Source organism: Pristiophorus japonicus, chromosome 2 (assembly GCF_044704955.1).
Source record: "Pristiophorus japonicus isolate sPriJap1 chromosome 2, sPriJap1.hap1, whole genome shotgun sequence".
NCBI lineage: Eukaryota > Metazoa > Chordata > Chondrichthyes > Pristiophoridae > Pristiophorus > Pristiophorus japonicus.
In genome coordinates, this window is record NC_091978.1 from 48,149,320 (window position 1) to 48,221,408 (window position 72,089).

At 45.0% G+C, this 72,089-nt stretch overlaps 1 protein-coding gene across 1 annotated transcript; it reads right to left on the reverse strand.

Annotated features, from left to right (window-relative positions):
• Positions 1–5,215: 5,215 nt before the first annotated feature.
• On the reverse strand, positions 5,216–52,742 carry skor2 (SKI family transcriptional corepressor 2). Its single transcript, XM_070859765.1, has 7 exons — positions 50,973–52,742; positions 50,505–50,568; positions 50,008–50,082; positions 48,784–48,849; positions 47,254–47,352; positions 46,669–46,736; positions 5,216–5,329 (listed from the first exon to the last, which is right to left on the reverse strand). Exons 1-7 carry the CDS (start codon positions 52,740–52,742, stop codon positions 5,216–5,218), a joined length of 2,256 nt encoding a protein of 751 aa, XP_070715866.1.
• Between the last annotated feature and the right edge of the window lie 19,347 nt (positions 52,743–72,089).

The window sequence follows — 72,089 nt, forward strand, 5'->3', positions numbered from 1 at the left end:
TATGGCCTTGTTGTCGGCCAAAAGGGACATTAGGGGTTTGTGATCTGTCTCCAGCTCAAATTTCCTGCCAAACAGGTACTGGTGCATTTTCTTTACCGCATATACACATGCGAGCGCCTCCTTTTCTACCATCCCGTAGACCCTTTCTGCCTGGGACAGACTCCTGGAGGAATAAGCTACCGGCTGTAACTGACCCTTCAACCAGCATTGTAACCCATGTATAAACTGACATTGACATGCTGCAAAACACACCCGACACCATAGGACGACGCATCGCAAGTTTCTTACATGGATCATATAGCGTTAACAGATTGTTAGAACATAACAAATTGTGTGCTCTATTAAAAGCCCTTTCCTGGCTGTCCCCCCAGACCCATTCGCGACCTTTGCGTAGGAGCACGTGTAGCGGCTCTAGCAGCGTGCTCAATTTGGGAAGAAAGTTACCAAAATAGTTCAGGAGCCACAGGAACGAACGCAGCTCCATCGTGTTACGGGGTCTGGGTGCTCTCTGGATCGCTTCCGTCTTGGATGCAGTAGGGCAGATCCCGTCTGCTGCTACCCTCATCCCCAGGAATTCTACCTCTGGAGCTAGGAAGACGCACTTCGCCTTTTTCAGTCGCAGACCTACCCGGTCCAGTCTGCGTAGCACCTCCTCCAGGTTGTGGAGGTGTTCTTCAGTATCGTAACCTGTAATGAGGATGTCGTCCTGAAAAACCACCGTCCCTGGAATCGACTTGAGGCGGCTTTCCATATTTCGTTGGAAGATCGCGGCGGCCGAGCGAATCCCGAACGGACATCTGTTGTACTCAAACAACCCCTTGTGTGTCGTGATGGTGGTCAGCTTCTTCGACTCACTCGCCAGCTCCTGGGTCATGTAAGCTGAGGTCAGGTCCAATTTTGAAAAATGTTTGCCACCGGATAGCATCGCAAAGAGGTCCTCCGCTCTCGGTAGCGGGTACTGGTCTTGGAGTGACACCCGATTGATGTGGCCTTGTAATCGACACATATCCTGACCGACCCATCCGCCTTGAGCACCGGCACAATTGGGCTCGCCCAGTCACTGAATTCGACTGGCGAGATGATGCCTTCCCTCAACAGGCGGTCCAATTCGCCTTCTATCTTTTCCCGCATCACGTACGGCACCGCTCTGGCCTTGTGGTGTACTGGTCTGGCATCTGGGTTTATGTGAATCACTACCTTGGCCCCCATGAAAGTGCCAATGCCGGGTTGAAATAATGAGTCAAATTTGTCCAGGACCTGTGAGCATGATACTCGCTCCACAGAGGAAATTGCATTGACATCGCCCCATTTCCAGTTCATGACAGCAAGCCAACTCCTCCCCAGTAGTGCGGGACCGTCCCCTGGGACAATCCAGAGTGGCAACCTGTTCTCCGAATCTTTGTGGGTCACGACTACCATGGCGCTGCCTAGCACCGGAATGATCTGCTTTGTGTAAGTCCGTAGCTGTGCGTCAATTGGCGATAATTTTGGCCTCCTGGCCTTGGATGCCCACAACTTTTTGAACTGTTTGATACCCATCAGGGACTGGCTGGCACCCGTGTCTAACTCCATTGATACTGGGATGCCATTGAGAAACACTTTCATCATTATCGGTGGCGTCCTGGTGTATGAACTGTATACGTGCTCCACATGAACTCGCTGAACTTCAGCTTCCAGCGATTTCCCCCAGTGTCCATTTCTGCAATTTCTGCAGGTATTTTGCTCATCTCTGCAAACTCCGGCTGAATGTATGCCTCCACGCCTCCAGCATGAGTTGCGGTTTGAAACAAAAGGTCCCTTGCCAGTCGATCGTCCCTGACTGCCCCTGTTATTGTCCTTGAGTGCACCATTAACAGGTGTTGATGGCCCCATTACTGGCCGCATTGTCCCTTGCAATGGCGTGAATCGCTGTTCAGCTTGCCATTGTCTCTGTCGGACTCCCCCTCTGGGTTCGACTACATGTTGGGGCATGCCTGACTGCCCTTGTCTGCCTGGAGAACTGTGTGCTGCTTTAACAATGTTGAATCTCTGTCCCAACCATTCCTTAACACAGTACCTCTCGTCTGTTCTGCTAGTGGCCATGCTCGCGTGGTTTAAATCCCAGTTTCTTGTCGCCATTGATACGTCCTTACTACACAGTCTAAATGCACACAAGGCCCATGCTTGAGAGGTCAGTCTGTGACCTGTCCTTTATTCCTTAGCACTCAAGTGATGAAGGTGGGTGAAGCTTCCCCTTTTATACCTGAAGGTCCAGGTTAGGAGTGTCTCCCACCTAGTGGTCAGTGTTCTCACGGTGTACAACTTAGGTCAGTTTATACATGGGTTACAATGCTGGTTGAATACATGACAGTAGGTTTTGTAACATACTGTTCTAAGAAACAATCCCGTATGCATTCTATGAATTCCTCCTCCAGGCTACCCCATGCGATTTGATTTGACCAATCGATATGTAGGTTAAAATCCCCCATGATTACTGCCATTCCTTTTTCACATGCCTCTATTATTCCCTTGATTATTGTCTGCCCCACATAGTGAGATAGGAGGTATTAAGGGATTTAGCAGCTTTGAAAGTGGATAAGTCCCTAGGCCTGGATGAAATGCATTCCAGGCTGTTGAGTGAAGCAAGAGAGGAAATAGCAGAGGCCTTGACCATCATTTTCCAGTCGTCTTTGGATTCAGGCATGATGCCGGAGGACTGCTAATGTGGTACCCTTGTTTAAGAAGGGAGAAAGGGATAGGTCGAGTAATTACAGGCCTGTCAGCCTAACCTCAGTGGTAGGAAAATTATTGGAAAAAATCCTGAAGGACAGGAGAAAACTACATTTAGAAAGGCAAGGATTAATCAGGGACAGTTAGCACGGATTTGTTAAAGGAAAATAATGTTTGACTAACCTGATTGAATTTTTCGAGGACGTAACCAGGAGAGTCGATGAGGGTAGAGCATAAAATGTAGTGTATATGGACTTTAGCAAAGCTTTTAATAAGGTCCCACATGGCAGACTGGTCACGAAGGTAAAAGCCCATGGGATCCAGGGCAAAATGCCAAGTTAGATCCAAAATTGGTTTAGAGGTAGGAAGCAAAGGGTAATGGTTGATGGATGTTTTTGTGACTGGAAGGATGTTTCCAGTGGGGTTCCGCAGGGCTCAGTACTAGGTCCCTTGCTTTTTGTGGTATACATTAATGATCTAGATTTGAATATAGGGGGTATGATTAAGATGTTTGCAGATGATACTAAAATTGGCTGTGTGGTTGATAATGAAGAGGAAAGTCATGGGCTGCAGGAGGATATCAATCTACTGGTCAGGTGGACAGAGCAGTGGCAAATAGAATTTATTTCAGAGAAGTGTGAGGGCTAATAAGGAAAGAGTATACACATTAAACCGTAGGCCACTTAGAAGTGCAGATGAACAAAGGGACCTTGGAGTGTTTGTCCACAGATTTCTGAAAGTAGCAGGCCAGGTGGATAAAGTGGTTAAGAAGGCATACAGAATGCTTGCCTTCATTGGCCGAGTCATAGAATACAAGAGCAGGGAGGTTATGCTTAAAATGTATAATACACTGGTTAGGCCACAGTTGAAATACTGCGTGCAGTTCTGGTCACCGTATTATAGGAAGAACGTGACTGCACTAGCGAGGGTGCAGAGGAGATTTACGAGGACGCTGCCTCGAATGAGGACAGTTTTGATTGTTCTCCTTGGAACAGAGGAGGCTAAGGGGAGATTTCATTGAGGTGTATAAAATTTTGAGGGACCTGGATATAGTGGATAGCAAGGGCCTATTTCCCTTGGTGAAGGGGTCAAATACGAGGGACATAGGTTTAAGGTGGTTGGTGGAAGGCTTAGAGGGGATTTGAGGGGAATCTTCTTCACGCAGAGGGTTGTGGGGGTCTGGAACTCACTGCCTGGAAAGGTGGTAGAGGCAGAAACCCTCACCACATTTAAAAGGTGCTTGGATGGGCACTTGAAGTGCAGTGACCTGCAGGGTTATGGACCTAGAGCTGGTAAGTGGGATTAAACTGGATAACCTCTTGTTGGATGGCGCAGATACGATGGTAAGTACTTTAGCGAATCTAATAGGCTAGAGTGATCTCCTGGACTAGTTTTGATCACCTGGATGGGTCGGAGAGGAATTTTCCCAGATTGTTTTCCTCTATTGGCTTGGGTTTTTATCTGTTTTTTTTGCCTGTCCCAGGAGTTTGCATAGTTCTGGGTGGGGTGGAGTGTCAAGTGTTGCGATACATGGGGTATCACAGTTGTGTGGGGCGGAGTGATTGGACCGGATGCTCTTTATCTTTCACCATTGTTCATAGGCTTATATGTAACCTTCAGGGCTGCTGACCGAGGGCCGTGCGGCTCTTTGTCAGCCGGCGCAGATACGATGGCCTCATTCTGCGCTGTAAATTTCTATATTTCTATCCCAAGACAATCCACTTGCCTTCATTGCAGTAATTGGTATATGACAGGCTTTATTTACACTCCTAATTAATTAGGGAGTTGCACAAAGAGGATTTAAATACATTTTAATAACAGTAATATTAAATACACCCAATATTTAAAGCCAAAATATTTCAAGTGATAGAGGATACTCTTATTTAACCATTAATAAATTAAGCAGGCAAAAGCAAGAGAAGGATTGGATTAGAGATGTTGTTTCCTATCCAACTGTTGGAATCTCGGTGTTGAAATTGCTGCCTTCCTTCTTGAGCCTAATGCAATTCAAGTCCATAAAACAAGAGTTGAGTTTGCAGTATTTCTTCCAGTGGATCATTCAATGAGTCAACTGATGGTCTTCCTGTAGTCCACACACACAGGTGCATGCGCACACACACATACACGTACATTGTTCTTCATTAATCCGATGGGTTCTTTACATAGGCTTACCAACCTCTTTAAAGTGGGTACACTAATCCCCTCAAAGTGGGCTCACCAATCTTCTTAAGAGTGGTTTTAGCCACCTTCCATAAAATGTTCTCGGCAATCTTCTTAAGGTGAGATAACTAATAACCTTAAAATGGACTCACCAACCTTCTTAAAGTGGGATCGCCAACCTTCTTTATATGGCAAAAATATGTAAATGTAAGCACCACCAATTTGTGAAGCCAGTTAATAGTGGTTCTTTGTGCTACTAATAAAGTTTGAACTACTTTTTATGTCTCTTAGGGAATCATTGGTTTGCGTATTTTCTTTTGTTGAGTTTGAATATCCAGAGTTCAGATTATGCCTCGTCTTCAGTCCTTTGTCTGATCTTTCTTCTGATGCTCAAGGTTTGCACGTGGAACTTTACTCTGTGGTTATATCTTACAAATGACGTGCATTTTGCCATATGCTTCTATGTAATGGGAAAAAAAACACAGTAAATGTAGAGTACAATAAAACTACTTTATAACATAAGAAAGAATGGAACACGATGAGCCCATTGAAGTGAATGAAGGAGCTGCTTCCAACAGACAATATTCAGTTTACTCTGACATGGAGTTTTCCCAAATGTATTAATCTCATTGCTGTTTGTAGAACATTGCTGGTGCAGATTGACTGACGCATTTGCCTACACAACAGCCGTCACTGAATTTCAAAAAGCTATTCATTGTGTCAAATGCTTGGAGTTGCTTCGAGAATGAGAGAAGGCATTACGTATTGAATGTTCCTAAAACAATTCTGCAATGTGTGAAGGACTGCTGATGCTCTAAATTCACCCTGTTTATTGTGTGGCAACATGGAAGAAACTGAGTATACGCAAGGTTGTGCACACACCATGGTTCAAACGAGGCATTCAAAACTCCACGCGTGTGTGTGCATGAATGTTTCCCAGTGTCCACAGGGGCAAGATAGGTTCAAACCAGCAAAATAAACACAACATTACTCCAGAGGGAGGGATTGAAGCCAATTTGTGAGGTGAGGGCCTCCAGAGAATTGCATACTCTGAAAATCAACAAGCTTCCAAGACAGAGTTGTAATATAAACTGGGTATTAATCCTTACAGTTAAACCTTCCAAGATAAAAACAATCACAAAATGCTCAGTGAATTCATGGATATTACATTAACATTACTCAACTCTGACCCAGTTTACATAGCAAGTTTATGACAAAGAGAGGCTGGAGAGATAGAGAGGTAGTAATTGGTCCTCATTGCACCCATTTTTCGGGTGGCGAACGGGGGGTAAAATGATCAATTTTGCAGGGCGCCTGAAATAAATCTGACACAATCTTGACTGTGGACGATTTTCAAGTGTCCCTTCTTGCCTCCTTTACAACAATAACTTGCATTTATATAGCGCCTTTAAAGTAGTAAAAGGAGCCAAGGTGCTTCACAGGAATCGGACAAAAATTTATACTGAGCCAAAGAAGGAGACTGTAGGACAGGTGACCAAAGTATTAGTTAAATGCGTAAATTTTAAGGAGCATTTTAAAAGAGAGAGGTGGCGAAGGGTAGAAATTTTGGGGAGGGTATTCCAGGGCTTAAGGCATAGATGACTGAAGGTACGGCCACTAATAGTGAGGCAAAGGAAGAAGGGAGTAGACACGAGAGCAGAATTGGAGGAACGCAGCATTTTCAGAGGATTGTAGGGCTGGAGGAGGTACAGAGATAAGGTGGGGCGAGTGCCATGGAGACATTTGCACATAAGAATATAAGAAATAGGACTGTTCCCAATGTTGGGGAAGTCCAGAACCAGGGGTCACAGTCTAAGGATAAGGGGTAAGCCATTTAGGACCGAGATGCGGAGGAACTTCTTCACCCAGAGAGTGGTGAACCTGTGGAATTCTCTACCACAGAAAGTTGTTGAGGCCAATTCACTAAATATATTCAAAAAGGAGTTAGATGAGGTCCTTACTGCTAGGGGGATCAAGGGGTATGGCGAGAAAGCAGGAATGGGGTACTGAAGTGAATGTTCAGCCATGAACTCATTGAATGGCGGTGCAGGCTAGAAGGGCCGAATGGCCTACTCCTGCACCTATTTTCTATGTTTCTATGTTTCTATGTTTCTATGTTTCTATGGGCCATTTGGCCCCTGGAGCCTGCTCCGCCATTCAATAAGATCATGGCTGATCTTGAGGATGAGAATGTTAAAATCGATGCGTTGGTGGGCCAAGGAGCCAAAGTAGGTCAGTAAGCAGGCGGCGATGGGTAACGGAACTGAGTACAATTCAGGGCACCAGAGATTTGGATGAGCTTAAGTTTATTGAGGGGCAGATGTTAATAAGGGGCCTCCTTAAGAGCCCTTCAGCAGAATTCGTCAATGCCACGACTGCTCCACTCAGATTTTGGTGGGATTACAGCAGCCCAAGCGACCGCTACCATAAAGTAAATTTTTTTTTACTCCCGCCCAAGGGCCACTGCTGGCCCATGATCACCGCCGACCTCCCGCCCCACTCCACCTCCTCCTGTTCTCTGCCCCCCCCGCCCCACTCCACCCCCTCCTGTTCTCCGCCCCCCCCGCCCCACTCCACCCCTTCCTGTTCTCTGCCCCCCCCCCCCCGCCCTGCCCCACTCCACCCCCTCCTGTTCTCCGGCCCCCCCCCGCCCCGCCCCACTCCACCCCCTCCTGTTCTCCGCCCGCCCCCCCCCCCCCCCCGCTCCTTTCCAGGAACCATGTTATGACCGCTGTTGGCAAGGCAAGTGACCCAAATTGGATTGTGCCACACGTGCGAGTTGCTTCTGGTGCCATGACAGGTGCCGGCTGCTTGCCGCAATTATTAAAATGAGGCGCAAGGCCCATTTCGGGCCCAACTTTGGCCCTCCAGGTTCAGGCATGCTCTGGTAGCACTCCATCAATTATGCACCCAAAAACAGGCCATAACACATTTCTATTCCCAAGGACAGGGTGGTGCAGTGGCTAGAGACACCTTTGACATTGGGAGTTGGGTTGATGGGATGAAAGTCTTCTCTCTCTATCCCCTCTCTCTCTCTCTCTCTGTTGGCTGTAAGTGCTACCGTGAAATGATTCTTAGGAAACCTAATTTGGTTCCCTATTGTAATGTTTCACAACATGAAATTAGCCACTTGTACTGACCTGAAACTTCAGCCCCAGTTCATTAACCGTTTAACTTTTATTCAGCTGTGTGCTGAGCCTTTCTTTCCTCATCAAGCTTGCTGCATATGGAATCTGGAAGAATGAGAGAGAGAGAGAATGGATTAGGTACAGTATAATGAGGAGGTCACCAACAAAGTGGATAGGGGCTTGTTTATGGATGTTGTCTCTGTGAACTTCCAAAAGGCATTTGATAAGACTGCACACAAGAGATAGCATGAAATTGGAGGGAAACTTGTGGCATTAGTTGCTAATTAGTTGGGAGGTAGGAGACAGAGAGTAGGGAAAAAGGGAATGTACTCTGACGGAGTGATTAGTGGTGTTCCCCAGGAATCTGTACTCCAGATTTTCACCATGTACACACATATATTATATATATATATAGATAGATTGTGGATGATACTAAATTAGGATGCAGAATAAATTGTGCAGATGGGAGCAGGAAGTTACAAAGGCACATAGAGATTAAATGAGTGGACAAAACTGTAGCAAATGGAGTTAATGTGGGTAAGTGTGAGGTCATCCACTTTGGATCCAAGAAAGACAAACTGAAATATTTTCTTAAAGGTGAGAGACCAGGTGCAGAGGAGCAAAAGAAGTTAGGTGTCCATAAATCTAAAAGCTAGTGCACAGGTACAAAGAGTAATCAAAAAGGTGAATGGAATAGAAACATAGAAAATAGGTGCAGGAGTAGGCCATTCGGCCCTTCGAGCCTGCACCACCATTCAATGAGTTCATGGCTGAACATGCAACTTCAGTACCCCATTCCTGCTTTCTCGCCATACCCCTTGATCCCCCTAGTAGCAAGGACTACATCTAACTCCTTTTTCAATATATTTAGTGAATTGGCCTCAACAACTTTCTGTGGTAGAGAATTCCACAGGTTCACCACTCTCTGGGTGAAGAAGTTTCTCCTCATCTCGGTCCTAAATGGCTTTCCCCTTATCCTTAGACCGTGACCCCTGGTTCTGGACTTCCCCAACATTGGGAACATTCTTCCTGCATCTAACCTGTCTAAACCCCTCAGAATTTTAAACGTTTCTATGAGATCCCCTCTCATTCTTCTAAACTCCAGTGAATACAAGCCCAGTTGATCCAGTCTTTCTTGATATGTCAGTCCCGCCATCCCGGGAATCAGTCCTTATCAGTTAGCCGTTATCCCAAGGGGGCTGGAATACAAAGGGGAGGAAGTTATGCTTCAGTTGGTCATGAGGCTTTCTGGAGTACCGCGTTCAGTTATGGACACTGCACCTCAGGAAGAATATATTGGCCTTGGATATAGCACAGATTCACCAGAATGATACCAGGACTGAAAGGCTTAAATTATAAGGGCAGCTTGCCTAAACCTGGGTTGTATTCCCTTGAGTTTAGAAGGTTGAGAGGTAATCTAATTGAGGTTTTTAAAATATTAAAAGGACTCATTAGGGTAGATACAGAAAAACTATTTCCTCTGGTGGGAGAATCCAGTACAAGGGGCACAATCTTAAAATTAGAGCTCGGCCCTTCAGGAGTGAAATCACAAAGCACTTTTTCACACAAAAGGTACAGAAATGTGGAATTTTCTTCCCCAAAAGGCTGTGGATGCTGGGTCAAGTAAAATTTTCAAGACTGCCAGCAACAGAATGTTATTAGGTAAGGGATATCGATCAAAGGCAGGTAAATAGACCTGAGCTACTAACCAGCCATGATCTAATTGAACAGGCGGAACAGGCTGGAGAGACTGAATAGCCTACTCCTGTTTCTAGATATATCCCCGCTTCAAATGGGCAATGTGCTGTTTCATTGCCTGAGAGAATGCAAGATATTTAGGGTTCTATCAAAACTACAATTATAGGCCACATTTTGTAAAGCAGACCTCCAGGGTATCTAATGGTGCTTTTTACATTTAGCACTTCGAATTGCATTCTGCTGCCAGTAAAGGGAGACAGTTTTAGCAACCTTAACACAGAGCTGGTCACAGATGCCACTCATTTACAACCTGACATACCAAAGCTGTAAATGTAAAACACTTTAAGGATGGCATGTAGCATGCAAAGGGGAATAAGAAGTGTTATGTTCAGAATAAATTCACAGGATTGTATCGCAAGCTCAATACGGTTGTGACCTTAGTCTCTTTATTCAGATTCCAGAGTGGAGAAGCAGTTTGGTGAATCACCTTTTATACCTGCTTGCCTCAGGGTGCACAGGTGACCCTTAGGTCTCCCATAGGTGTGCCCCCTAGTGGCAAGTCATACATATTGGTGAGGTTTACATACATACATAACATCACTGCCTCCAAAGTCTTATGTACAAGTTATTTGCACGTTGAGGCGATCTGCGTCCCCGGGTCAATCGCTTGGGTTGAAGTCCTGATGTGGTGGGTTCATCCTCGTGATTGACAGTGAGGTCGATTGTGTTAGTGGGTCGCTGGGGCCCAGGTCCTTTCACCGTGATTCCTGGTTATCTGTAGTTCGCAGTTTGGTCTGGTCCAAATGCTTTCTGCGTTTGCCCAGTACATGGTTTCACAATCAAACACTTTGTTTTCATCATACACACTCCATTCCCCCCCCTTTGGCTAATACAGTGCTAACGGCCCATCTGGGACCCTGAACATGGTCTACATCATTCATTCTGATGTCGTGTGGGTAAGCCGTGCAATCATGGTACATTCTCTGCTGATAGCATATGGACGACTCGGTTCTGAGTGATTCTGTCTGGTGACTGCGGACCGTGACATGTGTGGTGCTTGGCTTTGTGATTTGGGATGCCTGCTCTGGACTATTGTCGCTGACCCTAAGGTCTTGCAAGCCCAGGATGGCCGATATGGCCTTGAGACTTTCAGTAGTGGCGAGAGGCCTCGTGGTCCCCGTGGATCCTGGGCCATGGTATGTGGGCCCTGGACCACCGACTGTGTGTAGCCGCCCTGCCTTACTTTGTAACATTGGGATGGGCCTTTCGTCTTTGTGACGAATAGGCTGCAACATCCTGTCTAGCGGTTCGCCGTTGGCAGGCGGTAACGTGGGATCCTGACTGGTCCAGGTCCTAAACTGGGGGGCTGTTATGGTTGACCCCTCGCTTTCTAGCACTTCCACGACCACGAGTGAGTCTGCAGGCTGCGCCGTTTCCACCCCAGTGGTGGACAACGGTAGCCAACTGAGGGCATTAGCGCCGTTCTCAGTGCCTGGCCTGTGGCGGATCATGTTACAGTGTACAGACGGTGTTAGACATTCTCGAAACAACGCATCGATAATGGTGCCTCTGCTCTCCCAAAACTGTGAGATGGGTAGCTTGTCTGACTTGAGCAAATATTGGGACACTTTTTGGTACATCTCTTTTGTCCCTTGAACCAAAGCTGCTGCCTTGGTTAACTTATTGGACTGTTGGGGCTCGCCCGCTACTTTGGCTTGCTGCACAACACGCCCGACCTTGTGCGGTAACACATCACTTGTTACAAGTACTTTGTCAGATGCATATACGACCGGTTGCTGCTCGCCCGCTACTTTGGCTTGTTGTAAGGTGCCCCCGACCCCATATGATAATACATCATTTGCTGCGAAAGAACGCTCACTTGGATTACACAGTGCAAACAACTTATTGGAACATAGTGGGTTCCTGGCCTTCTCAGTGACCGCCCCTTTACCTTTGCCCCAAACCCAGTTATCTTCCTTGCTAGGCAACACATTCCTCTGTTCCGTTGCGGTGACATCCCGTGGTCTGGACGCACCTTCGTCTTGTGGTCAGGACGCACTTTCGTCCCGTGGTCTGGACACACTCTCGTCCTGTGGTCTGGACGCATTCTCGTCTGTGTCCGTGATGACGACTGCCGCGATCTTCCTCCCCAGGGATTTGGCCTCTGGCATCGGAAAGACGCATCCAGATCATTTCAGCCGGAGTCCCACTCTGCATGGTTGACCTGGAGCCTCTTCCATCATTGCGAAGAGGTCGTCGGCTTTGGGTGGTGGGTACCGCGCCTGTACCGCTGCTCGGTTAATCTTCACCTCCTCGTGGTCGTGATGAGTGGCCTGTGCCTCGTGGATCTGCAAATGGATCTGCACTTCGATGCCTGGTTCAGCTGAAGGTGGGGGTTTGCTCGGCCTTTGAGCAGGGGAGACATCGTTCGCCGGAGAAGGTACGCAGAGGTCTTCCCAGTTCCATCAAATCTTCCCCATCCACTTTCTACCAAGCAGCATTGGCCCATCACCTGAAACAATCCACAGTGGTAAATCGTGCACCGCTCCCTCATGGGATACTCTTATGTCCACACTACCAATAACTGCTATCAGTTCCTTGGTGTAGGTGCACAGCTTTGCCTGAATCATGACCAGCTTGGGTCGCTGGGCTCTGTCGCCCCACAGCCTCTCAAATGCCTCTGGCTCATAACTGATTGACTCGCCCCAGTGTCTAGTTCCATGGGGACTGGAGTGCCGTTGAGTTCAACTTTTAACATTATCGGAGGGCTTTTGGTGGTGAAGGTGTGTATCCCATATACTTCCTCTTCGTCCTCAGGTTGAGTTGCCGCTCTTGCTCGTTCAGCGTGATCCTCGCTGGATCGGTCATCCTCTCCTGACTCTGCCATGTGGTGAGTCAGAGGTCATTTGCACATTCGCTGGAGGTGCCCCATTGTTCCACAGCCTTTGCACACATAGGGCTTGAATCGACATTGATGAGCTCTATGACTGCCCCCCGCAGCGCCAACCTGGTGCTAATGGATACGCATTCATGCCCCACGGCGGACTCTGAGTCACTCTAGGCCTAGGTCTGGCCTCTGCAGTTGTGTGGGCCCTGCCCTGTACAGGTCTGCCTGCTGAAAACATTATTTTGTGCACAGTACTTGCCGATGAGTTTCGTGTTATTGCTCGTGGATATGAAGGCTTGGGCGATCGTGATGGTCTTGCTCAGATCGAGGGATTTGGCAGACAGCAGTTTGCGAAGAATGATCTCGTGGCCGATTCCAAGCACGAGAAAGTCCCGCAACATTTCCCGCAAGGATCCTGCAAATTTGCATTGACCCACAAGGTGTCTTAGGTCTGCAACAAAACTCGCCACGTTCTGTCCCGTGGAGCGATGGTGCATGTAAAAGCGATATCTGGCCATCAAGATACTCTCCTTCGGCTTGAGGTGTTCCCTAACCAGCGTACACAGCTCTGTGTAAGACTTGTCCGTTGGCTTGACCGGTGCCAGCAGATTTTTGAGGAGGCCATATATCGAAGACCCACATACGGTGAGGAGAATCGCCCTGCGCTTGATTGTCGTCACAGCCTTGTCCAGTTCGTTGGCCATGAAGTACTGGTCGAGATACTCAACGAAGGCTTCCCAATCATCACCCTCAAAAAAATCTCTCAAGAATACCAACGGCAGCCATTACCGTGTGAAAGTTCGTAATCCATTACTCGTTGCCAATTTGTTATGTTCCAAATAAATCCACAGGACTGTATCGCAAGCTCAAACTGTTATGACCTTGGTCTCTTTTTTCAGACACCAGAGTGGAGAAGCAGCATGGTGAATCACCTTTTATACCTACTTGCCTCAGGGTGCACAGGTGACCCTTAGGTCTCCCACAGGTGTGCCCCCTAGTGGCAAGTCTTACATATTGGTGAGGTTTACATACATACATAACAAGAGAAAATAGAGAAAACCTATAAGAGCTCAATCTTTCCCAGTGGAAACTCTTACTTCCCCCAGCTCTCCCTTCCTCTTGCTCATTTTTAAATCTCAAGCATGATGTCACTTAATCACTCATTCCTGAGTTACCTCATGTGGCCTTTTAGTATTTCCAACCTTGGTTGTGAGCTCACTGTGGGCCTTGGCATTTCACCTTGCTTTCTCATTAAAAGAATCACATGCAAAGGCACATTTTCAGATATCACCTATTTTATTAGCTCCTAACTGAATGACAGTCCTTTGTTGCACTCTGCAAAGTAGTTGGAGACTGTACCAAAACTAGCTTCACTTTAGGGGGGGTAGAAACTGGTTTGCATTGCGTCCATTTTTTGAGCATAAAATGTACACAAAGCAGTGGGACGGCCTGTGACCAATCTGTGTAGGCATTGGTCCCATTGTTAAATTCGCGGGGCCTATTTTTTTAGGCAACCCGGGCGTACATCTACAACAGGCATTAGACCTCTCATTTACATAATCAAGAGGATAATGCCCACTGAATGACCCCCTTTTCAAGATGGGCTCAGGATTCCTCAGTGAATCCGTTAGCAACAAAAGATAAGTTGTAAAAAATAAATTCAAATAAACCCTTCCTGGGGGAGCCAGGAGGATCAGGAGAACTTCCAAAACTCCACAGACATCGCAATTGCCACTAGACACCTGACCCCCACCAATACACTCCAATCCCCTTCCTAGAGCTTCCCTGAGGGCCGCTGGCTGCGTTGCAGCTCATACCACTGATATCCGCTTCGCTGGCGAGCTGCCTGGGGATGCGCAGTAGACGTCCACAGCTCGCCGGCCTAATTTAGGTAAGACTGGAGGCTGAATTTCCATCAGGCCATGGGCCTACCTGTTCGGTGCAGGGATCGTTCCTTGCGCCCAGTTTGTGTCCACAGGGTGGCGCTATACAATCTCTACCCCGAAGTCTTTTACACAACATTTTCCAAACCCCTCTGGCGACAGGTGTGGAGCCCGAGGACTGGAGGACTGCTAACGTGGCACCTTTGTTTAAAAAGGGAGAAAGGGATAGACCGAGTAATTACAGGCCAGTCAGCCTAACCTCTGTGGTGGGAAAATTGTTGGAGAAAATTCTGAGGGACAGGATAAATCTTCATTTAGAAAGACATGAATTAATCAAACACAGTCAGCACAGATTTGTTAAGGGAAGGTCGTGTCTGACTAATTTGATTGAATCTTTTGAGGCGGTAACAAGGAGGGTCAATGAGGGTAGTTCATTTAATGCAGTGTATATGGATTTTAACAAGGCTTTTGATAAGGTCCCACATGGTAGACTGGTCGCGAATATAAAAGCCCATGGGATCCAGGGCAAAGTGGCAAGTTGGATCCAAAATTGGCTCAGACGCAGGAAGCAAAGGGTAATAGTTGATGGGTGTGTTTGTGACTGGAAGGCTATTTCCAGTGGGGTTCCGCAGGGCTGAGTACTATGTCCCTGGCTTTTTGTGGTATATATCAATGATTTAGACTTGAATGTAGAGGTTATGATTAAGAAGTTTGCAGATGATACTAAAATTGGCCATGTGGTTGATAATGAAGAAGACAGCTGTAGACTGCAGGAAGATATCAATGGACTGGTCAGGTGGGCAGAACAGCGGCAAATGGAATTCAATCTGGAGAAGTGTGAGGTAATGTATTTGGGAGGGCTAACCAGGCAAGGAAATACACATTAAATGATAGGACAGAAGTGTAGAGGAACAAATGGACCTTGGAGTGCATGTCCACAGATCCCTGAAAGTAGCAGGCCAGGTGGTTAAGGTGGTTTAGAAGGCAAATGGAATGCTTGTCTTTATTAACCAAGGCATAGAATACAAGAGCAGGGAGGTTATGCTTGAACTGTACAATACACTAGTTAGGCCACAGCTAGAGTACTGCGTGCAGTTCTGGTCACCACATTACAAGAAAGATGTGATTGCACGAGAGAGTGCCTGGACTGGAGCATTTTAGCTATGAGGAAAGATTGGATAGGCTGGGGTTGTTTTCCTTGGAACAGAGGAGGCTGAGAGAAGACCTGATTGAGGTGTATAAAATTACAGTGTAACTATTTGTACTGCACTTTTTTTGACAGACATGCGTCTGTCAAGCTCCATCCCCACTCCCGGCTCCAAATCATTCCCTCCACGTGGTGCTGAGACGCAGAACCTGAGGCCCGAGATTCCGCTCAGGTCCCGACTCTCTTCCCCTCCCCCCCACTCTCTCTCCATCCCCACTCTCATCCCCCCTCCCCAGATTCTCTACCTCCACTCTCTCTCTCCGCCACTCTCTCCCCCCTCCACTCTCTCTCCCCCCCACTCTCTTCTCCCCCGACTCTCTTCCCCCACTCTCTACCCCCCCCACTCTCTTCCCCCCTCCACTCTCTTTCCCCCCTCCACTCTCTTTCCCCCCTTCACTCTCTTCTCCCCCCCACTCTCTTCCCCCACTCTCTACCCCCACTCTCTCTCTCCACCACTCTCTCCCCCCCTCCACTCTCTCCCCCCCTCCACTCTCTCTCCCCTCCACTCTCTCTCCCCCCCACTCTCTCTCCATCCCCACTCTCGTCCCCCCTCCCCAGACTCTCTACCTCCACTCTCTCTCTCCGCCACTCTCTCCCCCCTCCACTCTCTCTCCCCCCCACTCTCTTCTCCCCCCCACTCTCTTCTCCCCCCCACTCTCTTCCCCCCCAACTCTCTACCTCCACTCTCTCACCCCCCCACTCTCTTCCCCCCCACTCTCTTCCCCCCCACTCTCTTCTCCCCCCGACTCTCTTCCCCCACTCTCTACCCCCCCCACTCTCTTCCCCCCTGCACTCTCTTTCCCCCCTACACTCTCTTTCCCCCCTCCACTCTCTTCTCCCCCCGACTCTCTTCCCCCACTCTCTACCCCCACTCTCTCTCTCCGCCACTCTCTCCCCCCCTCCACTCTCTCTCCCCCCCACTCTCTCTTCTCCCCCTGACTCTCTATCCCCCACTCTCTACCTCCCACTCTCTACCCCCCAAATCTCTACCCCCACTCTCTCTCCCCCCCACTCTCTCTCCCCCCCTCCACTCTCTCTCCCCCCCACTCTCTCTCCCCACCACTCTCTCTTCCCCCCCCACTCTCTTCTACCCCCACTCTCTCTCCCCCCCACTCTCTCTCCCCCCCACTCTCTCTTCCCCCCCCCCACTCTCTTCTACCCCCACTCTCTCTCCCCCACTCTCTCTCCCCCCCCACTCTCTCTCCCCCCCCCGACTCTCTCTCCCCCCCGACTCTCTCTCCCCCCACTCTCTCTCCTCCCCCCAACTCTCTCCCCCTGACTCTCTTCACCCCCCCACCTGACTCTCTTCTCCCCCCTGACTCTCTCCCCCCGCTTAGGCCCCGACTTTCTCCCCCATTCCAACCCCGACCCCTCTTGGGGGGGCCGAGAGGGCCTGTGGGCAGCCGAGAGCGGCGGCGGCGGGCAAAGAAGCAACGGCGAAGGGGAGGGAGATGGTAGAGTAAGAGAGAGACTGGGGGAGGGAGAGGGAGAGAGAGAGAGACTGGGGGGAGAGAGATCCTGGGGGAGAAAGAGAGACTGGGGGAGAGGGAAATTGGGAGAGAGAGAGAGGCTAGGGGAGAGAAAGAGAGTGGGGGGGGATAGATTGAGAGGGGCTGGGGGGAGAGTGAGAGAGATTAGGGGAGAGAGAGAGACGATGGGGGGAGAGAGAGAGAGAGAGAGACTGGGGGCAGGGAGAAGGACACAGGTGGGGTTGGGGGGGACTGGACGGGAGAGAGGGAACTCAGGGAAGACGGATCATGTTCTTCCAACCCTCCACAAGGGACATCGATGGATTGGATGATATCCAGAAGTCCCGATACTGTCACTATTCACTTCATACTCAATTAACCTGTTAATAATCCACACACTAAACCTGCCCCATCTATGGTGTGGATGGAAGGATGCATTTGCGCTGGGATAAGGCACTTTGGCTGGGGGAGGGAAGTACTTAGACTGGGATAAGGCACTTTGGCTGGGGGAGGAATGTACTTAGACTGGGGTAAGGCACTTTGCCTGGCCCTTGCTGTCTTCTGGAGAGCTCTGTCCTCTGTCGCTTCAGGAAGTCAAGTTGGATCAAGTTACAATTTGCAAAGTCAGTGAGACCTTGGGATGGGCAGTTAAACATTCCAGTGAAACCTCAGGGTATGGCCAAGGGGACCAAACATAGGCAAATGGTGGCTATTTTTGCAGTACAAATAAGCGCATCCATAAAATTATGAGGGGCCGAGATAGATTGGATAGGACGGACCTGTTTCCCTTGGCAGAGGTGGTCAATAACCAGGGGGCATAGACTTAAACTAATTGGTATAAGGTTTAGAGGGGATTTGAGGATAAATTTCTTCATCCAGAGGGTGGTGAGGGTCTGGAACTCACTGTCTGAAAGGGTGGTTGAGGCAGAAACTCTCATCGCATTTAAAAAGTACTTGGATGTGCACTTAAAAGTGCCGTAACCTGCAGGGCTACAGACCAAGAGCTGGAAAGTAGGATTAGGCTGGATAGCTCTGTCGGCTGGCGCGGTCATGATGGACCGAAATGGCCTCCTTCCATGCTGTAAATTTCCATGATTCTATGAACGTGTCACAGAGGGGAAAGGTTTCAGTCAGCTGTTGGAATCACAAAGGTTTTAGCTTCCTGCTCTGGTTCCAAGTTAGGATCCCGCGAGTGAAAATTACGATTCAACTCAGCCCACCTCTCATCAAAAATAGCAGCTCAGCATTGCCCAGATGGTTTGTACAGAAAGCATCCCATGTTTGATTATCTGCACTGCTCGTTCCGCCTGGCCGTTTGAGGCCGGCTTGAACGGTGCCGTTCTGACATGGTTGATTCCATTGCCTGCCTGAAGTCCTGGAATTCAGTGTTTGTGAAGCACAGACCATTGTCGCTGATCAAGACATCCGGTAGACCATGGGTGGCGAACATTGCCCGTAAACTTTCTACCGTGGCAGAGGATGTGCTTGAATTTAAAATGGCACACTCAATCCATTTGGAGTAGGCGTCTACTACAACCAAAAACATTTTTCCCATGAAAAGACCTGCGTAGTCCACATGGATGCGTGACCATGGCTTGGCGGGCCAGGACCAGGGGCTAAGGGGGGCTTCCCTGGGTGCGTTGCCCAGCTGAGCACACGTGTTGCACCTGCGAACACAAAGTTCCAGGTCTGCATCTATCCCTGGCCACCAACCGTGTGACCTGGCAATTGCCTTCATCATGACAATGCTCGGGTGCTCATTGTGGAGTTCTCTGATGAACACCTCTCTGCCCCTCTGGGGCATGGCTACTCAGTTTCCCCACAGTAGGCAATCGGCCTGAATCGAGAGTTCATCCTTGCGCTTATGAAACGGTTTAAATTCCTCAGGGCATGCCCTGTACGTGGCTGCCCAGTCCCCATTCAGGACACATTTCTTAACTAAAGACAGTAGCGGGTCTTTATTTGTCCAGACTTTAATCTGACGGGCTGTCACAGGTGAGACTTTGCGTTCGAAAGCTTCAACAGCCATGACAATCCCAGCATCATGCTCAGTTGCCCCCTCAGTGGTGGCTAGTGGGAGCCTGCTGAGTGCATCGGCGCAGTTTTCAGTACCCGGTCTGTGCCGAATTGTGTAGTCATAGGCGGCTAACGTAAGTGCCCACCTCTGTAAGCGGGCCGTGCATTTGCATTTATGACCTTGTTGTCGGCCAAAAGGGATGTTAGGGGTTTGTGATCTGTCTTCAGCTCAAATTTCCTGCCAAACAGGTACTGGTGCATTTTTTTTTACTGCAGATACACATGCGAGCGCTTCCTTTTCTACCATCCCGTAGTCCCTTTCTGCCTGGGACAGACTTCTGGAGGCATAAGCTACCGGCTGCAACTGACCATTGGCATTCACATGCTGCAACACACACCCGACCCCATAGGACGATGCATCGCACGTTAGAACAAGTTTCTTACACGGGTCATATAACATTAATAGTTTGTTGGAGCATAACAAGTTGCATGCTTAATCAAAAGCCCTTTCCTGGCTGTCCCCCCCAGACCCAATCACGACCTTTGCATAGGAGCACGTGTAGCGGCTCTAACAGCGTGCTCAATTTGGGAAGAAAGTTACCAAAATAGTTCAGGAGCCCCAGGAATGAACGCAGCTCCGTCATGTTACGGGGTCTGGGTGCTCTCTGGATCACTTCCGTTTTGGACGCAGTGGATCTGATCCCGTCTGCTGCTACCCTCCTCCCCAGGAATTCTACCTCTGGAGCTAAGAAGACGCACTTTTCCTTTTTCAGTCGCAGCCCTACCCGGTCCAGTCTGTGTCGCACCTCCTCCAGATTGTGGAGGTGTTCTTCAGCATCGCGGCCCATGATGAGGATGTCGTCCTGAAAAACCACCGTCCTTAGAATCGACTTGAGGAGGCTTTCCATATTTCGCTGAAAGATCGCGGTGGCCGAACGAATCTCGAACTGACATCTGTTATACTCAAACAACCCCTTGTGTCGCGATGGTGGTCAGCTTCTTCGACTCACTCGCTAGCTCCTGGATCATGTAAGCTGAAGTCAGGTCTAATTTTGAAAAAAGTTTGCCACCGGATAGCATCGCAAAGAGGTCCTCCGCTCTCAGTAGCGGGTACGGGTCTTGGAGTGACACCCGATTGATGGTGGCCTTGTAATCACCACATATCCTGACCGACCCATCCGCCTTGAGCACAATCACGATCGGGTTTGCCCAGTCACTGAATTCGACTGGCGGGATGATGCCTTCCCTCAGCAGGTGATCCAATTCGCATTCTATCTTTTCCCGCATCACGTACGGCACTGCTCTGGCCTTGTGGTGCTCTGGCCTTGTGGTGTACTGGCCTGGCGTCCGGGTTTATATGAATCACTATCTTAACCCCCATGAAAGTGCTGATGCCGGATTGAAATAATGAGTCAAATTTGTCCAGGACCTGTGAGCATGATACTCGCTCCACAGAAGAAATTGCATTGACATCGCCCCATTTCCAGTTCATGACAGCAAGCCAACTCCTCCCCAGTAGTGCGGGACCGTCCCCCGGGACAATCCAGAGTGGCAGCCTGTTCTCCAAATCTTTGTGGATCACGACTACTGTGGCGCTGCCTAGCACCGGAGTGATCTCCTTTGTATATGTCCGTAGCTGTGCGTCAATTGGCAATAATTTTGGCCTCCTGGCCTTGGACACCCACAACCTTTCGAACTGTTTGATACTCATCAGGGACTGGCTGGCCCCCGTGTCTAGCTCCATTAATACTGGGATGCCATTGAGGAGTACTTTCATCATTATCGGTGGCGTCCTGGTATATGAACTATATAGGTGCTCCACATGAACTCGCTGAACTTCAGCTTCCAGCGATTTCCCCCAGTATTCATTTGGCCTCGTAGGGCTTACATTGGGCCCGTCCTCCTCGTACATCAACCTGGCTGCAGGCTTCCTGCACATATGCGCTAAGTGACCGCTGACGTTGCAGTTTCTGCAGGTATATTGCTGATACCTGCAGGCTCTGGCTGGGTGTTTGCCTCCACACCTCCAGCATGAGCTGGAGGCCCCGTTGTTGGAAACAAAAGGTCCATTACCAGTCGATCGTCTCTGACTGTCTCTGTAACTGTTCTTAAGCGCATCATTAACAGGTGTTGATGGCCCCATTACTGGCCGCATTGTCCATTGCGATGGCATGAATCGCCGTTCAGCTAGCCATTGTCTCTGTTGAATTCCCCCTTTGGGTTCGACTGCATGCTGGGGCATGTCCGATTGCCCTTGTCTGCCTAGAGAACCGTGTGCCGCGTTAACAATGTTGACTCCCTGGTCGTTTGCTGCATTTGAGCCAAGATTTTTGTCAGACATCATTCTGGTCTCTTCCTCCCCCAAGATAAATATCTGGGCTATCAGGGCCGCCGCTTCCAAGGTCAAGTCTTTGGTCTCAATCAGTTTCCTGAAAACACCAGCGTGCCCGATGCCCTCAATAAAAAAGTCTCGCAGCATCTCCGCTCTGCATGCATCTGGGAACTTACATAGGCTCGCCAGTCGCCGGAGATCTGCCATGAAGTCAGGAACGTTTTGCCCTTCTCGCCGCCGGTGCATGTAAAACCGGTGTCTCACCATGTGCATGCTGCTCGTCGGTTTAAGATGTTCCCCGATCAACTTACTGAGCTCTTCGAACGTCTTGTCCGCCGGCTTCTCTGGCACTAGAAGGTCCTTCATCAGGGAATACGTTCTGGATCCACAAACTGTCAGGAGATGAGCCCTGCGTTTGTCGGCCGAATCCTGTCCCAACCATTCCTTAGTGACAAAACTTTGCTGTAGTCTCTCAATAAAGTCGTCCCAATCATCACCAACACAGTACCTCTCTTCTGTGCTGCTGGTGGCCATGCTCGCGCAGTTTAAATCCCAGTTTCTCGTCACCAATGATATGTCCTTACTATACAGTATAAATGCACACGAGGCCCATATTTGAGAGAAGGTCACTTTGTGACCAGTTACCTTTATTACCAAGACCTCAAGTGATGAAGGTGGGTGGAGCTTCCCCTTTTATACCTGAAAGACCAGGTTAAGAGTGTCTCCCACAAGTTCACCCCTTGTGGTCAATGTTCTCAAGGTGTACAACTTAGGTCAGCTTATACATGGGTTACAATGATAGTTGAATACATGACAAAAGGATTTGTAGTAACGTCAGGAGATACTGATACAATAAAGTGTACTCAAGTCTCTGGAGCGGATCCCACAACCTTCTGACTCAGAGGTGAGAGTGCTACCAACTGAGCCACGGCTGACAAACAAAGTCAAATCTTATACTTACCCAATGTACACACATGCACACTTTCCACCAGCGGTCACTTGACAGCTATAAGAGCAGGAACCCTGGCTGATTTCTCCTCTCCCTAATCTGAGGATGCAGAGACTAATTGCAGCATCCCTAATACTGTCCCACTAAGTTCAGCCAAATTAGCACACAGCCAGGCCTGAACCCGGAACCTGGAACAAATGAACTATTGTGCTTTATTCAAAGTGCCCTCCTGGTGTCCTGGCCAATGAAAACCACCAAAAGTAGATTCACTGATCAATCAGCTTATTGCTGTGTGTACGATCTTGCCATATGCAAAACAGTTGTCACGTTTACCTATATAACAGTGAGTACACTTCAAAAATGATTCCATTGTATGTGAAACGGTTTGTGACACTTCTGAAGATGTAATAAGGCGCTACAACACAAAGGTAAGTTCTCCTTAATAAAGGTCGAACTCTGGAACCATCATTTTAGAAATACAAAATCTTAAAACAAAATTAAAAATTGATGCAGACAATGTGGGACATTCAGTCGAAGTGTGTAGAAGGAGGATGCGATGAATTTTATGCGTCCTCACAGCTGTTAAAGCACTAAACAAAACCCCACTGCAGGCAGCGGATTTCAAAAAAACTTTATACTTGCTTCCTTGAAATAGAAACAGAGAAACATAGAAAATAGGTGCAGAAAATTTGGCCCTTCGAGCCTGCACCGCCATTCAATGAGTTCATGGCTGAACATGCAACTTCAATACCCCATTCCTGCTTTCTCGCCATACCCCTTGATCCCCCGAGTAGTAAGGACTACATCTAACTCCCTTTTTGAATCTATTTAGTGAATTGGCCTCAACAACTTTCTGTGGTAGAGAATTCCACAGGTTCACCACTCTCTGGGTGAAGAAGTTTCTCCTCATCTCGGTCCTAAATGGCTTTCCCCTTATCCTTAGACTGTGACCCCTGGTTCTGGACTTCCCCAACATTGGTAACATTCTTCCTGCATCTAACCTGTCTAAACCCCTCAGAATTTTAAATGTTTCTATGAGATCCCCTCTCATTCTTCTAAACTCCAGTGAATACAAGCCCAGTTGATCCAGTCTTTCTTGATATGTCAGTCCCGCCATCCCAGGAATCAGTCCTTATCAGTTAGCCGTTATCCCAAGGGGGCTGGAATACAAAGGGGAGGAAGTTATGCTTCAGTTGGTCATGAGGCCTTCTGGAGTACTGCGTTCAGTTATGGACACTGCACCTCAGGAAGGATATATTGGCCTTGGATATAGCACAGATTCACCAGAATGATACCAGGACTGAAAGGCTTAAATTATAAGGGCAGCTTGCCTAAATCTGGGTTGTATTCCCTTGAGTTTAGAAAGTTGAGAGGTAATCTAATTGAGGTGTTTAAAATATTAAAAGGACTCATTAGAGTAGATACAGAAAAACTATTTCCTCTGGTGGGGGAATCCAGTACAAGGGGCACAATCTTAAAATTAGAGCTCGGCCCTTCAGGAGTGAAATCACAAAGCACTTTTTCCACACAAAAGGTACAGAAATGTGGAATTTTCTTCCCCAAAAGGCTGTGGATGCTGGATCAAGTGAAATTTTCAAGACTGCCAGCAACAGAATGTTATTAGGTAAGGGATATCGATCAAAGGCAGGTAAATAGACCTGAGCTACTAACCAGCCATGATCTAATTGAACAGGCGGAACAGGCTGGAGAGACTGAATAGCCTACTCCTGTTTCTAGATATATCCCTGCTTCAAATGGGCAATGTGCTGTTTCATTGCCTGAGAGAATGCAAGATATTTAGGGTTCTATCAAAACTACAATTATAGGCCACATTTTGTAAAGCAGACCTCCAGGGTATCGAATGGTGCTTTTTACATTTAGCACTTCGAATTGCATTTCATTGGTCTATGATTCTGCTGCCAGTAAAGGGAGACAGTTTTAGCAACCTTAACACAGAGCTGGTCACAGATGCCACTCATTTACAACCTGACATACCAAAGCTGTAAATGTAAAACACTTTAAGGATGGCATGAAGCATGTAAAGGGGAATAGAAACATAGAAAATAGGTGCAGGAGTAGGACATTCGGCCCTTCTAGCCTGCACCGCCATTCAATGAGTTCATGGCTGAACATTCAACTTCAGTACCCCATTCCTGCTTTCTCGCCATACCCCTTGATCCCCCTAGTAGTAAGGACCTCATCTAACTCCTTTTTGAATATATTTAGTGAATTGGCCTCAACAACTTTCTGTGGTAGAGAATTCCACAGGTTCACCACTCTCTGGGTGAAGAAGTTCCTCCGCATCTCGGTCCTAAATGGCTTACCCCTGATCCTTAGACTGTGACCTCTGCTTCTGGACTTCCCCAACATTGGGAACATTCTTCCTGCATCCAACCTGTCTAACCCCGTCAGAATTTTAAATGTTTCTATGAGGTCCCCTCTCATTCTTCTGAACTCCAGTGAATACAAGCCCAGTTGATCCAGTCTTTCTTGATAGGTCAGTCCCGCCATCCCGGGAATCAGTCTGGTGAACCTTCGCTGCACTCCCTCAATAGCAAGAATGTCCTTCCTCAGGTTAGGAGACCAAAACTGTACACAATACTCCAGGTGTGGCCTCACCAATGCCCTGTACAACTGTAGCAACACCTCCCTGCCCCTGTACTCAAATCCCCTTGCTATGAAGGCCAACATGCCATTTGCTTTCTTAACCGCCTGCTGCACCTGCATGCCAACCTTCAATGACTGATGTACCATGACACCCAGGTCTCTTTGCACCTCCCCTTTTCCTAATCTGTCACCATTCAGATAATAGTCTGTCTCTCTGTTTTTACCACCAAAGTGGATAACCTCACATTTATCCACATTATACTTCATCTGCCATGCATTTGCCCACTCACCTAACCTATCCAAGTCGCTCTGCAGCCTCACAGCATCCTCCTCGCAGCTCACACTGCCACCCAACTTAGTGTCATCCGCAAATTTGGAGATACTACATTTAATCCCCTCATCTAAATCATTAATGTACAGTGTAAACAGCTGGGGCCCCAGCACAGAACCTTGCGGTACTCCACTAGTCACTGCCTGCCATTCTGAAAAGTACCCATTTACTCCTACTCTTTGCTTCCTGTCTGACAACCAGTTCTCAATCCATGTCAGTACACTACCCCCAATCCCATGTGCTCTAACTTTGCACATCAATCTCTTGTGTGGGACCTTGTCGAACGCCTTCTGAAAGTCCAAATATACCATATCAACTGGTTCTCCCTTATCCACTCTACTGGAAACATCCTCAAAAAATTCCAGAAGATTTGTCAAGCATGATTTCCCTTTCACAAATCCATGCTGACTTGGACCTATCATGTCACCTCTTTCCAAATGCACTGCTATGACATCCTTAATAATTGATTCCATCATTTTACCCACTACCGATGTCAGGCTGACCGGTCTATAATTCCCTGTTTTCTCTCTCCCTCCTTTTTTAAAAAGTGGGGTTACATTGGCTACCCTCCACTCCATAGGAATAAGAGGTGTTATTCCTTAGACTGTGACCCCTGGTTCTGGACTTCCTTCCTGCATCTAACCTGTCTAAACCCATCAGAATTTTAAACGTTTCTATGAGATCCCCTCTCATTCTTCTGAACTCCAGTGAATACAAGCCCAGTTGATCCAGTCTTTCTTGATATGTCAGTCCCGCCATCCCAGGAATCAGTCTGGTGAACCTTCACTGCACTCCCTCAATAGCAAGAATGTCCTTCCTCAAGTTAGGAGACCAGAACTGTACACAATACCCCAGTGTGGAAAATTGCACTCCGCTTCCATTGAGGGCTGGTAAGGCCAATTCTGTGACGGGAGCAGTACTTCCACGCTGGGGGCTAAAATTCCCGGCCCCAGAAGGTTACCGCCCCCAAGATGGGAGCCTGTGCGGGGAGGCAGAGGGAAGATGAGGGGAGATGGGGGCGGGGGATGGAGGGGAGAGTGCTGGAGGTGGGGGGCGGAGAAACCCAGGGCGGGGGACAGGAGGGGCCACATTGCAGCGGAGGTCTGGGGGGGTGAAGTGTGTTGGAGGGGCGGGCCTGGGGGCTCTGTGCCTCGGTGCGGGGAGTGTTCAGAGTGGGGTGGACGGGTTGACTGCGCAGATGGTGGTTGGTGGATGTGGTGTGGTTGGTGTCGCGGGGGCATGGCTCCGGGGTGGCCGGGGCTGGGGGCTCGACATCCGGGGGTGTTCGGCATTTGGGAAGGATTCTGACGGGTTGGGTGCGGGGGCAGTGTTCCCGATGTTGGGTGTGTCCGGAGCCGGCGGGGGGGCGCAGGGGGGGGAATGCTCTTGGGATGGGGGGGTGGGCTGTTTGGGACTGGGATTGGGAGAGACTTCTTCACTCGGGGAGTTGTTGGCCTGTGGGGTTCCCTGCCACGGAGAGTTGTTGATGCCAATTCATTGGATGTGTTCGGGAGGGAGTTGGATGTGGCCCTTGCGGCTGGGGAGGTCAGGGGACGTGGGGGGGGAGGTGCTGGGGTGGGTGATCAACCATGATCTTGTTGAATGGCGGTGCAGGCTCGAAGGGCCAATTGGCCTACTCCTACACCTATTTTCTATGTTTCTATGTTGCTATGTGTGGCCTCACCAAGGCCCTGTACAACTGTAGTAACACCTCCCTGCCCCTGTACTCAAATCCCCTCGCTATGAAGGCCAACATGCCATTTGCTTTCTTAATCGCCTGCTGTACCTGCATGCCAACCTTCAATGACTGATGTACCATGACACCCAGGTCTCGTTGCACCTCCCCTTTTCCTAATCTGTCACCATTCAGATAATAGTCTGTCTCTGTTTTTACCACCAAAGTGGGTAACCTCACATAGAAACAGAAACATAGAAACATAGAAAATAGGTGCAGGAACAGACCATTCGCAGACCCTAACCCTAACCCTAACCTGATCATGCAACCTCAGTACCCCACCCCTGCCTTCTCTCCATACCCCCCTGATCCCTTTAGCCGTAAGGGCCACATCTAACTCCCTTTTGAATATATCTAACGAACTGGACTCAACAACTTTCTGTGGCAGAGAATTCCACAGGTTCACAATTCTCTGGGTGAAAAAGTTTCTCCTCATCTCGGTCCTATATGGCTTACCCCTTATCTTTAGACTGTGACCCTGGTTCTGGACTTCCCCAACATTGGGAACATTCTACCTGCATCCAACCTGTCCAGTCCCATCAGAATTTTATAAGTTTCTATGAGATCCCCTCTCATTCTTCCAAATTCCAGTGAGTATAAGCCTAACCGATCCAATCTTTCCTCATGTGTCAGTCCTGCCATCCCGGGAATCAGTCTGGTGAACCTTCGCTGCACTCAATAGCAAGCATGTCCTTCCTCAGATTAGGAGACCAAAACTGTACACAATAATCAAGGTGTGGTCTCACCCAGGCCCTGTAAAACTGCAGTAAGACCTCCCTGCTCTTATACTCAAATCCCCTCGCTATGAAGGCCAGTATGCCATTTGCTTTCTTTACTGCCTGCTGCACCTGCATGCCTACCTTCAATGACTGATGTACCATGACACCCAGGTCTCATTGCACCTCCCCTTTTCCTAATCTGTCACCATTCAGATAATAATCTGCCTTCTGGTTTTTGCCACCGAAGTGGATAACCTCTCATTTATCCACATTATACTGCATCTGCCATGCATTTGCCCATTCACTCAACCTGTCCAAATCCCCCTGCAGCCTCTTAGCATCCTCGTCGCAGCTCGCACTGCCACCCAGCTTCGTGTCATCTGTAAACTTGGAGATATTACCTTCAATTCCTTCATCTAAATCATTAATGTATATTGTAAATAGCTGGGGTACCAGCACTGAATCCTGCGGCACCCTACTAGTCACTGCCTGCCATTCTGAAAAGGACCCGTTTTTTCCCACTCTTTGCTTCCTGTCTGCCAACCAGTTTTCTATCCACATCAGTACATTACCCCCAATACCATGTGCCTTAATTTTACACACTAATCTCTTGTGTGGGACCTCGTCAAAAGCCTTTTGAAAGTCCAAATACACCACATCCACTGGTTCTCCCTTATCCACTCTACAAGTTACATCCTCAAAAAACTCTAGAAGATTTGTTAAGCTTGATTTCCCTTTCATAAATCCATGCTAACTTGGACCGATCCTGTCACTGCTCTCCAGATGCGCTGCTATTACGTCTTTAATAATTGATTCCAACATTTTCCCCACCACCGATGTCAGGCTAACCAGTCTATAATTCCGCTTTCTCTCTCCCTCCTTTTTTAAAAAGTGGGGTTACATTAGCTACCCTCCAATCCATAGGAACTGATTCAGAGTCCATGGAATAATCATTATTTTTCTGTAAAAACTATAATTGATTGGCCTCTATCTGTTTTTAATAATATTCCTTTACCTATACCTATTTTTTTTGAAGACACCAATAAATGTTCAGGAGCAACTTTTTCAATATAAATACTTCTAATTTGTATTTTATAGGCATTGAGATGGTCAATAAGTGCACCTTCATGTGACAAACCATTTGTTTCCTATATTTTCCTTCCCTTTAATGGAATTGTGGTCTTACCACTAGAGGGGGATGTTTACTTTTCCTGCTGTAATGAAGAGAATGGAATTTGTTAAATAACAAGTACACCGTACATTTCTATAGCTGTCCCTACACTCAGATCTCAGAGTTCTTTGCCAGGCAGTGGACAAAATGAGTGACTGCTGATTAGGAGAGAGAAAGGGAAGAGAGCAGTTTAGGAGGAGGCCAATGCATAGACAAAAAGAAGGGTCTTTGGCAGGCTCTTGAAGGCATAGAGGGTGATAACAAGGCTGAGGAGGGAATTACAGAGGGCAGGGGAATAGTGGCTGAAGGAGTTGCTGGTAACAGTGGGGAGAAAGGAACGAGTGCGCAATCAGTAGTAAGCTAGCATCAGAGTAGCAGAGAGAGGTCTGATGCCATGGAGACATTTGAAGAGGACAAGGATCTTAAAGTCAGCTCACTGGAGCATGGGGAGGCAGTGGAAGTTGTCAAGGATGGGGATGTGGGTCTTAGTGTGCAACCTGGTGTGACAACACAGGCTACAGTGTTCTGGATCAATTATAGTTTATGGAGCACGGAAGCAGGGAGGCTGGCAAAGTCTTCAGCCATGGAAGTGAGTTTCATCAGCACAGGGGGAGAGATAGTGATCAGTATGCCCAGGGTCCCCACCTCTGGGCTTAGCCTGAGATGACATCCATGAGTTGAACTCAGAGGCATATAGGAATCTGGGGCCACCTCTACCACCTAGAAGCACAAGGGCAGCAGACTCATGGGAACACCATCACCTGTAAGTTCCCCTCCAAGTTACACACCATCCTGACCAGGAAACATATTGCCGTTCCTTCATCGTCGCAGGGTCAAAATCCTGGAACTTCCTAACAGCACTGTGGGAGTACCTTCACCACACGGACTGCAGCAGATCAAGGCAGCGGCTCACCACCACCTTCTCAAGGGCAATTAGGGATAAGCAATAAATGCTGGCCTTGCCAGCGACGCCCACATCCCAGAACAAATTTTTTTTTAATCTGGAGGGTATTCTATGAAGTATATCATCCAAGCTGGGGGGTGTTATATGAAGGGTAACATCCAATTTGGAAGGTGTTATATACAGGATAACATAGTCTCAAATATGTTACATACAGGATAAAGCAGCCTGGAGTGAGTTATTTACAGTGTAACACACAGTCTAGAATACGTTATATACAGGATATTGGCCCATAATTGACAGTCATGGCAAAGAAAGGCGTTCACCACTGGCCCCAAAGAAAACTGCCCACCAAGATCTCGCGATCTCTGTGGCAAGAAGTTTAGCTTTTTGGAGGTGCAATTTCAGTGTAGAGTAGTGGGAATTCCATAGTGCCAGCTGCTGTAATGTCAATAAGCTGTCTAAAGAGCCAATCACAAGGCAGAATTCTCACAGATAGGGAAGAGGGAAGTGAAGAAGCTGTTTTTATTCTGACTTTTTAAAAATGTTATAGAAAGCAAAATAAAGATGATCGGGCTCGAATTTCCAGTGCTTCAGGACAGTATTGGCCGGAGCATAAACCAGGAAACAGTGGGGGCTTGTAAAAAGGGAACAGCAACAATCATGGGTGATTTTAACCTCCATATTGATTGGACAAATCAAATTGGTCAGGGTAGCCTTGACAAAGAGTTCATAGAGTGCATAAGGGATGGGTTCCTTGAGCAGTATGTAACGGAACCAACCAGGGGGAAGGCTATCTTAGATCTGCTCCTGTGTAATGAGACAGGATTAATAAACAATCTCCTAGTAAAGGATCCCCTTGGAATGAGTGATCATAGCATGATTGAGTTTCAAATTCAGATGGAGAGTGAGAAAGTTGGATCTCTAACCAGTGTACTAAGCTTAAATAAAGGGGACTATGAAGGTATGAGGGCAGAGTTGGCTAAAGTAGACTTGGAAAACAGATTGAAGTGTAGGACGGTTAATGAACAGTGGTGTACATTTAAAGAGATATTTCACAACTCTCAAGAAAAATATATTCCTGTAAGGAGGAAAGGGTGCAAGAAAAAAGAAAGCCATCCGTGGCTAGCTAAAGAAATAAAGGACGGTATCCAATTAAAAACAAGGGTGTACAAAGTGGCCAAAACTAGTGGGAGGACAGAAGATTGGGAAGCTTTTAAAAGCCAGCAAAGAATGACTTAAAAAATTATTAAGAAAGGGAAGATAGACTATGAAAGTAAATTAGCACAAAATATAAAAACAGATAGCAAGAGTTTCTAATGGTATATAAAAAGAAAAAGAGTGGCTAAAGTAAATGTTGGTCACTTAGAGGACGAGACCGGGGAATTAGTAATGGGGAACATGGAGATAGCAGAAATTCTAAACAAGTATTTTGTATCAGTTTTTACAGTAGAGGACACTAACAATATTCCAACTGTGGATAGTCAAGGGGCTATAGGGGGGTGAGGAAATTAACACAATCACAATCACGAAGGAGGTGGTACTCAGTAAGATAATGGGACTAAAGGCAGATAAACCCACTGGACCTGATGGCTTGCATCCTAGTGTCTTAAGAGAAGTAGCAGCAGGGATTGTGGATGCATTGGTTGTAATTTACCAAAATTCCCTGGATTCTGGCGAGGTCCCAGCAGATTGGAAAACTGCAAGTGTAATGCCCCTACTCAAAAAAGGAGGCAGACAAAAAGCAGGAAACCAGTTAGCCTAACATCTGTGGTTGGGAAAATGTTGATGTCCATTATTAAAGAAGCAGTAACAAGACATTTGGAAAAGCAAAATTTGGTCAGGCAGAGTCAGCATGGATTTATGGAGGGGAAGTCATGTTTGACAAATTTGCTGGAATTCTTTGAGGATGTAACAGACAGGGTGGATAAAGGGGAACCAGTGGATGTGGTGTATTTGGATTTCCAGAAGGCATTTGACAATGTGCCACACAAAAGGTTACTGCACAAGATAAAAGTTCATGGGGTTGGGGGTAATATATTAGCATGGATAGAAGATTGGCTAACAAACAGAAAACAGAGAGTCGGGATAAATGGTTCATTCTGTGGTTGGCAATCAGTAACTAGTGGGGTGCCGCAGGGATCAGTGCTGGGACCCCAACTATTTACAATCTATATTAACAACTTGAAGGAAGGGACTGGGTGTAATGTAGCCAAGTTTGCTGATGATACAAAGATGGGAGGAAAAGCAATGTGTGAGGAGGACACAAAAAGCTGCAAAAGGACATAGACAGGCTAAGTGAGTGGGCAAAAATTTGGCAGATGGAGTATAATGTTGGAAAGTGTGAGGTCATGCACTTTGGCAGAAAAAAAATCAAAGAGCAAGTTATTATTTAAATGGAGAAAAATTGCAAAGTGCTGCAGTACAGCGGGACCTGGGGGTACTTGTGCATGAAACACAAAAGGATAGTATGCAGGTACAGCAAGTGATCAGGAAGGCCAATGGAATCTTGGCCTTTATTGCAAAGGGGATGGAGTATAGAAGCAGGGAAGTCTTGTAACAGCTATATAAGGTATTGGTGAGGCCACACCTGGAATACTGCACGCAGTTTTGTTTTCCATAGTTACGAAAGAATATGCTTGCTTTAGAGGCAGTTCAGAGAAGGTTCACTAGGTTGATTCCAGGGATGAGGAGGTTGACTTATGAGGAAAGGTTGAGTAGGTTGGGCCTCTACTCATTGGAATTCAGAAGAATGAGTGGTGATCTTATCGAAACGTATAAGATTATGAGGGGGCTTGACAAAGTGGATGCAGAGAGGATGTTTCCGCTGATGGGGGAGACTAGAACTAGAGGGCATGATCTTAGAATAAGGGGCCGCCCTATTAGAACTGAGATGAGGAGAAATTTCTTCTCTGAGAGGGTTGTGAATCTGTGGAATTCGCTGCCTCAGAGAGCTATGGAAGCTGGGATATTGAATAAATTTTAAGACAGAAATAGACATTTTCTTAAATGATAAGGGGATAAAGGGTTATGGGGAGAGGCAGGGAAGTGGAGCTGAGGCCATGATCAGATCAGCCATGATCTTATTAAATGGCGGAGCAGGCTCGAGGGGCCGTATGGCCTACTCCTGTTCCTATTTCTTATGTTCTTATGTTTTGGGCAAGAACCGGGTCGGCGAAAAATTGCCCAGCTGAGTTCTGCCGGCGGTTTCGAAGTACCGCTGGGGAGCGGACCTCCGGCGTGCACCGTCCACAGAGCTCCATGGCGCGATTTTTGGCTCAGCGGTGACCCGTAGGTAAGTTGAAAAAAAAACGGCCCGAGAATCAGCGGAGCTGGGTGGTAGGTGAGTAGCTCTGCAAGAAAAAGGTATGTAATTGTTTTTTTACTAATTATTTAAACATTCTCTTGTAGTGATTTAAGTGAAAAGGGTCCCGAGAATGTTTTTTACCTTGTTTTATTTTATGTTTTTTGAAAACATTTTTTTTTGTGTTTTTCTCCTCCTAGGCCCAATCCGCAGCCTCAGTGTAAATGTTTAGTAAATTTATTAATTTGCGCCCATTTTTTTTTTTAAGGACTGCCCAATCGGCCCAAGATTCCATTTTTTCACTGAGAATCAGGGTGTAATGCCCATTTTCTTTGCTGGGCGGATTTTTTTCTTTTTTGGGGGGAATTTTTCGCCGGCGATAATTTTGGGAATCTTAGCATTATTTTTGGCAGCAATCGGGCGCTGGCGGATTGTTTGGAAATTCTAGCCCATATATGACTCTCAAAAATAGCATTTGTTTTTAAAGTTTCTTAAAAATTGTAATTTTAATTATGATGGAAAAATTTGACACTCCACAACATTAAAACGAGTTTTTCAGGGCCATAATATGTTTAGTTAACAGTCAATATGCTGTTAAAACCCCAGTTACACCTAATCCAACAAGGTCTAACTTTTAGTGGGGTATTTAACAGTGATTTAACCGGGAACAATATCATAATGGTTATGCTACTGGACTAGTAATCCAGAGGTCTGAACGAGTGATCAGGAGTCACGAGTTCAACTCCTATCATGGCAGCTGGGGAATTTAAATTCAGTTAGTTCAATAAATCTGGAATAAGCAGCTAGTAAACTACTGGATTGTTGTAAAAAACCATCTGGTTCACTAATGCCCTTTAGGGAAGGAAATCTGCTGTCCTTACCTGGTCTGGCCGATATGTGACTTCAGACCCACAGCAATGTGTTTGACTCTTAACTGGCCTCTGAAATAGCCTAGCAAGCCGCTCAGTTGTTCAAACGCCAGTGACACCCAGATCCCATGATCGAATTTTTTAAAAAGTATCATGGAAAAGCCAAAGGTTTTGTCAATTTCACTGATTTCTCTGATTATTCTGATTGCCGGCTATGAGGGGTGGAGGGGGGGGGGCAGTGTGTCCACAGCGCAGCTGGCGTCGGAGCAGTGAATAACTGACCGCAACTTCAGAATTTCCGCATTTAGATGCACATGTGCTTAACCCTGAAATTGCGGTCAATTTCAAAGGGGTAATAACAGCGAACGCTGTTTGTTCACTGTTACTACCAACAACAAATTCTGGGCCAATGTGTTACATACAGGATAACACAATTTGGAGTGTGTTATATACGAACACAGTCTGGAATGTGTTACATGCAGGATAACACAGTTGGGAGTGTGTTACATACAGAATAAAACACAATCTGGACTCTATTACGTACAAGATAACACATAGTTTGGTGTGTTTTACATATAAATTAATGCACAGACTGGAGTGAATATGTTACATGAGGGATGACACATTCTGGAGTGTGATAAATACAGATTAACAAACTCTGAAGTATATTACACATAGGTTAATGCACAATTTAGAGAATAAATAGCCTGGAATGTGTTACAACAGAATAACACACAGTCTGGATTATGTTATACAGAATAGTACAATTTGGATTGTATTATACATAGGTTAATATGCAATCTGTAATGAGTTACAAAGGGGATAATACACGGTAGCATTTTTATTTATTTGTTCATGGGATTGGGCATTGCTGGCAAGGCCGGCATTTATTGCCCATTCTTAATTGCCCTTGAGAAGGTGGTGGTGAGCTGCCTTCTTGAACCGCTGCAGTTCATATGGTGAAGGTACTCCCACAGTGCTGACTTTGTTGTAGCGGTTTGGTACAACTGAGTGTCTTGCTCAGCCATTTCAGAGGGCAGTTAAGAGGCAACCACATTGCTGTGGGTCATATATAGGCCAGTTGGGATTTTCTGACAATTCTGTAGTTTCATGGTCACCATTATTGATACTCGCCTTTTAAAAAAAAATTGCAGATTTATTTAATTAACTGAATTTAAATTCCCCTAGCTGCTGTGGTGGAATTTGAACTACGTCTCTGGAATTATAACATGCTATCGTTCCCCTTTGCATGTTACAATACACGTTTAGATGCATACCAAGATTGTCAACTATGTTTGATCCATTCACCTTGGACAAACTAAACACAGCCCTGTCAACAACCAAATCTGGAAAAGCTGCTGACCCAGATGGTGTTTACCCAGAATTCTTAAAAGCACTGGGACCCAAAGCGAAGAGATCGTTGAGCTCCTTCTCTGAGGTACTGGCAATTGGTAAATTCCATCTATTTGGAGGGAGACTAAAATAATTGTCCTCCTGAAACAGGGGAAGAATGCTTGTGAAGCCTCCAGCGACTGCCCGATCTCCTTACTTTGTACTTGTTAGAAAGTGCTAGAGAGAGCTACTACTCCACAGACTAGCCCCCATCATCGAGCCAACCATTCCTCAGGAGCAAGCGGGCTTCCGGAGCGTCCATAACTGCTGCAACCAAGTGGTAGTTTTAACAACGCACATCGAAGCAGGCTTCCAGTACCAGCTCAAGACTACCTGACAGCGGCGTATGACACAGTATGAAAGCATGGATTGTTTTTCAAGCTCTTCACCATGTTACCCTGCAGAACAACAATCCATTTTCTCGACTCCATGCTGAGCAACTGACGTTTCCGTGCACTCTGGCACCCAGAAGAGCAGACATAGGACATTGAACAATGGACTCTCACAGGGTTCTCTCCTGGCACCCATGTTATTCAACGTTTACACCAGTGACCTGCCCGAAACAGAGTCCCGCAAGTTCGTATACGCTGATGACTTTGCCTTAGCCACACAAAACACGAATCTGTCCATCACCGAAGAGACCCTGAACAGTGACTTACAGAGGATGGAGGCCTACTTCTGCCGATGGCAACTCCAACCAAACCCACAAAAGACCATCACCTCGACATTCCACTTAAACACCCATCAAGAAATCCAAGCTTTGAAAGTCTCCTTTTGCGGCACAGAAGTAAACCATGCCATAAAACCCTCCTATTTAGGAGTCATGCTGATTGCACCCTGTCATTTAGACAATATCTCCAGAACCTTGGGAAGAAACTAAAGAGTAGGGTTAACTTGATTCATAAACTCGCCAGATCCACATGGGGAGCAGACACTCAGACCCTCTGTACGCCAGCACTCTCCCCGGTGTACTCTACAGCGGATTACTGCTCTCCAGCATGGCTGTCAAGTCCACATGTCAAATCCGTTGATGTCCAGCTGAATTATACTATGAGAATTACTACCAGTACACTTTTATAGACACCAACACCTTGGCTGCCTGTACTTACAAACCTCGCACCACCACACCTATACCGCGAATATGCAGTCTCCAGAGAATAGAACCGCTACACCAGCAAAGACATGCTGATCCAGGCTGACTTGAACTACCTACCACTAACCCGTCTCAAATCTAATTTCTATGTTTCTATGTTTCCATGTCACATTGTGCCCAGTGTCAGTCTGCTCATTATGTCACGGTGTGCTCAGTGTCAGTCTGCTCACTTTGTTACAATGTGCTGAGAGTCATTCTTTCACCATCATAAAATCATAGAATCATAGAATGGTTACAGCGCAAAAGGAGGCCATTCGGCCCATTGGGCCTGTGTCACATCTCTGAAAGAGCACTTCAGTAAGTCCCACTCCCCCGCCTTTCCCCCTTAGCCTTGAAAAAAAATTCCTTCAGGTACTTATCAAATTCCCTTTTGAAAGCCACAATTGAATCTGCCTCCACCACCCTTTCAGGCAGTGAATTCCAGATCCTAACCACTTGCTGTGCAAAAAAGTTTTTCCTCATGTCGCCTTTAGTTCTTCTGCCAATCACCTTAAATCTCTGTCCTCTGGTTCTCAACCCTTTTGCCAACGAGAACAGTTTCTCTCTATCTACTCTGTCTAGACCCCTCATGATTTTAAACACCTCTATCAAATCTCCTCTCAACCTTCTCTGCTCTAAGGAGAATAACCCCAGCTTCTCCGGTCTATCCACGTAACTGAAGTCCCTCATCCCTGGAACCATTCTTGTAAATCTTTTCTGCACCCGCTCTAAAGCATTCATATCCTTCCTAAAGCGCAGTGTCCAGAATTGAATACAATACTCCAGTTGAGACCGAACCAATGTTTTATAAGGCTTCATCATAACTTCCTTGCTTTTAATCATCACAGCCAGTCCCTCGAAATCGAAGACTTGCTTCCACTCTAAAAGTGAGTTCTCAGGTGACTGACCAGTCCAATACGGGAATTACAGTCTCTGTAGCAGGTGGGGCAGACAGTGGTTGAAGGAAAGGGTGGGTATGGAGTCGGGTTTGCCACATGCTCCTTCCGCTGTCTGCGCTTGTTTTCTGCATGCTCTCGGCGACAACACTCGAGGTGCTCAGCGCCCTCCTGGATGCTCTTCCTCCATTTTGGCTGGTCTTGGGCCAGGGACTCCCAGGTGCTGGTGGGGATGTTGCACTTTATCAAGGAGGCTTTGAGGGTGTCCTTGAAGCGTTTTCTCTGCCGAATGGGGCTCGCTTGCCATGTAGGAGTTCCGAGTAGAGCACTTGCTTAGGGAGTCTCGTGTCAGGCATGCGGATGATGTGGCCCTCCCAATGGAGCTGGTCGAGTGTGGTCAGTGCTTCGATGCTGGGGATGTTGGCCTGAGCGAGAACACTGATGTTGGTGCGTCTGTCCTCCCAGTAGATTTGTAGGATCTTGCGGAGGCAGCGCTGGTGATACTTCTCCAGCGCTTTGAGGTGTCTGCTTTATATGGTCCACGTCTCTGACCCATAGAGACTATGTTTACATTGTCAGTGTCAGTCTGCTCACTATGTTACATTGTGCTCAGTGTCAGTCTGCTCACTATGTTACATTATGCCCAGTGTCAGTCTGCTCACTATGTCACATTGTGCTCAGTGTCAGTCTGCTCACTATGTCACATTGTGCCCAGTGTCAGTCTGCTCACTATGCCACATTGTGCTCAGTGACAGTCTGCTCACTATGTCACATTGTGCCCAGTGTCAGTCTGCTCACTATGTCACATTGTGCCCAGTGTCAGTCTGCTCACTATGTCACATTGTGCCCAGTGTCAGTCTGCTCACTATGTCACATTGTGCCCAGTGTCAGTCTGCTCACTATGTCACATTGTGCCCAGTGTCAGTCTACTCACTATGTCACATTGTGCTCAGTGTCAGTCTGCTCACTATGTCACATTGTGCCCAGTATCAGTCTGCTCACTATGTCACATTGTGCCCCGTGCCAGTCTGCTCACTATGTTACATTGTGCCCAGTGCCAGTCTGCTCACTATGTCACATTGTGCTCAGTGTCAGTCTGCTCACTATGTCACATTGTGCTCAGTGTCAGTCTGCTCACTATATCACTACATATGCATGAGTGGCGAGTTGGCTAAAGTGGATTGGGAAACTATACTCAAAGGTATGATGGTAGATAAGCAATGGCTAGCCTTTAAAGAATTAATACAGAATTTACAACAAACATACATTCCTTTAAGGCACAAAAACCCAACAGGAAATGTGGTCCAACCGTGGCTAACAGAAGTTAAAGATAATATTCGAGCAAAGGAAGAGGCTTATAATGTTGCCAAAAAGAGTAGTAAGCCTGAGGATTGAGAAGATTTTAGAATTCAGCAAAGGAGGTCCAATAAATTGATAAACGGGAAAATAGAATATGAGAGTAAACTAGCGAGAGACATAAAAACAGATTGTAAAAGGTTCTATAGATATGTAAAAAGGAAAAGATTAGCAAAAGTAAATGTGGATCCCCTACAGGCTGAGACAGGATAAATTATAATGGGGGATAGGGAAATGCCAGAGAAATTAAACAAATACTTTATGTCTGTCTTCACAGAAGAAGCCACAAAAAGCCTCCCGGAAATAGTGGCGTACCAAGGGTCTAGCGAGAATGGGGAACTGAAAGAAACCAGTATTAGTAGAAGGATACTACTGGAGAGATTAATGGAACTGAAAGCCAATAAATCCCCTGGACCTGATGGCCTACATCCTAAGGTTTTGAAAGATATGGCTATAGTGATAGCGGATGCATTGGTTATCATCTTCCAAAATTCTATAGATTCTAGAACGGTTCCCACAGATTGGAAGGTAGCTAATATAACCCCACGATTTAAGAAATGAGAGAGAGAGAAAACAGGGAACTACAGACCAGTTAGCCTGACATCAGTGGTAGGGAAAATTCTAGAATCTATTATTAAGGACGTGGTAACAGGACACTTCGAAATAATAGGATTGGGTAGAATGAACATGGATTTATGAAAGGGAAATCATATTTGACAAATCTGTTAGAGATTTTTGAGATTTTACTAGCAGAATGGATATGGGGGGACCAGTGGATGTGGTGTATTTGGATTTTCAGAAGGCATTCAATAAGGTGCCACACAAGAGGATATGGAACAAAATTAGAGCTCATGGGATTTGGGATAATATACGAGCATGGATTGAGGGTTGGTTAACGGACAGAAAACAGAGTAGGAATAAACGGGTCATTTTTGGGTTTGCAGGCTGTAACTAGTGGGGTGCCGCAAGGATCGGTGCTTGGGGCCCTAGCTATTCACAATCTATATCGATTATTTGGATGAGGGGACCAAATGTAATACATCAAAGTTTGCTGATGATACAAAGATAGGTGGGAATGTAAGTTGTGAGGAGGCTGCAAAGAGACTTCAAGGGGATATAGACAGGCTAAGTGAGTGGGCCAGAACATGGCAAATGGAATATAATGTGGAGAAATGTGAAGTTGTCCACTTTGGTAGGAAAAATAGAAAAGCAGAGTATTTTTTAAATGGTGAGAGATTGGGAAATGTTGGTGTTCAGAAGGACCTGGATGTCCTTGTACACAAATCACTGAAAGTTAACGTGCAGGTACAGCAAGCAATTAAGAAAGCAAATTTATTACAAGAGGATTTGAGTATAAGAGTAAAGAAGACGTCTTCCTGCAATTATAAAGGGCCCTGGTAAGACCGCACTTGGAGTATTGTGTTCAGTTTTGGTCTCCTTACCTAAGGAAGGATATACTTGCCATAGAGGGAGTGCAACAAAGGTTCACCAGACTGATTCCTGGGATGGGGGGGATTGTCCTATTAGGAGAGATTGAGTAGACTAGACCTATATTCTCTAGAGTTTAGAAGAAAGAGGTGATCTCATTGAAACATACAACATTCTTCCAGGGTTTGACAGCGTAGATGCAGGGAGGATGTTTCCTCTGGCTAACGAGTCTAGAACCAGGGGTCACAGTCTCAGAATAAGGGGTCGACCATTTAGGACTGAGATGAGGAGAAACTTCTTCATTCAGAGGGTGATGAATCTTTGGAATTCTCTACCCCAGAGGGCTGTGAAGGCTCAGTCTTTGAGTATATTCAAGACAGTGATCGATAGATTTTTGGATATTAAGGGAATCAAGGGATATGTGGATAGTGCAGGAAAGTGGAGTTGAGGTAGAAGAATCATCATAGAATCATAGATGTTTACAGCACGGAAGGAGCTGTATCCATATCCGTGTCCGGCCAAAAAGAGGCTATCCAGCCTAATCTCACTTTCCAGCTCTAGGTCCATAGTTCTGCAGGTTATGGCACTTCAGGTGCACATCCAAGTACTTTTAAATGTGGTGAGGGTTTCTACCTTTACCACCCTTTCAGGCAGTGAGTTCCAGACCCCCATAACCCTCTGCGTGAAGAAATTTCCCCTCAAATCCCCTCTAAACCTTCTATCAATTACTTTAAATTTATGCCCCCTGGTTGTTGACCCCTCTGCTAAGGGAAATAGGCCCTTTCTATCCACTATATCTAGGCCCCTCATCATTTTATATACCACAATGAGGTCTCCCTCAGCCTCCTCTGTTCCAATGAAAACAAATCCAGCCTATATAATTTGTCTTCACAGCTAAGATTTTCCACTCCCGGCAACACCCCCATAAATCTCCTCTGTACCCTCTCCAGTGCAATCACGTCCTTCCTCTAATGTGGTGATCAGAACTGCATCCTAACCAATGTTTTATACAGTTCAAGCATAACACCCCTGCTCTTGTATTCTATGCCTCGGCTAATAAAGGCAAGCATTCCGTAAGCCTTCTTAGCCACCTTATCTACCTGGCCTGCTACTTTCAGGGATCTGTGGACATGCTCTCCAAGGTCCCTTTGTTCCTCTACACTTCTCAGTATCCTACCATTTAATGGGCGATTTTAACCTTCATATTGATTGGACAAAGCAAATTGGCCAGGGTAGCATTGAGGAAGAGTTCATAGAGTGTATACGGGATAGTTTCCTTGAACAGTATGTTGCGGAACCAACCAGGGAGCAGGCTATCTTAGATCTAGCACTGCGTAATGAGACAGGATTAATAAATGATCTCTGAGTAAAGAATCCTCTAGGAATGAGTGACCACAATATGGTTGAATTTCAAATTTCGTTGGAGGGTGAGAAAGTTGATTCTCAAACCAGACTACAAAGGTATGAGGGCAGAGTTGGCTAAAGTGGACTAGGAAAATAGACTAAGATATGGGACAGTTGATGAGAAGTGGCAGACATAGAAGGAGATATTTCATAACTCGCAACAAAAATATATCCCAATGAGAAGGAAAGACTGTAAGAGAAGGGTTATCCATCCGTGACTAACTAAGGAAATAAGGGATGGTATCAAAATAAAACAAGGGCATACAATGTGGCCAAGACTAGTGGGAGGCCAGAGGATTGGGAAATTTTTTAAAGCCAGCAAAGAATGACTAAAAAAGTGATAAAGAGGGGGAAGATAGATTATGAAAGTAAACTAGCACAAAATATAAAAACAGATAGTAAGAGTTTCTACAGTTACATACAAAGGAAATGTGTGGCTAAAGTAGATGTTGGTCCACTGGAGGATGACACTCGGGAATTCATAATGGAGAACAGGGAAATGGCAGAGTCATTGAACAAATATTTTGTATCGGTATTCACGATAGAAGACACTAAAAATGTCCCAATAGTGGATAATCAAGGGGCTATAGGGAGGGAGGAACTTAATACAATCACTATCACTAATGAAGTAGTAATTGGTAAAATAATGGGACTAAAGGCAGACAAGTCCCCTGGGCCTGATGGCTTACATCTTAGGGTCTTAAAAGAAGTGGCTGCAGAGATAGTGGAGGCATTGGTTGTAATCTACCAAAATTCCTTGCAATCTGGGGTAGTCCCAGCGGATTGGAAAACCGCAAATGTAACGCCCCTATTTAAAAAAGGAGGCAGACAACAGCAGGAAACTAGAGACCAGTTAGCCAAACATCTGTCGTTGGGAAAATGCTGGAGTCCATTATTAAGGAAGCAGTACCGGGACATTTGGAAAAGCATAATTCAATCAAACAGAGTCAGCATGGTTTTATGACAGGGAAATCATGTTTGACAAATTTGCTGGAGTTCTTTGAGGATGTAATGAGCAGGGTGGATAAGGGGGAATGAGTGGATGTGGTGTATTTGGATTTCCAGAAGGCATTCGATAAGATGCCACATAAGGGGTTACGGCACAAGATAAAAGCTCACGGGGTTGGGAGTAATATATTAACATGGATAGAGGATTGGCTAACTAACAGAAAACAGAGAGTTGGGATAAATGGGTAATTTTCTGGTTGGCAAACAGTGACTAGTGGGGTGCCGCAGGGATCGGTGCTGGGACTTCAACTATTTACAATCTATATTAATGACTAGGATGAAGAGACCGAGTGTAATGTAGCCAAGTTTGCTGATGATACAAAGATGGGTGGGAAAGCAAATTGTGAGGAGGATACAAATAATCTGCAAAGAGATATAGACAGGCTAAGTGAGTGGGCAAAAATTTGGCAGATGTAGTATAATGTGGGAAAATGTGAGGTTATCCACTTTGGCAGTGATAATAGAAAAGCAACTTATAATTTAAATGGAGAAAAATTGCAAAGTTCTGCAGTACAGAGGGACCTGGGGGTCCTTGTGCATAAAACACAAAAAGTTATATGCAGGTACAGCAAGTAATCAGGAAGGCAAATGGAATGTTGGTCTTTATTGTAAGGGGGATAGAGTATAAAAAGAGAAGTCTTGCTACAACTGTTCAGGGTGTTGGTAAGGCCACACCTGGAGTACTGCATACAGTTTTGTTCTCCGTATTTAAGGAAGAATATACTTGAATTGGAGGCTGTTCAGAGAGGGTTCACTAGGTTGATTCCGGAGATGAGGTGGTTGACTTACGAAGATAGGTTAAGTAGGTTGGGCCTATACATATTGGCGTTCAGAAGAATGAGAGGTGATCTTATTGAAACATATAAGATAATGAGGGGGCTCGACAAGGTGGATGCAGAGAGGAATTTTCCACTTATAGGGGAAACTAAAACTAGGGGACATAGTCTCAGAATAAGGGGCTGCCCATTTAAAACTGAAATGAGGAGAAATTTCTTCTCAGAGGGTTGTAAATCAATGAAATGCTCTGACCCATAGAGCTGTGGAGGCTGGGTCATTGAATATATTTAAGGCGAAGATAGACAGATTTTTGAGCGATAAGGAGTAAAGGATTATGGAGTACGGGCAGGGAAGTGGAGCTGAGTCCATGGTCCATGATCAGATCAGCCATGATCTTATTGAATGGCGGAGCAGGCTCGAGGGGCCAAATGGCCTACTCCTGCTCCTATTTCTTATGTTCTTTCTTTGTTAGCCCTCCCAAAATGCATTACCTTACACTTCTCTGGATTTAATTCCATTTGCCACTGTTCTGCCCACCTGACCAGTTGATTGATATCTTCCTGTAGTCCACAGCTTTCTTCTTCATTGTCAACCACACAGCCAATTTTAGTATCATCTGCGAACTTCTTAATCATACCCCCTATATTCAACTCTAGATCATTGATGTAAATCACAAAAAGCAAGGGACCTAGTACTGAGCCCTGCAGAACCCCACTGGAAACTTCATTCCAGTCGCAAAAACACCTATCAACTATTACCCTTTCCTTCCTGCCTCCGAGCCATTTTGCCCTGGATTCCATGGGTTTTTACTTTTGTGACCAGTCTGCTATGTGGGACTTATCTAAAGCTTTGCTAAAATCCATATATGCTACATCCTATGCTTTGCCGTCATCGACCCTCCTGGTTACTACCTCGAAAAATTCAATCAAGTTAGTCAGACACAACCTTCTCTTAACAATTCCGTGCTGACTGTCCTTGATTCATCAGTGTCTTTCTAAGTGAAAATTTATCCTGTCCTTCAGGATTTTTCCAACAATTTTCCCACCACTGAGGTTAGGCTGTAATTACTCGGTCTATCCCTTTCTCCCTTCTTAAACAAAGGTACCACGTTAGCAGTCCTCCAGTCCTCTGGCACCACACCAGAAACCAGAGAGGATTGGAAAATGATCATCAAAGCCTCTGCTATTTCCTCTTTTGCTTCACTTAGCAGCCTGGGATACATTTCATCCGGACCTGGGGATTTATCCACTTTCAAAGCTGCAAAACCCCTTAATACCTCCTCTCTCATTATGTTTATTTCATCTAATATTTCACACTTCTTCTCCTCGATAATAGTGTCTGCAATGCCCCTCTCTTTTGTGAAAACATATGCAAAGTATTTATTAAGAACCATACTCACATCTTCCGCCTCCACACATAGATTACCCTCATGGTCTCTAGTTATCCCCTTGCTCTTAATATATTTATAAAACATCTTTGGGTTTTCCTTGATTTTACTTGCCAAGAAATTTTCAAGCTCTCTCTTTGCTTTCCTAACATCATTTTTTATTTATCCCTGGACTTTCTATACTCCTATAGAGATTCTGCAGTATTTAGCCCTCGGTATCTGTCAAAATCCTCCCTTTTTTTCTTTATCCTACCCTGTATGTCCTTCGACATCCAGGGGGCTCTTGATTTGTTCGTCCCTCCGTTTTTTGATAAGGGCACATATTTGGCCTGAACCCTACGGATCTTCTCCTTGAATGCCTCCCAGTGCTCTGACACTGCTTTACCTTCAAGTAGCTGTTTCCAGTCCACTCAGTCATGATCCTATTGTGTGGCCAAGCAGGCTCGAGAGGCCAAATGGCCTACTCATGCTCCTATTTCTTATATTCTTATTGTGCTCAGTATCAGTCTGCTCACAACATCTCATTATGTCAGTGTCAGTCTGCTCACTGTGTTACATTGTGCTCAGTGTCAATCTGTCCATTATCATAAAATCATAGAATCATAGAATTGTTACAGCACAGGAGGTCATTCCACCCATCGAACTTGTGCTGGCTCTCTGCAAGAGCACTTTAGCAAATCACACTCTCCCGTCCTTTCCCCGTAGCCCTGCAAATGTTTTTTCTGGAGGTACCTATCCAATTCCCTTTTGAAAGCTACAATTGAATCTGCCTCCATCCCCCTTTCAGGCAGTGAATTCGAGATCCTAACCACTGGCTGTGTAATACAGTTTTTCCTCATTTTGCCTTTGATTCTTCTGCCAATCACCTTCGATCTGTGTCTCTGGTTCTCAACCCTTCTGCCAATGGAAACAGCTTTTCTCTACTCTATCTAGAGCCCTCATGATTTTGAACACTTTTATCAAATCCCCTCTCAAACTTCACTGCTTTCAGGAGAACAACTCCAGCTATCCACGTAACGGAAGTCCCTCATCCCTTTAACCATTCTCATAAATCTTTTCTGCACTATCTCTAAGCCCTTCACATCTTTCCTAAAGTGCAGTGCCCAGAATTGGACACAATACTCTAGTTGAGGCCAAACCCATGTCTTATAAAGGTGCATCATAAATTACTTGCTTTTGTACTGATTGTATTTACATTGCCAATGACAGTCATCACACTAAGCCACATTGTGCCCTGTGTCAGTCTGCTCACTATTTTACATTGTGCTCAGTGTCAGTCTGCTCACTATGTTACATTGTGTCCAGTGTCAATCTGCTCACTATGTTACATTGTGCCCAGTGTCAGTCTGCTCACTATGTTGCATTGTGCTCAGTGTCAATCTGCTCACTATGTTACATTGTGCCCAGTGTCAGTCTGCTCACTATGTTACACTGTGCTCAGTGTCAGTCTGCTCACTGTTACATTGTGCTCAGTGTCAGTCTGCTCACTATGTTACACTGTGCTCAGTGTCAGTCTCCTCACTATGTTACATTGATTGACAGGCAGGCAAAATTCGCTCGCTCTAAATCACACTTTCAACACATTTTCCCTCACGGAAGAGCTGGCTTTAGATCCTTCGTAAAATATAGTATAAAATCCTGATGAATATTTTATATTATGCAGGTGCTATTTTAGTCATTACTAAAGTGAAATAACAGTAAGTAACTGAGTAAATAAACAAACACCGTATCCAAACAAATTATTTGATGAAATGGATGCACAACAGTAACAAGCGCAGACCAAGTATGATACAGGTAAGAAGTTCCATCTCACCATCTGTAATTGCTGAACCATCTCCTCTCTGTACGCCAGCTCCCGCTTCATCTGGTCCTGGAAGTTATCTGATCAATAAATAGATAAATAAACAAAAATGTGGGTCAGATAAACCTCGGTCTTATACAGGTGATGATTAACAATATTTTAATTTCTCCACGCTGCTTACAAAACGGAACCTCATTCTAATCATCTACAACTATTTTTCCAATTTGTAATTTTAAAATACATCGTTACACGCACACAAACAGATTAAACCCCGATAGTTATATTTCCACCATGTCAGGTACAATAACAAGCAGGTGACCTCTATCGTTATATTAAAATAATGAACGATTACAAATTGCTACACAAGCCGACAAAGTTTGTCATTTACTCGTGTACAGGTGCCGACAGCTGCCAGTTTAGAATAAGCAACAAACACTTTCCAACGCTGATTATTTATTATTTTAAAGGAGTTGCGCCTTTTTGTTGCTGGAAAATAAACAGAGCAGATGTGTTCCGCCTGTGTCAGGCACCGCTGTAAGACACCCGAAGTCAATACAGTAAACACGATGCAAAAAAGGGAGAAAAATAATTTCTTACTGACAACAGTGAAAGAAGCGTTACCCTTTAACGCCTGAAATTCCTGCTCTAATCTCCGCCTCAGATCAATCTGCTCCAGCAGCACTTTCTGAAGTTCTTCTGAAAGAACACAGAATGTGATTTAAGGAAGGCACAAAGGTATGGTGTTGAAACATCATTATTTATATAATCATCCCCTACTTAGCGAAATTACACAGTTAACCTGACAAAACAAAACAGAGGTCATCATAATTCCTATTTGTACAATTGGAAATATAACATAAATGTAGATCAATAGGTAGATGATTCATTCTCCATCCACTTATATGTGTATTTCGCTATCAAAAACCCAACGCTCTATTATATTATCCCCATTGGTCTAACTCAACTATTTGCACATGTTGTATCTGTCAATCCTATAGGTCACTTTGTACAGGTCTCAATCTATCTAACTCAGTTTATTGGCTTTGCTTATCCTTCATCTCTCTCTATACCTTTCACTGCCCTGTATATTCCTACACATACCTACAGATCCATCTATCTCTGTCTAACTTTGTAGCTATGAATATTTTTTTCCCCTTCATCCCTTATTTATGATCAATTTTATCTATATCTCTTTGTCTATTTACGTGTCCAATATCTATCATTTTATTTCTAACCATCTATCTATCTCCAATGCCAGTGCAGGATCTGCTGAATTATAGATTTAAGTTGCTTCCACTACTAATCTGTTCAATTATTAATAGCCCCCGCCAAAAAACACAAAATTCTTTAAAAAAATATAACACAAAAAAATAATAGATTTATTCGGACAACTCTGTGGTTAAGTGATGTGCGATTATATAGATTTCTGCAATTGTGTAACATTCGGTGGGAGAGCGCGCTTTACAGTAGTCACAGGGCAATGATACGCAACACGTAGCGGTTCGAAACGCGGGACTAGTTGTCCGGTGATGAAAAAGGTAAAAAAAATCAACCTCCAGAGTTTGGTTACTGAAGATGGAACTCTCCAACAAATATTCCCTAATAATGCAGATCATTTGAAATATATCTCCTTAAGGAGTACATCTCCTTAAAACGGAACAATCGTTATTAAGGCTGGGATTGATGCTGTCTGTGTCTTCACTTACGATTACCTGGAGACACCAAAATACAATTTTACCGACTGTGATATAGTGGGTACAGACGCAGCGGGATTGAAACAAACAAAAGCGTGCATGGGTAGATCGATTAACACGTAGATTATTACTGGGTGGCGATTCTGATGTAAAGGGGCGTGTGACTTATGTAAATGATATACACCATAGTAATATGCTTAAATAGGTTACAAAATGCAGATACATAAACTAACTTGTTAGATATATAGATCTCAGCACTGGTATAGTATAAATGGATAATCAATAATGATGTCTGTTTTGTTTGATAACGTTCCTGTGAAGCGCCTTAGGACCCTACGTTAAAGGCGCTATATAAATGCAAATTGTTATTGTTGTTGTTTATAGATGCATATAGTGATTGCTGTAGATATACACACGCATTGAACATGTTTACCTTTCTCCATATTTTTCACATCAGTTTTGATAGAAAGTGGTGACGTTGATTCTTGTGCCTGGTCACCTATATAATAGGTAAAACACTTTTAGAATCTTTCTGGGGATTTCACTTTCCAAACCAATAGTGTACAAGGGTTTCACTTATTGTAATTGTTTGCTTTTTAACAGAGAAGGTCGTCTTTAATGCTGCGATTGAAAAAAAAATCGTGCGTTAGCGCTATCCCTCTTACAACATTAATTGTGTTTATCCATTCTTTAACAGGGACGGCGATTGCAGCTGTAAAATAAATTAGATAATCTACAGCATTATTAATTTATCCAGGGAAACTGGTATTTAAATAAAATGGTATGTGGTGTGTATATTTTAGGGACTCCTCCCCCAATAAGAGCAAAAAGCGTGTGTATTTTTGCTCATTCTGAGCCCTCGATGTTCTCTCTCTCATCTGACAGGCAAATTTGCAGACATAGCCCCAGGATAACAACCTCGTTTGACAGTCAATTAACCGTGAATCGACAAAGCCAAACGAGTTTGCATTACATAAATGGCAAATTAGATTCTTTTTTTCTCTCTCTCCCTCTCCCCAGAACAGATACCGCCCCCGCTCAATGCAATTGAGACGCGGCATCAGAACTTCTAATCACGTCCTTTGCTGTCTTAGGTAAAGCCCTTGGCGACATTTAGCAATAAGAAAAGGTGGATTCATTTAATTTGTTTAAGATAATAAAGGGAATTTTCTAATGTATTGTATGCCAGGCTCATTATGAGCCAGATGATATCAGCGTTGATGGCTGTCATAAAACACCTTTATTATCTCTGTTGACAAATATAAAAAGCAACAAGCTTCATATAACAGTTTTTGAAAGAGAACATTATCACATTATGTTACTTATTTTAAAATATTACTTTCTTAAGGTTGTTCATTTTATTTTGTTCTTTTCAACCCATTCCAATGTGGTGTTCATATTGCAGCTTTGTAATTACACCTGATAACCTACCTTTATTTTGTCCATTCTTATTGCAAACTCAAATGAATTTAATTCGTTTTGTTGATTTATTTATAACTGTTCCAGAACGTTGTTATTTTTGTTTTCCTTTTGAATGTAGGATTTTTGGAACACTTTTCGGATCTTCGTTTATTCATTTGTTTTGATAAGTTTTCAATGTATACTTTCCTTCATTTTATGGATGGTATGGCCTTTCTGGTCACACTCGCTCACTTACCCCCAGGTTCCCGCCAGAACCCCACCCCCGAGCTGTCAGACTCTTCCGCGAAGCAATCCTGTTGTTTAGTCTCATCTGTAACATAGAATATACATCAATGTAGCACGTACATAAACAGAGTCAACACAAGATTTCAGATGGCAACATGGTAACGGGTAAACAAGGTCATGGACAGAAAAAGAATCACAGATAAACAGAGGGACAAAAAAAATAACCCAGGGTCACAGACAAATAGGGCCAGAGACAAAATGAGGGTCTCAGATAAACACAGGGTCACAGATATGCATAGGGCGAAAGATATAAACCAATGGTCTCAGGTAAACAGAGGGTCAAAGATTAACACAGGGCCACAGATAACATAGGGTCACGAATATAAAGAATGTTCGTTTAAACTTTAGTCCCGTGTTTGCACTTTGAAATTGATTAAGATAATTAGTATTTCTTACTGCATTTATTTGTTTAAGATCTTATTTAGACATGGGTTATTTTGTACTTACTAGAAAAATTATCTTCATCCTTTTTAGAAAAGAGTGAAAGCTTTTTGGTTCCATTTTTAAGACCCTGTTGCAAAATAAAAGACACATTGCACGAAACATTAGAATGGTGCGAAAGTGGTGGCGAGGCAGCTCGCCGAGTGGAGTGCGATTGTTAATTTGATAAGAAATCTTGATTGTAAACCTTGTACCGTGCTGTGCAATGGAAACGAAGACAGCCTAATGTACGATAATTAAAAGTCCCAGGAAAGAGATAAAAAAATACATGTAGATGAAAAGAAAATCAAATCAACATATTCTATATAGTTACATATTGTAGAGAATCGAGTTATGAAATATAATTTCGAGACTGTATTGCATTATTGATTTCTTTAGGGACGCGATAGTCGTTAACCGCGCCTCTCGTGCATATTCTAGCCCAAAGCTGTGTTCAAGTAATAATTAGCTAAATAGCCGAAAGGTGATATTTACGTCTTTGTAACCGGGCTGCTCCAATGATGCAAGATCGCAGGGAGTGGGCCCCCTTTTATTGGTTGGATCTTCCGTTCCTTCTTTCTTGTCCACGCTTGGTTCCATCTTGGAGCTGGGGAAATGGGTCTTATCTTTACTCCCTTTAAGTCCGTTATCTTGCTGTAGGTTGCTCTGGGCGTACTGACCGGGAGAGATTGCATCTTCCTGCCCATCGCCCGAGAGCTTGTTGGTCTCTACATCCACCTCCTGTTCTTCCTCACTCTCCACACTGTCGCTATGGTAACTGCAGCTGGTACCCGGGGAGGGATGCCGATCAGATCCAAAATCCTCCAAGTTGCCATGAAGCTTGGCGATGCTCTCGATGTCTTTAACGACGGGCCTGAAGGCGGAGAGATAGCTCTGCTTCCTGGCTGTAAAAGCAGACACGTCTAAGAGCTTCACTCTGCCGTCAGCGGCCAACCTGTGGTCAGGTGTGGTCGGGTTGTTTAAGCTGTCGCCATCAAACAAGTTGTCCCGTGGAGTTGTCAGGCCGCCAGCTTCGCTTTGGTCAGACAGATCGAGGAAAGCTTGCCTTAAATTGGGAGTTTCCCCTACCGACGTGATAGCACTGGGTTGGGGCTGGAGGTAGGTCGGCACTGGAATGCCATTGGCCGCCCTCGGTGGCCAGAACATGCATAGCGGTGAGTAAAACGCATCCTTTCTCCCCGGCCAAAGAAGTCCAGATAGTCCACTTTGCTTTGTCCCGCCAGCCAGGGCGTCGCCGTCTTCCTTTTTCTGACAGAGACCAAACGCAGGAAAGGTGTAAGGATTGGGGAACAGGGAGGCCGCAGGGAATTTTTGTAGCATCCCAAATCCTTTGCTGGGGACCGGGATGACTGGATAGCTCCGCATGTTTTTCCGAGAGGAGACGCTGGTCCCATCTTCATCGTCCTCAGCAAACCTGGCCCTCTTCTGAGAGAGGTCCGGGGCCATCATGTGGGTGATAACGCTGTTGACTGCCTTCACTGAACTGAGGGAACCGCAGTGGCCAGGGAGGGCACGTTTCCGACTGCCCCCGTTAAACATAGCTTTCACATCTTCCCATGCATAGGCCAGGTCTTGTGGAGGACTCTTGTCGGTCAACTTTAGGTGTCGCCTCCACGAATTGAAGTTGGCGGCATCGGGTTGAGTGTACTTAGCCTCTGGGGTGCGGTGAGAATGAAAGATGAACTTATTGGGAGAGAAGTACATACTGCAATAGGTGCACTTGATACACTTCGCCCTCGAGCTGTTGTAGCGGGCAGGTATGAAACTGCCCCTGCTGCCCCAGGCACATTCATGGCTCACGTCAAAAGCAAAGTTGTCAGGGAGCTTAGGAGGCCTGTTCTCTCCTAGAAAGGACTTGCAAAGTCTCTCGGCTTCCCTCTTGGTTATCATCCCACATCTCCTCGATGAAATTGGCATGGCCCCAGCCCTGCGCAGGATCTCCAACTGGACGGGGGTGCATTGGACGCAGGTGATCCCCAAAGCCACCCTCCTGTTGTGGATTTCGTTGTAGCTGTAGTTCTTGAGCAAGGTGTTGGAGATCTGAGCCAAACATAGCCTCTCCTGGTTATCGATGATGAGTGACACTATGGGCACCCCGTACAGCATGACTTGGCCAACTTGATTGGGCTTCATGGGGATGTGGGGCGATCTCTGTTGACTTAGGGACTCTTGCTCGAAGGTACTTGTCGGTGCTGTGAGCGCAACATCAGTAGGTCCTGGGAGAGGAGTGGAGACGCTTTCCATAATGCCTGATGTTTATTTATCGGAGTTTCTCCTTGCACCTGCGGTATATAAAATAACATTAAAACAGAAAAGAGAGCTTACAGTTTTCGGCCTGCAATGTGATCAATATTACAATACACCTTAATTGCTCATCGGTCATAACGTAGCGGTTGGTAAAGGTGTTTCAATCCCAGATATTAGCACAATAAGATTGATTCAAATGTTTTATGTACACTAACGCATTAATCAATATATTGTAACGACTTGTCAAAAACTGATAATGACACAGAAATATTCCTACGAACCTTTTTTCGTTTCATAAATGACCAAACAGGGGAGAGAAGCTAAGCCTTTTGTTTTTAAGGAAGTGTTAACACGAAACGCCAGGTTATTCGCGGGTCTGTCCCTTCGCTCGGGTCAGGTTTTGTTCTGGTGATTAATTAATTACAAGAGGCAGGAACTTGTTCCGATTCAGCTCTGCTCACTTCGTTTCCAATTGATGGTTGGTGTTTGTTTAAAAAAAAACGATCGCTTTTACAGAAATAAATGTGCAAATAATCGCCGCGAGGAGGCGAGGCGAGGCGGCGGGGACATTCAGATAACTCAATGAATTGCGCTGCAAAGCAGCCGTAAAAAGAAGCGGGCGACGAGTCCACGTGGATATAATTCAGAGACACTGAAAGTGGGAAGCGAGAGGTACCGGAGTAAGGAAAGCATTGAGCGAGAGAGAGGGAGAGGGAGAGAGTGTGATAGAGAGAGAGAGAAAATCCAGAACGGAACTAGAACATTATGTTAAGAAATTATAAGAAAGGAAATTAGGGGGTAAAATCGCAAATAAACGACTGGAATAAATGGCCCACCGCCATGATTAAATTGGGGAGACGGCTGATAGCTTCATAAACACGCACCATCAGAAGGAAACTAGTGAGCATATTTTATTCATCCAATCGATCGATCATTCATTCTATTGACATCCACCACTTTCAATTAGTATTTTAAATAAACAAATTACCTTCTATAAAAACACACGGATTGCCCGTCACACGAGCATACTGGCCTCGGCAGCAGTTCCTCCCGAACCTTTCCTTAACCCCACTCGTGTGTTTGCAAACCCTGGTGTATTTGGCCGCTGTTTCAAGGCACATCCCAGAAGCTGCGGCAGTCAGAGGCTGCTCTGGACTGTGATGGAGCAGAGAGTTTAAGAGCTGCAGGGAGCCCCCAGGCTGAGTGTTCCAGCTCTGAACTCTCAGCCCTGCCATCCAACAGCAATTATCACAGCTGCTAACGTCACTCCCTGACTGACACTGGATAAATGGACTTTTCAAGTATCTAATAAATTCACCGACTCCCAAACGTCAGGCTCCAGGCTACCGAGCCTACCTTTGGAGCTTTACATACTGTAGAGAAATACTCAATTGAATTCAGTTTCTTTAACACCTTCTCACTATTGCTATAAGTCGTACTTAGATTATTATAATATAATCAAAATGAAATTTACATGTATTAGCGGAAAATAATTATTGAAATTATATGGCGACAAATAATGCAAATGTGTTATATTTATGCCAGTGTAACTTAAGTTTAAAGTGGTCAATTAGTTCTATGCAATCTTCCTAAATATCGTTTTACGCTTATTTGTCGCGATTTCTTTATGAAAAAAATGTCTTTATTCTGCAGTTTCACCTTTTAACGAAATGAACCCCGAATACTAGAACCTAGCAAGCGAAAATATTCGACTGTAATTATTTGATGCCGAGTTGAAGACACAAGTGCATTTAGAGGCAAGTTAAAGATACTCAGTGTTTACCCACTGGTTCTCTCATTATTGTTTCACTGAGATCCTTCTTCTGCTGGCCAGGCTTCGAGTCTGTACATACAGAAACATGATTAACTTAGTAAACTTCATAAATATACATTATGCCAGCAGACTCGGAACGCCTCTGCTCCGAAACCTGCTAATACTTACATTAGTGTTAATTATTTAGTAGATATTTAATACACATACGTTACATAATGTATGTTACAGTTAGGACATTAGATGAAATACGGAATATATTTTATTCATGTATTACACTGTATCATTCAGCGTATAATGTACATAATACACGCACGTATGTGTATGTATAGATACATATTGCTGCACAATACTATATACTCTACACCCCACGTTATAGGTGTAGCTTTTGAGAGCATAGAGACTTTATACGTGTGCGCGTTTTTTTGTTTTATTTAAATCACCAAAAGATAGTGAAAATGCTACAGATTTTGCTCGCTATCTTTTCTAGTAAACGGACAGGAAGGCCGCCTGCGCTCAATTGGTGGCTAGAGGAGCAATTCAAACAGGTCTTTAAACGGAAAGAAAAATAAATATAGCGACGAATCTAGTAATGTGGGGAAAGCCATGAATACTATTAAAGTGCAGGTAGAGTAGTGTGTGATCTGAGCGGCCAGCACTCAGACAGCGAGGAAGCAAACGGTACGGAAAGGACACGAATTGAATTAGAGCCTGAAGCGTAGTCAAGAGAGAAAAGGGGTAACGGGAACTGCGCACTTTTAGTGGCATTCCTGAGGAACCACGGGGATAAATCAGGCATCTCTTTATCCATCTCGACAAAGTTGGATGTAAACATTATACAATTCATCTTCACCAAATCTCATCAAACCGCGATCGATAACAAGCTGTAAAATCGCACGGATAGTTATGAAACAGGCTTGTGTATTTTAACGATTGGGAAGGTATTTGTTTGCCAGCTATGTAGATCAGCGGCTTCTGATTTTACCGCTCTTTTATTTATCTGTCTGCCCATTCTTTGTTTGTTATTCGGAGGGCAGCGTAGTCGACCAGAAACCCGGAAGAATAAAGCCATTTTCTGTTACTCCAACACTTGTGAAATCGCAAAGTACCCCAAGGACTTCAGACGCCGTCCTCCCGTCCGTCCACCAACTTATTTTGTCTCCTTAGCCAATGCCGAATTGCGCCTTGTTATTAACATCTGTCCAGCTGCGAGAACCACGTTGCCAGTTTGGAAGCTGAATTCTTTCAAACCGCTAACTTCTCGGTTGTTTGCGGAAAAGAGTCTCGCTGCAGTCGAACGACCACTTCGATGTCAATTCTTGTTAAACTGAATGCGAACGGTTAAACTGATAATTAGTGTAGGAAAATATTTCAAATCTAAATTATGTCAATGTTAATATAAATATGTATAGACTCTTCTAGCACTATTAGGCTATTTGAACTGTATTAATAGACACTATTTAAAGGATATTAACTTTTCAAACTCTCATTGTTGGCATAAACTAGTCAACAATCTCAAGTGGGGTTAGAATCAGATCATGGGAGACAGGTGATTTCCAAGGTTACTGATGCCCAGCCCGGGCTCGGGAATATAAAAGTGAACGGGTTTACAGCGCATCAAGGCACGCCTTTTGCAAACTGGCTGTGAACCAGACAGACACCAGGTTATCGAGGGGAGAAAAGCGGACGACAGAAAGAAAAATGACAAAGGCAAATAAGGAGACGGAAAGGGGAGAACAAAGCTCTAGAAATAGGAAAGAATCAGAGGATTAGAAAATCAGAAAGTTAAACTTGTTAAAATGCCTACAACTTTGTGCTAGATTTTTTAAAAGTATTTATAACTTTCATTACCACTGTCATTCGGCTGAAGTAAGATGCAGATATTTAGTAATAATAGTCATATAATAATAATATTAACAATACTTGTAATATGACTAGCAATATAGCAATCTTAACCAACAACATTAATAGTCATGTTAATCGTAATGCAATGTTAGTAATTATACTATTGTAGTACTATTCTGGGTACTAAACTAAACTTTTTTAAATCAATGTATCACTTGCTGTTTTTTTCTGACGCCACTTCCCCTGGGTCAGATTTTAATTTCAGTAGATGTTGATGTCAAGTTGGCGATATTAAAAAAAAATATTAGCCCCGTTAATAGAAAAAACATTTAATGCTGAATGTTATTTCCTATCGGTTCTTAAGTAATGGACTCAGACTGGTTTAGTGCCATTCCAGACCCGTGCCCACGTCTCCCTCTCTTGCCCGCTCTCCGCTGATGCATTGCTCTCGCCTCCCAGATATTCCCAGCTTGACCCTAAAGCCTCTAATGCATCTCCTGTTTGTTTATTCCACCTGTACGCCACCGCCAAATAAAATCGATGCCAAATGCACAATAATATATCGAGCCGGAGCTGTAAAGCGAAGTGACTTTGATACAGTTAAGGTTTTTTTTCTAAGGTTATAGTGGGAATAATTAAAAGGATGATGTCGTAATTATTGCCATCTTTTTTAATTATTCAAAGCGCCTCTGTTATTGTAGCAAGACTGAATCGTCACTTTGAGCATTGGCTGAAGCGAATGGTGGAAACGGTGTCGGGGTTGGCGCGCTCCCCATCTCCCCCACTCGCCTTTCTCCACACTCAGAGGCAATGTTCGTTATCGCAATACACTCATTAAGCTCTTTTAAAACCGCCAACACTTTTATAGTAAAATCTGTAAAATGATAGTTCGTGGTTCGGACATGGTGAATATGAAGCAGAAATGGGGAACTTTCAAAATCACCCTTCAATAATTCAAAATAGTTTAAATAGAGGGCGGGGACTGGTTATTGGCAAGACCCTGGTCATTTTACAGCATTCGGCCCATGGTGTGTGTGTGTGTGTGTGTGTGTGGTCCTTAGCTCGGGCAACCCAAAACTAGTCCCACTGCACTGCTCTCTCTCTCCATACTCCTGTATCTTCCTCTGCTCCAAATAAGTGTCCACTTTCCCCTTAAACGATGCAATGCTCTCTGCCTCAATCACTCTCTTTGGCAAAGCATCACAGGATCCAAAAACTCTTTGCAGAAGGAAATTTATTCTAAGTTCCATTTTTTAGTCTGATTAAACCTCTGCGAAGCATCTTGGGAGGTGTTTCTAAGCTCAAGGTGCCATGCCAGTATAAGTTGTTGTCAATCTTCCTTCTCACTCTCAGTGACAATTTTACATTGATTGTTGACTCTCCAACCATGCAGCATTGTCGTTCCCCATTCATCCTATCAAAACGCTTCACAATATGACAACAATTTTATAGGAATCTCTTTTGCCTTCTCTGCTCCATTGGAAACAGTCCCAATACATCAAGTTTCTCCTGATAACTATAGTTTCTCATTCCGCACATTGTTCTGGTGGAAAAAAAGGAAACCAAATATTGCAGAGGCTGGCAATTTGAAACAAAATGGGAAAATTCTGGAATTACTCAGCAAGTCAGGCAGTGTCTGCAAAGATAGGGAAATGTTGACGTCAGTTCACATGAAGGATATTACCTGAAACGCCAACATTTCCTTTCATTACAGATACTGCTTGACCTGCAAAAGATCCTGATGATTATGTGCAATTCTAAATGGGCAAGACGCCATTGAATGAGAAAACGGCAGTCCCAAGAATACTTTTTCTTTGAGATTGTCCTTAACAGGACCGTCTTCTTAACATGCGATTATACCTTTAGGGCCCATTTTCTTTTAAAGGTGGATCATTATCATTTAAACGAGCCAAAGGTGGGCAGAGGAAACGTTATAAAGACACCCTCAAAGCCTCCCTGATAAAGTGCGACATCACCACTGACACCTGGGTCGCCCTGGCCAAAGACCACCCGAGGTGGAGAACATGCATCCGGGAGGGCGTTGAGCTCTTCGAGTCCCAACGCAAAGAGCGCGAAGAGGTCAAGCGCAGGCAGCGGAAGGAGCGTGCGGCAAACCAGTCCCACCCACCCCTTCCCTCGACGAATGTCTGTCCCACCTGTAACAGGGTCTGTGGTTCTCCTATCAGCCATCAAATAACTCACTTTGGGAGTGGAAGCAAGTCTTCCTGGTTCCGAGGGACTGCCTATGATGATGATGATTACCAATTAGGCATTCTTAAAAAAGGCAGTTCACCACCAGATTACTTCCATAGAGAAGATATCACATCAGATGTGCATTAGAGAGGATTCCTTTAACAGAAGGAGTCTAGCAGCCAGACCCCTTTAAAAAAAACCAGTAATGGGGTTTGATATCTATCTATCTGTCTACCTATTCCTTTGTGCTGATTTTAGGAATTGTTTTTAAATGGTGAGAGCTGATGTCACCACTGGGAGAGTTGTTGAGCCGCATAGTATATGAGAGACCAATACACACAAATGAATGAAATTTCAGCTGTAGAACGCCAGGGTAATGTATTTCTGCTGATTATAACTCAATACTCCTTCTAAGTCAGTTCTCCAGTTCAGCTGTCACTATTTAAATAACATTCAAAAACATTACATTCAACTTGGATCAAGAAATGCAATTCAGACCGTTCCTTCCAGAGATAACGTACAATGTGCCATTTAATGGACTCTGCCCAGCCAATTTAATTTACCCAGGAATGTCTCTGCAAAGATAAAACCAGGATAAATTGTACTATCTAACTAACCTTATCACTTGCAGTGTTCATCTCTGGCCACGAGCCCAGCAGTTTAGGAACCATCTTGTTCCACAAAGTAATTTTGGGATTAGCTGAGAGCCGGCACAGGCTCGACGGGCCAAATGGCCTCCTTCTGTGCTGCAATTATTTCTATGATTCTATTTTAACCATTACTACCTGCATCTTATCTTTATAACATATTATCACATTCCTAACCAGATATTTATGTATCTGTCTTTCAAAAGAGTTGCTTGACACACCATCAACTAATGTAGCGGGGATTTTGTTCCACACATTCACTAATCTGCCGAGGAACTCCCTTTGAATTTCTTGCCTTAGTTGAGGATTTATAAATTTTGTAAAGGGCTGTGCTCACAATCTTAAGTCAAATAGCCTGATCACAGCTATCATGGGCATTTCATGATCTAGCATTCCCAATTTATCTCGTGAAATCGTAAAGGTAGTTTTTACCAGATGTGCTCTCCGTGAGTGCTGATGTCCTGCTGGGAGCACCGAGTCTGGAATTAGTTGATTTCCAGACTTTCAAAGACCGGGTTTCTGTCATCTCTTGATCCTCATTTATCATAGTCATAGAATTTTAGAGCACAGAAGGAGGCTATTCAGCCAATCATGCTTGTGCTGGCTCTTTGGTAGAGTTATCCAATTAATCCCACCTCTTTCTCCATTGCCCTGTACATGTTTTCACTTCAAGTATTTATCCAATTCTCTTTTGAAAGTTACTATTGAATCTGCTTCCACCACACTTTCTGGCAGGGCATTCCAGACCACAGCTTGCTGTGTAAAAAAATGTTTCCTCATGTTGCCTCTGGCTCTTTTGCCAATCACCTTAAATCTCTGACCCACTGAAAACCGTTTCTCCTTATTTACTCTATTCATGATTTTGAAAACCTCTATCAAATCTGCCCGTAACATTTCCTACTCTAAGGAGAACAACCGATACTTCTCCAGTCTCTCCAAATAACAGAAATCCTTCACCCCGGTACCATTCTAATAGATGTTGCCTGCACCCTCCCTCACAATCTTCCTAAAATGTGGTGCCCAGAATTGAACACAATATTCCAGTTGAGACCTAACCAGTGTTTTATAAAAGTTTCCAAACTTCCGTGCTTTTGCATTCTATACCTCTATTAATAAAGCCAAGCATCCCGTATGTTTTTAACTGTCTTCTCAACTTGTCCTGCCACCTTCAAAGCTTTGTGTACTGAACCACCAGAGCTCTTGTTCCTGCATCTTCTTTAAAATTGTACCCTTTAATTTATAATCCCTCTCCTCATTCTTCCTCCCAAAATGTATCACTTCACATTCCTGTGTTAAATTTCCTCTGCCACGTGCCCGCCCATTTCACCAGTCTGTCCATGTCTTCCTGAAGTCTGTTACTATCCTCATTGTTCACTCCATTTCTGAGTTTCGTATCATCTGCAAACTTTGTAATTATGCCCTGTATACCCATGTCCAGGTCATTAATATATATCAAAAAGAGTAATGGTCCGAAGACCGACCCCTGGAGAACACCACTGGATACTTCCCTTCAGTCTGATAAACAACCGTTCACCACTATACTCTGCTTTCTGTCCCTTACCCAATATTGTATCCACACTGCCACTGTCCCTTTAATCCCATGGCCTTTAATTTTGGTAACACATCTTCAATAATTTTATTTCTTCAGCAACATGTTCTGTTTCTTTTTTTTTTAGAAGTTATCGGTCTATGTCATAGAATCATTTCAAATTACCACATTTTTAAAACTGAAATTAAAATAAATATTTGTGACCTTTTTATACAGAAGAGGTGACAATTGTCTCTCTGTATAGTCAAAAACTCAGATTGATACTTTCATATCCTAGACCAACCTTTTCCAGTTTCTGAAGAATTCTATGAGTAGTAACCAAATCAAAATCATGTTGAGGCACTGATCTGTTCAGAATATAAATCTATCAGTCTTACAAATGAGTAGATTTGACTGAGTGATGGATTTCTGCCCTTCTTGTTGTAGCCTATGGGGCAGATATACTGTCATATGGGAATAGTGCAAGAAACACAGAGCATCAAACCAGAATGATTCTGTGGCAGCATGGAGGGATGAAACTTATTGTGTAATCGATGTAAAACCACAACTTGAAGCCTGCAACTTTCCATCTGCTAGACGGTCTTAAATGAAATAGTAATACTTCTTAATGACAGTAATGAGCCGAGCAGCTATTTTTCACCCACAATTGGAGTTCAGTGAGCAGAATATTTAAATACACAGCGTGCATAGCTTTCCTCGGTTGAAGAGTGGCGCAAGTGGGCCGCATCACTCCATTACCGCCATCACAAAGTGGGCGCATTATTCTGGTTTTGCGTGCTTGTATTTATGTATTTCTGTGACTGTTTTGGGGGCACTGTGTGGGCGCGCGTGTGTTTCGGAGGCTGTTTGTGTGTGTGTGTGTGTGTGGGCGGGGGCACCTTGTGTTACTATGGCTGTGTGTGTGTGTGTGTGTGGGCGGGGGCACCTTGTGTTACTATGGCTGTGTGTGTGTGTGTGTGGGCGGGGGGCACCTTGTGTTACTATGGCTGTGTGTGTGTGTGTGTGGGCGGGGGGCACCTTGTGTTACTATGGCTGTGTGTGTGTGGGCGGGGGGCACCTTGTGTTACTATGGCTGTGTGTGTGTGTGTGTGGGCGGGGGCACCTTGTGTTACTATGGCTGTGTGTGTGTGTGGGCGGGGGCACCTTGTGTTACTATGGCTGTGTGTGTGTGTGTGGGCGGGGGCACCTTGTGTTACTATGGCTGTGTGTGTGTGTGTGTGGGCGGGGGCACCTTGTGTTACTATGGCTGTGTGTGTGTGTGGGCGGGGGCACCTTGTGTTACTATGGCTGTGTGTGTGTGTGTGGGCGGGGGCACCTTGTGTTACTATGGCTGTGTGTGCGTGTGTGTGGGCGGAGGGCACCTTGTGTTACTATGGCTGTGTGTGTGTGTGTGTGTGTGTGGGCGGGGGGCACCTTGTGTTACTATGGCTGTGTGTGTGTGTGTGTGGGCAGGGGGCACCTGTGTGTTACTAAGGCTGTGCGTGTGGGCACCTGTGTTTTACTATGACTGTGTGTGTGGGCAGGGGGCACATGTGTGTTACTATGGCAGTGTGTGTGTGTGTGTGGGCGGGGGGGGGGGGGACGGGGACGGCGGGGACTGTGTGTTACTATGGCTGTGTGTGTGTGTGGGGGGGGGGGGGGGGGGGTGAAACGGTGTGTGCTATGGCTATTTGTACCTGCGAGTTTCTGTACATTTCTGTGGGAGTAATTTATGCGCTGTGCCCTGTGTCTGTCTACATGTATTTCTGAAGGCTATTTATTATTTGTTCTGGGGATGCGGGCAACGCCACGTTTATTGACGATCTAGTTGTACGGTCTGGTTTGACACACCAACTGTTGCAGAACAGTGTGAGTCAGCAGCACCCACTTACACTGAGGACGAGTTGAACTTTCTGCACGGACACTGAAAGACACAAGCAGAACTCTGCTAACCGGCCTTCCAATGCTGGCGAAACGTTTAATGTTGGTAAAGAGCTGAACTCTCCACTTACATTAAAAATATGAAGGGGTACAGAAAACCACGTGGAATCTCTTCAAACTTTAATAATTAAGTTCAAAAGTAGATTTTGTAGCGGTCACAGCCCGCGTAAAGCCCAAAATCGAGGAGATATCTCCTCTCGGAGCTCTGATACTGCCACCCGAAAACCCCATCGCACCTAACGTCAGGGACCTCAAACTGGAGACACAGAGCTCCACCTATCAGTGTAAGGTGCAACTCTCATTTCTGTCGAAACCACGGTATAACTGGCGTCCATGTTAATATGTGCATGCAATATGTTAACCCGGGAATGGCTAAAGTGGTTCTATCTCACTTGAATTCATCTCTCGCTCTCTTTTTACTGATGCCTTTTCTATCCACAGCTACCCTTTGTTTTTTTTTTAAATCGCCCGTAGTATTGTTAACTTGTTTGTATTCGGGGCTGTCGCTCAGCGGATGGTATGTCTCCAACTGCACAGGTATTTTGCAACGTCAAGCAGCAGAGCCGCCGCCCGCGCCGCGACAGCAGACAGTGTTGCTAATTTAGAGGTGCTCCGCATACAACAAATGTTTAAAATGTTAAAACATACATTCTACTCCATAATCAGTGAATATCATCTGCAAATTAAGTAGCAAAAACAATTATATTCAATGTGGGTTTTACGAAGGCCAATATATATAGATATTTGTAATTTTTGCAAATGTTACTATGTACTCTTTATTTTAATCTTATAATCTGTAAAATAAAATCCCCATTTGATCAATGAATTATTTCCATGATTGCAATGCGTGTAAGCCAGACCCAATGAAAGCAATAGCTTTAAAAAGGGGGACCGACAGAGTTAAACACTGGGCTCTCCTTTAACCTGCATCTATACTGTACCAAAACAGTATGAGGGCAGAGTTGGCTAAAGTGGACTGGGAAAATAGACTAAAATATGGGACAGTTGATGAGCAGTGGCAGACATTTTAAGGAGATATTTCATAACTCGCAACAATATATATCCCAATGAGCAATGAGAAGGAAAGACTGTAAGAGACAGGATAACTATCCGTGGCTAACTAAGGAAATAAGGGATGGTATCAAATTGAAAACAGGGGCATACAATGTGGCCAAGACCAGTGGGAGGCCAGAGGACTTTTAAAAGCAAGCAAAGAACGACTACAAAAATATTGAAAGGGAAGGTAGATTATGAAAGTAAATTAGCATGAAATATTTTTTCAAAATAGTAAGAGTTTCTACAGGTACATAAAAGGAAAAGAGTGGCTAAAGTAAATGTTGGTCCCCTAGAGGATGAGACTGGGGGATTAATAATGGAATAAAGGGAAATGGCAGAGATGTTGAACAAATATTTTGTCTCGGTCTTCACAATAGAAGACACTAAAAACATCCCAATAGTGAATAATCACGGAGCTATCGGGAGGGGTGATTAATACAATCACTATCACTAAAGAAGTAGTACTCAGTAAGATAATGGGACTAAAGACGGACAAGTCCCCTGGACCTGATGGCTTACATCCTAGGGTCTTAAAAGAAGTGACTGCAGAGATAGTAGATGCAGTGGTTGTAATCTACCAACATTTCCTGGATTCTGGGGAGGTCCCAGTGGATTGGAAAACCGCAAATGTCCATTAGAAACATAGAAACATAGAAAATAGGTGCAGGAGTAGGCGATTCAGCCCTTCGAGCCTGCACCACCATTCAATAAGATCATGGCTGATCATTCCTTCAGTACCCCTTTCCTGCTTTTTCTCTATACCCCTTGATCCCCTTGGCCGTAAGGGCCATATCTAACACCCTCTTAAATATATCCAATGAACTGGCATCAACAACTCTCTGCGACAGGGAATTCCACAGGTTAACAACTATCTGAGTGAAGAAGTTTCTCCTCATCTCAGTCCTAAACGGCCTACCCCTTATCCTAAGGCTATGTCCCCTGGTTCTGGTCTTCCCCAACATCGGGAACATTCTTCCCGCATTTAACCTGTCCAGTCCTGTCAGAATCTTATACGTTTCTATGAGATCTCCTCTCATCCTTCTAAACTCCAGTGAATAAAGGCCCAGTTGATCCAGTCTCTCCTCATATGACAGTCCAGCCATCCCTGGAATCAGTCTGGTGAACCTTCGCTGCACCCCCTCAATAGCAAGAACGTCCTTCTGCAGATTAGGAGACCCAAAACTGATCATAATATTCCAGGTGAGGCCTCACTAAGACCCTGTACAACTGCAGTAAGACCTCCCTGCTCCTATACTCAAATCCCCTAGCTATGAAGGCCAACATGCCATTTGTCTTCTTTACTGCCTGCTGTACCTGCATGCCCACTTTCAGTGACTGATGAACCATGACACCCAGGTCTCGTTGCACCTCCCCTTTTCCTAATCTGCCGCCATTCAGGTAATATTCTGCCTTTGTGTTTTTGTCCCCAAAACGGATAACCTCACATTTATCCACATTATACTGCATCTGCCATGCATTTGCCCACTCACCTAACCTATCCAAGTCACCCTGCAGCCTCTTAGCGTCCTCCTCACAGCTCACACCACCACCCGCAAACTTGGAGATATTACACTCAATTCCTTCATCTAAATTGTTAATGTATATTGTAAAGAGCTGGGGTCCCAGCACTGAACCCTGCGGCACTCCACTAGTCACTGCCTGCCATTCTGAAAAGGACCCATTTATCCCGACTCTCTGCTTCCTGTCTGCCAACCAGTTCTCTATCCACATCAGTACATTACCCCCAATACCATGTGCTTTGATTTTGCACACCAATCTCTTGTGCGGGACCTTGTTAAAAGCCTTTTGAAAGTCCAAATACACCACATCCACTGGTTCTCCCTTGTCCACTCTGCTAATTACATCCTCAAAAAATTTCAGAAGATTCATCAAGCATGATTTCACTTTCATAAATCCATGCTGACTTGGTCCGATCCTGTCACTGCTTTCCAAAGGGTGCAGCAGGACATCTGGAAAAGCATGATTCAATCAAGCAGAGTCACCATGGTCTTTATGAAAGGGAAATCATGTTTGACAAATTTGCTGGAGTTCTTTGAGGATGTAACGAGCAGGGTGGATAAGAGGGAACCAGTGGATGTGGTGTATTTGGATTTCCAGAAGGCATGTGATAAGGTGCCACATAAAAGGTTATTGTACAAGATAAAAGTTCCCGGGGTTGGGGGTAATATATTAGCATGGATAGAGGATTGGCTAACGTAACAGGAAACAGAGAGTCGGGATAAATGGGTCATTTTCCGGTTGGCAAACAGTGGCTAGTGGGGTGCCACAGGGATCGGTGCTGGGTCCTCAACTATTTACAATCTATATTAATGACTTGGATGAAGGACTGAGTGTAATGTAGCCAAGTTTGCAGATGATACAAAGATGGGTGGAAAGCAAATTGTGAGGGGGACACAAATAATCTGCAAAGGGATAGAGACAGGCTAAGTGAGTGGGCAAGAAAATTGGCAGATGGCGTATAATGTGAAGTTATCCACTTTGGCAGAAAAAAATAGAAAAGCAAATTATAATTTAAATGGAGAAAAATTGCAAAGTGCAGCAGTACAGAGAGACCTGGGAGTCCTTGTGCATGAAACACAAAAAGTTAGTATGCAGATACAGCAAGTAATCAGGAAGGCAAATGGAATGTTGGCCTTTATTGCATGGGGGATAGAGTATCAAAGTAGAGAAGTCCTGCTACAACTGTACAGGGTATTGGTGAGGCCACACCTAGAGTACTGTGTACAGTTTTGGTCTCCGTATTTAAGGAAGGATATACTTGCATTGGAGGCTGTTCAGAGAAGGTTCACTAGGTTGATTTCAGAGATGAGGGGATTGATTTATCAAGATAGGTTGAGTAGGTTGGGCCCATACTCATTGGAGTTCAGAAGAATGAGAGGTGATTATATCGAAACATATAAGATAAAGAGGGGACTCGACAAGGTGGATGCAGGGAGGATATTTCCACTCATAGGGGAAAGTAAAACTAGGGGACATAATCTCAGAATAAGGGGCCACCCATTTAAGGAAGAATTTCTTCTCTCAGAGGGTTATAAATCTATGGAATTCTCTGCCCCAGGAAGGTATGGAGGCTGGGTCATTGAATATATTTAAGGAGGAGATAGACAGATTTTTGAGAGATAAGGGAATAAAGGGTTATGGGGAGTGGGCAGGGAAGTGGAGCTGAGTCCATGATCAGATCAGCCATGATCTTATTAAATGGCGGAGCAGGCTCGAGTGGCCTAATGGCCTACTCCTGCTCCTATTTCTTATGTTCATATGTTCTAAAGCATAATGTCACTGAAAAATGCTACCTGCCTATCTAGCTAGATAGACATGTACATGAATGAAAGTCTGAGTGTGCGAGTATGCTTTTGCAAATTGAGAGTTAATGGCAATCTGTATGAGGTCTATAAACTGATGACACCCAGTTTTACCTCTGTCAACACGCTTGACTCCATGGCCAGTGTGCTGTCTAATATTCTGCCAAAGGTTCGATAAACTCATCATCGGGAAAATGAATCCCTCCTGCTCTGTTCTTGCAAGAAATTCCCTACCGTCGCCTGATCCCATCCTCCTCCCTGAATATTTGCGTCGGCTGAACCTAATAGTTTATAACTTATGTCCCATTCAGCTGCGACCTCACTTTCTAACTCCAGGTCCAGTCCAGCACCACGCCTAACTTTCACCACCACCGATAAACCCCGATTCACGGTATTACCACCTGCAGCTCCACTTCTTCAATGCCGTCCTCGTTGGCCTCATGAGCTCTATAAACGTCAACTCATCTAGAACTCTGTTATCCACATTCTATCCAATATTAAACTCCGCGTATCATCACTCCCATCTTCCCCGGTCTCTACTGGCTCCCTATCCCCAATGCATTGATTACAAGATTCTAATTTTCATCTCCAAATCCCTCAATGGCCTTGCCCCACTCTACCTCCGCAGCCTGTCCCAACCCTAGATCACAGTTCACATCCTCCACTGGTTACCGCACCAGCAAACCCGTTAACTCTCACATCCCTGCAATTCTCCCTCTAAATTCCTCCACCCTGTTTAATCTCCCTCTCCTTTCAAAAGCCTCATCCAAACCGATCTCTTCCATCATGTTATTGTCACGTCCCCTAACTCTTCTCCCAATTCCCGCTCAGTGCTCAATGTTCCCGTACCTTGTTTGGGATGCTTTGCAAAGGCATTATACAAGTCTAAGTTATGTATGACGTGTTGATGCCTATGGCGTGTGTAAAAATATGTATTAAACATAGATGTGTGTATCTATATTGCGTGAGTCTGTATGCACATGAAAGCTGGTTGTGGCAGTCTGAGCGTGTAGCAGATGCCTATTAATGTGTGCATAAAGTATTACAACACTTGCGCTGTTTCATTAAATCTCAACAGGCTCCTAAATGATACTAAACCAACCATTTGATCCCCAAATTGGTGCCATGGACATTTTGTCAAAAAAACAAAACAAAATACGTTACCATTGATTTTTCCGCTTTAATTAAATATGCTTTCATTTAAATAAGGAGGAAGGGCCGTCCGCTACCCATCATTCATAATGATAACGGCGCGCAGTGAGGAGTTGTGTTTAACCCCACTCCCTTTGGGAATAACATTTTAGCTGGACGCAGTCAGGAGGTTCGGGGCTGATCTCCCGGCTGCATCCCAACATTAATAAAAAAAACACATTACTGCCATCACTGGATAGAAGATTAAAATACCACTGAAAGAGATCATGAATAAACTTACACAGAAATCCTTAGATGTATTTAAGAATTTCGACACAACACAGAAGACAGGGATAAAGACGGAAATTAATTAGAAGGAACCCCCAGTGAATTCATAATTTTTCTATACAAATTTGTAGTGCTTCAAATGATGTTCGAAGGCTCCAAAGGCTGACGAATGATGCAAACAAATTTGAATAAAACACACAGTAATAGGGAAAAATAATTCCAATTACAGGCTGAACGGCATCATCCGGAATGTCATCTGTACCAGAGAATAAGGTTGCAGAGCGGAAGCTCTCCTTTCCCCCTACAAACGAAAATAAGATTGTTGATTATGGGTGTTATGGCAGAAAGATGTGACTTTCTCTGTCCTTTGAAAAAAATGTATTAATAACATTACATAAAGAGATGGAGGGTCTGGTGGAAGGTTGCTGGGAGAGCTAGCTATTGATGGAGGCGAGGGTCCCATCTGCCGTCCCCTGCAGCTCATTTAGATCAGTTCACTGGTGCTTTTGTCTCTGGGTCTCTGCTAACCAACATCCTCGCTAGCATCGAGCCCCCCCATTTATTTGGAGAGAAGTTTTCATTATTAATCCCTCTCTCTGTAAAATGCATTGCACGAACAGATGACAGAATCAGCGGATCGCCAGCTCAATAATTGCTACCTATTCCCAGTCAATAGATATGAGCCAAAATAAATAACCCGAACAGGTTACGGGTGTCTTGATCTGGGAGGTGAAATTTAAGTTCTGCCTTCACGTTTGGTTTTAATTTAAAGCCCAACGATTCGCTGTCCGTTTTTACCGATACACCGAATCAGTCAAAGGGAGAAGCTGTAGCGAGTTTTGTGTGTGTTTTATCGTACATTTGTTTATGTGCCGGAATATCCGAGTTACATTTTCACTCGACCATCAGACACTCCCTTCAATTAAAGTTAAGTTCCATACTCACAGCCAATTAACAATAGGCACGACGAGATTAGTGATCTGAAAGAAAATGCAAAGTGCTGGATTCCAAAGAGAGAGAGAAAAAAAATCAGAAATCCATCTAAAATGGATTCAGCTTCTTCAATGATCAACTCTGGGTGAACCGCGTGAACTGCATGTCCCTTTCTCAGGACAGGGAGTCGGGTTGGAGATAGGACTGTAACCAGCAGAAGCTACCACTGGGCACAGACTGCACACCAAACCCCAGCTCAGTCCCCAGTCACTACTCGAGACAGCACAGAAGGAGGCAGAGGCGACCGAGACAGACACGGGCAGATAGATCAACCCGTGTGGTACAGTCAGCGACAGAGAATCACAGACCCAGAGAAACAGAGGCAGAAAGGAACAGCGAAAGTAACATAGGGGGACAGAGAAAATAGAACGACCTGGAAAGTCCGAAAGAAAGAGGGAAGTGGGAAAGAGTGAATAAGAGAAACGTGTGGGGAGGGAAAGCAAGGAACTACCTAAGGTAAATAATTAGGGAGAAATGGAGATACAGGAAGATGAGTTACATCACTAGTGAGAGGGGAAAGAGATAGAATGTGATAAGTGAAAGATATAATCTGTTAAAGCACGTGTACAATTCCCGGCCACTCCAGTGTTAATTCTTAATTCTTGTTTCGGTCAAATCTACGCAAACCGCAATACACCGAACAGACAGAGAGAGTGTGTGAGTGAGTGAGTGAGAGAGAGAGCGAGGGTACGAGTGTAGAGTATCACAGAGCGGTAACAGCGAGGCTGTGTGACCAAGTCCCAGCTAATAGCAGAAACCGACTGGTAAAGCGACACAGCGGCAGTGCCATAATGTAAAACACAATTTATAGCAACACAAATTTAGAATATAAAGGAATATATCCGAAAAAACCTTCTGTTTTCTCGGTAAGACATGCCCCCCGAGAACGGTCCCATCACCCCATCACTCACCTCGAACTGCCTTCATGCACGAGAACTTTTGGTAGTTAAGAATTGTATTTTTTATCAAGACGACGAAGCTAACTTTGAGGGTTTGTTGTGTGATATTTTGGAGAATTAATTACTCTAAAGCGTGTAAAAATGTTTTATTTTTCAGGAGCTCCTTGGAGTCCAGACTCTCATTCCTCCGAGGCGCCTTGAGCTCTGGTTCGCACTTCAGAGATTGGGGCTGTGCTGCTCTGTCTGGGGTAATCCGCTTGTAGTTTCCCCACAAATCCCCATGTCGCCCTCTCCCTCTCCCCCTCCATCTCTCCTTTCCCACTCTCCCATCGATCCCCATGCCTCCTCTCCCACTCCCCCCTCCACCTCTCCTTTCCCTCTCCCCCAACTCCCCAGCTCTCCTCTCCACTCCCTCCATCTCTCCTCTCCCATTCCATCTCCCCTCCCTCCCCTGCTCTCCTCTCTCTTCCCCCACTCCCCCATCTGCTCTCTCCCACCTCTCCTCCCATCTCCCCCCAGCTCTCTTCTCCCCTCCCTCCATCTCTCCTCTCCCTCCGCCTGCATTTCTCCTCTCCATCTCTCCTCTCTCCCTCCCTTCCATCTCTCCTCTCCCCCTCCCCTCCCCTCCATCTCTCTCTCTCCATCTCTCCTCCCCTCTTCCCCCACCCACTGCCTTATTAAAATCGCCAGAAAAACTGACTCCAACTTTACATTGTTTTCTCACTTTAGCTATTATGTTGAGAGAAAGCAACTCCTTTCTCTCCCCTGTATCGTTTTCTCCACATAATTTTAACCTACTTTAACCCATTCTGCAAGCTACACAACGTCCACATTTAAGCCTGTTCGCCATGAGCCGAAATACAGAACTCTGGGTGTCTTTGTTTTCCGGTAAAATATTTGCAAATATCTCCCCTTCATTTTTCTCCGGGTCTTCACTTCCTTAAGCAAATAAGCAAGTTGGCATTGTCAATACTGCTCTAAATCCAGCTACTTGGAGGTGAAGGAGAATGGAGGTGGGGGGGGGGGGGGGGAATGAGAGATTAAGGTTTGCCCCAACTCTGTTTTCTATTCATTTCCTGCAGAATAATGCCTGGCCTTCATTCATTCATCTGCTCCCACCCCCACACCTCCAAATGGCAGAAGTTAGATTGTAATCTGGAGCAGTTGCTGCCAGATACAGAGCGAGTGAAACCCATACCTCCACCATGGTTCCATGTGACAGAAGGGAGGGAAAAAAACCTTGTAGTTATATAGCACCTAAAATACTTTACAGCCAATGAAGTATTTTTGGAGTGCAATCACTGTTGTAAAGTAGGAAACATGGTAGTCAATTCCTGCACAGCAAGCTCCCACAAACAGCATGGTGATAATGACCAGATAATCTGTTTTAGTGATGTTGATTGAGGGATAAATATTGACCAGAACACTGGGGATAACACCCTTGCTCTTCTTCAAAATATCGTCAAAGAATCTTTTACGTCCCACTTGAGAGAATAGCCTATTCCATGTTGCAGTGTATTGGTGTCCTGATGCATCACCTAATTATCTTGGGCTAGAACCTCCACTTTTTTTGCCCACTTAACGTCCACTTAACGCCCATTTTACCGCTAAAATAACATATAACGCCCATATATCGCCCATTATGGCGCAAAATGGAAACTGACGGGCATTTTTCGGAAACTTATCGTCGAGCTTAACGCCGAAAAAAAATATTACCGCCTGCCCACTT

Excerpts from the sequence above, each read along its gene's own strand:
- skor2 (XM_070859765.1), bottom strand. The coding sequence starts at position 52,742 with ATGGAAAGCGTCTCCACTCCTCTCCCAGGACCTACTGATGTTGCGCTC. Across the intron at positions 50,569-50,972 it reads AGCAGCCCGGTTACAAAGAC|GGTCTTAAAAATGGAACCAA; the intron begins GTAAATATCACC and ends ATTTTGCAACAG. Across the intron at positions 46,737-47,253 it reads CGCTTCTTTCACTGTTGTCA|ATAACTTCCAGGACCAGATG; the intron begins GTAAGAAATTAT and ends TTTATTGATCAG.